Here is a 64123-nt window from a genome sequence, read left to right as displayed (position 1 = left end):
GCCTCCCAAGTGCTGGGATTAAAGGCGTGCGCCACCACCGCCCGGCTCTATTTTCACCTTTTAAATACATCTGACACTATTAACTATATCAATTTGGTAGCCGTGGTCTCTTTTTTAAAAGGTGAGCAAATGCTTTAACTGATGGGTGCTTTGTATGGTTGTTTTTTCTTCTGAATATTTCTACCTTATTTCTCCCGCAAATTTATTCTATTGTAATATAAAAGTTCTTATCACCCTGTTATGCCCCATCAAAAAGCATATAAAGTGCTGTTTTCTGTGGTTTTAATGTCCAGTAGTCGAGAAAGTTTCCCTAGGGCTCAGTTATCACCATAGTTAATTAATAGTGGGCAATTGTTAGAAACTAATTAACTTGTTTTAAGCAAAAGCAAAATTTTTATTGAAAGTGCATCTTTTAAAGAAACGGATTTAGGTATCTGGTGCCTTATGGTATCAAATTGTCTCATAGTTAGGACCTCACTAGTTTTTATTTATAATTTTTTTTAAAGATTTTTTTTTATTTATAGGAGTGCACTGAAGCTGCACTTATGGTGTAGACATATACCAGAAGAGGGCATTGGATCCCTTTGCAGATGGTTGTGAGCCACCATGTGGGTGCTGGGACTTGAAGTCAGGACCTCAGGAAGAGCAGATGGTGCTCTTAACTGCTGCTCATCTCTCCAGCCCTTATTTAAAAATTTATAATGGACATGTAGTAGTTTATCTTTTGACAATGCAAGGTTTAAGATGAGGAAGGGAAAATAGAATACCTTCCTTTTGTGAAAGTAGAAAGGAAGTGAAGCAGGTGGTAGGACCTACTCAGAGCAGCTTTGGAAATAATGTACGGATGCTGTTGAATTGTCAAGGTGTTGATCCTCTGAAAAATGCAAAGCCTTGTATATTTCTTGTGAATGTGGGCCTTTAGCTATGTATTGAGGAAAGAATGGACTTTTCCAGATGAGTGTTGGTGTCTGGAGAACTACAGGTTTATATTCATAGCACAATAAAGATCCAAAAGTGTATTATGGGGAGATGCAGAAATAATGGACTAAGTAGGGCTTGCTCAATGAGTCACTTTAAATACTGTTTGTCAGTCTGAATATTAGTTGAGGTAAAGAGGCAGAGTTAAGGTATTAGCTCCATTGTGAAAATATCCAAAGCAAACTGTATCTTCATTTTTACTTCTGTGATTCCTCTTTGAATGGACTTACAATCCCACATCAAACACGTGTGTTTTGTTTTCAGATTTACTTTTTTTAAGATGAGTACATGTTTGTAGTGGTCTCTCAGTTTATTTATAGGTTTACTTAGTATTCAAAGTATGGAGCCATGCCCACAGCAATTTTAAATCTAGATTAAGTTCCTTTTCTCTTTTCTACTAATTCCTTCTCTAGCTAGATTTAAGTGGTGTTTCTGTTAGGCTGAAATGTCTTCTCTGTCTGAGAGGGCTCCCATTCTCATCATCTTTATCCCTTCCTTTCTTCCATTTCACAAAAGGAAGGCATTCTCATGTCCCCATCACACACCTTGCATTGTCTTGCTGGATGTCCAGGTCAGATTCTTAAATAAACCAAAATCCGAGAATTGGCAGTGCCCTGAGATGTGAGTTTAACATTTGCAGCTCTTGAACTTGTCAGCTCATTACTTCATCTGATCCTTAATCAGCAGTTACTTCTTGAATGAATGTTTCTCTTACTGAGGCTGAACATGTTAATCTAAAAAATCTGAGGGTTTTTGAGTGCTAATATGATGTGCAAAAACCCAACCAGTAAAATGTAAGCAAGTTAGAAACATTCTTGGTCTTAAAAGTGTTTTGAATAAGTACATTCAACCTTTGTATATTTAAATGAGCCAACCTACATGTTCATACTAACCAGATTTTAAATGATGACTTATTATTTAGGTCCATGATATACATTAGAAAGTTGACTTTCTTTCTGAATGAAATGAAAATTTACTTTGAGCTGTTCTCTAAAGCCGCATCTCTTAGGGGCAGAGACAGACCACTTTTGAGGCATATCTTATATAAGATACTGTGACTGGGTTCCTGTTAGAATCTTAGGATCCTAGGATTTCAACACTTTTCGGAAAAAGGAATTTAAATTGCTAGTTGATACAATAACCCTTTGAATGCTGATTGTATTATGATTGCTGTTTGCTTGATTTTCTCATTTGACACTCCCAAAATAAACCTTTCATAGAAGGAAGTAACAGTTTAATTGGTAATACTTTAGTGGCTGTGTCTTCGCTAGAAGAGTCAGAACTCTTTGCACTGGTGCTGACCATAATACACTAATTTTCTACATTTAAGATGGTAAAACAGAGCTGGATGTGGTTGAACATACTTTTAATCCCAGCACTTGGGAGTCAGAGGTAGATGGATCTCTGAGTTCAAGGTTAGTCTGATCTGTGCCATGGTAAGTTCAAGGCCAGCCAGAGTACTACATAATGAGACTGTTTCAAAACACACACACACACACACACACACACATACACACACATACACACATAGTGTAACCCAAATGTCCTCGGAGTGTTTTGATTTCTGCCTATGGCGTAAGAAAATAGCAGAAATGTCTGGGCAGTGGTGGTACACTCCTTTAATCTCAGCACTTGATCTCTAAGTTCAAGGCCAGCCTGGTCAACAGAGTGAGTTCCAGGACAGCCAGGGCAACAGAGAAACCCTGTGTCCAAAAAAAAAAAAAAGAAAGAAATGGAATGGAATGGAATGGAATGAAAATACCAGAAGTGGTATTCTGGAGCACCATAGATAGTGAGTAGATCTAAATTACATATGTAAAGTTCTGTATGAACAAATATTTAGCCAGGTATAGTAGCTCATACTTTCCATCCTCCTCACTTGGGAGGCAGAAGCAGGATCATTGCTTCTTGCCTCAAAGAGACAAATAAGACTAAAGATACTTATCTTTAGATTTGTGGGAAATGCTAAAACATGATGTTACATTTTAATTCTTAAAAGAATTGTCTTGCTTTAGGGTGGTCTTCACGTTACCCTCTTCAATCCCTTCTAAGTGGTTATCAGTGTCACTGTAACGATGAACACATTTCTTATGGAGAAACAGGAGTTCCAGTTCCTCCTTTTGGATGCACCTTCTGTACTGGTGAGAAAATGACTAAATACACTAAGCTTGAACGGAAGATTGCTTCTTAGAGGGAAAATAGACTTTGAAAGAAAAGTATAGATGTTAAAATTATTCTCATAACTGATGATTTATAAGGTACCAAAATGTTTTTAAAATTAAGGGTTTTTTTTTCCTAGCAATCACTTAAAAAAATGTGAATAGAAGTTCTTATCTCCAGTCTAATAGTTTAATTGGGGAAAAGTCATAAAAAGGAAGTTATCCGCTTGTGGTCTGCATCCTAATTTTATTTGCCTTTGGCCAGTAACCCTCTTGGTTTAGTCAAGTCAGAGTATTTGAAGTATCTGAAGACTATTTTGTTGGTTAGAGTCAGTTTTTTAAAAATTATTTTTATGTGTATGGATGTTTTGCTTGTGTATTTCTTTATGGACCACAGAGGCCAGAAGAGGGCCTTAGATCCCTGGGAACTACAGTTGCAGACAGTTGGGAGCTGCCATGTGGGTGCTGAGACTCAAACCTCAGTTTTCTGTAAGAGCAATAAATACTCTTGACCTGAGCCGTCTCTCAGACCTGTTTTGAGTCTTTTGATACCTTTGTACTCATTTTGAAAGTCCTTATATATATATTCTTTGTTTCTTTTCAGCTCCCAGAATGGAACACATATTAGCAGTTGCTAATGAAGAAGGCTTTGTCAGATTATATAATACAGAATCACAGGCTAGCAAAAAGACATGCTTCAAGGGTGAGTCTGTAATTTTTAACATTTCTAATTCATAAAACCTTTGGAAACTCACTGTTTTAGTACAAGAATGGTGGTTAGCTTGGGTGGGATGAGGTAGATAACATACATACACATGATGGTAACAGTTAGAGAGAAGTGCTTCTACAGAGCTAACATGCAGAGTCAAAGCAAGCAGGACCTCAAACGCCAAACTAAAGTCAGGCTAACCTTATTTTTTTATTAGGACTTTGTGAAGGCTTTTGATGTAATATTTTGAGAAGATCCTATTTTAGAGAATACTTTTTGTTGTTTTTTTTTACATTGTATTTTATTTATTTCTTTAATTTTTCTTATCTTTTCCCAATCTACTTTTATAGCATCTTAAATACATGCAAGTATTAAGGTCAGTTGAGGAACTAACAATTTGATAGATGCAAATAGTCAAGGAACAAGCAAGGCAATAAACAAGTCCTGTGATCACTCCCATGATCACTGCTTCTAAGAGCTTATCAGGATGACCAAAATATCTGAGCCTACTTCCCTGTCCTAGCCCAAAGTCATTTTCATGCCTGAAGTCTACTTCTTTGTTCTATCCTAAGATTTAGATTCCTGCCTGAAATTACTTCTTTGTTCTAGAGGATACTTCTAATACTCAGAAAATAATTTTATTTCTTTGGGGAAGGGGACTTTGGGAAGGTGCATGTACACCAGTGTACATGAGTGTGGAGGCCAGAAGTTATTAGATGTCCTCCTGAATCATGTTCTGCCTTACTTTTTGATCCAAGATCTCTCACTGGATACGCATCTCATTAATTTTATTATACTTGCACCTGGTATTTATTGGCGTGTTGGGCATGTGAACTCAGGTCCCCTTGCAGGTGCAGCAAGTACTTTACCCACTGAGTCATCTCTCTATCCCTCATTTGACCTCAGATAGTAACTCCTGCATGTGCCCTGGAGGGGCTGTGTGACGACTGTGACTCCATTATGCTCTTTGGCCTGTTGACAGAGTACTAGCTACCATTTTATAATGAAAACTTCCTGGGTGCCTTACAGATTCATTGCTGTGAACAGACACCATGGCCACAACAACTCTTATAAAGAAGAACATTTCATTGGGGGCTGGCTTACTGTTTAGAGGTTCAGTTTATTATCATCGTGTCAGGAAGCATGGCAGCATGCAGGTAGACAGCAGGTACAGGTGCTGGAGGGGCTGAGAGTTCTACATCTTGATCCACAGTCATCAAGAGACTGCTACACTGTGCATAGAGTACAGTAGACCTCAAAGCCTGCCCCCACAGTGACATACTCCCAACAAGGCTACATCTACTCCAGTAAGACCACAACTCCTGATAGTGCCACTCCCTACGGGCCACGGACTCACACACATTCCTATTTAAGCTTTCATAAAGGTTGTTTAAACTTCTACTGGTAGGACTATCACTCTGGATCTGTCACACTTATGTTTTCTTTATTTAGAATGGATGGCTCACTGGAATGCTGTCTTTGACCTGGCCTGGGTCCCTGGTGAACTTAAACTTGTAAGTGACTTCCATTTTATTAGGTCTGAGTAGATGCTGATAAAGAGTTTCTTTCTTAAATTTTACTATATTATTTTTGGAAGGTTACAGCAGCTGGTGATCAGACAGCCAAATTTTGGGACGTAAAAGCTGGTGAGCTAATGGGAACATGCAAAGGCCACCAGTGCAGCCTCAAGTCTGTAGCTTTTTCCAAGTTTCAAAAAGGTAGGTTGATATTCGTCATTTTCCTTAATGGTGGGGAGATACAATGACATTTTTGTTTCTGTCACTGCTCTCTCAAAGTTGTCACTTTACCTAACTAGGTGATGGAGATTTTATTTTAACTGAAAATCTTAATGAAGTTAGTTGGCTCAGGCCCATTTAAATTTATTTTTATTATTCTTTTAATGTGGTATGTGTCTTTCACCTGCATATATGTCTGTGCACTGCATGTGTGCAGTGCCTGCCAAGGCCAGAAGAGGACACTAGATCCTTTGGGACTAGAGTTAAGGAGGTTGTGAGCCATGGTGAGGGGTTTGGGAATCAAAACAGATCCTCTGGAAAATCAGTACTCTTAACCTCTGAGCCATCTCTCCAGTCCCTTGTGTCCATTCTTTGGTATTATCTTCAGCTTTTCCTGGTAAGGTAATAGACTTAGGACAATTTTACTTTTTCTATGACCAACTTTGCAGGTAGGTAAGAGTACTATTGTTAGCTGTAAGATAATTGATTTATTCTTATCCCTGTCTAGCTTCAAATGGATGAGACTCAAACTAATTTTTTATTAGGCTCTGTGTAATTACTGGGGTATTACCCCTAATTCTCTAATGCTAGACTGGCTGCTTCCCCAAATACTTGCTGTTTGAATCTTCCTGGGTATTTCTGCTCCAGCAGTGTAGTGTCGTAGGGAGGGAGGCATTTCACTCTCACTCGTGCTGCTGTCCATCATGACTAATGGAGACCTGTTCTCTCCATCTTCTCTTCTATGCTCCTCTCTCCTTTCTCCTTATCCTTCATGGTCTCTACCTGCCACCCCCAGCCCATTAACTCAAACTCCACCTCTTTATTCTCCCCAGTAATTGGCTGTAGCCACCTTTACTTAACCAGTAAATTGCAGAGCAAGGTTTGCATAGCATCACTTGGTGTGTATGAGGATCTGCTGAGGGTAGCAACTAGATCTTGAGGGGCAGGTATTTAGCATTTGAATATGTAGCAGCACCAGACTAACCCCCAACAGTTAGTCTTTTGAGTTTTTTGAGTCAGGGTATCACTGTGCACACCTCACTATGTAAAGTAGATGGCCTCAAAATTCCTCTGCTTCTGCCTCTCTGGTGCTGGGATTAAAGGCACTTCACTTGGCAAAATACCTTGTTTTTATTTATTCATACAAATGCTCAGGAATACTGAACTAAGCTATTGAGTGATTTAGACTTTTCGCAAAGTGAAGTTGCTTTGTATTTTTGAGACAGCAGGCCCTCAGACTACCCAGAAACTTGTGATCTTCCCACCTCAGCCTCCCATGTTAGAATTACAGACATGTGCCACCACTTCCAGGTCACAAAGTTAAGTTTATTCTGTTGTAGTTGCTGGTAAGATGGAATTCTGAAAAGGCAATGTATATCATGAGTTTTGATCCCACATAACTGTTCATTTAACAACGTACTGTGTGAAGTTAAGAATGTGTTCTCATTTGTTGAACTCTTAGATTTAAACTTAAGTTAACATAAAATCTATAGGAATAATTTATGATCATGTAATTTTACCTAATTTTTAACAGTGTTGGAAAGGGAAACACTATGTCTATTAATGCCTTTGCCTAATTTTTAAAAGTGTGGATAAGTTTATACCAATCTCATGTAAAAGAAAATGCATTGTGTTGGATGTGGCACTAGTGGCTTCTAGTGGTACGTGAGTTAGCTGAGTTGGAAACTGCCTACAATGGGCCATAGGTTGTTCGGTGAAACAGATTAGCTTCGGCCTTGCTTCCACTTAGCCATGCATAGAATAGACAACTTTTTAGACTTTGCAAAGTCATTTTGATCTCCTTGGACATTCATTTGTTACTTTAATTAGATTAGTGCTCAACAACATTTAAGTCAGGAAAATAACTGTAAGCATAAAAATGAGGTGGGGGGCGAGGGCAGGAAAGATGGCTCAGTGGTTAAGAGCACTGACTTCTAGAGGTTCTGAGTGCAATTCCCAGCAACATGGTAGCTCATAACCATCTGTAATGTAATTTGGTGTGTCTGAAGAGAGCTACAGTATACTCATAAAATAAATAAACCTTTTTTAAAAGGGGGGGTATGAACTCATTTTTATTTTTTAAAACACAGAGACCATAAATGTTAGGGAAGGGGGGAGGGTTATGTGGATTTTTTTTTAGTTTTATGGTAGCATAGTAGAAAAATTGATTGGTCCAGTTTATTCAACCCTATATGAACAAGATACTAATGATCGTAATTGGACACGTTGATACTAGTGAAATTTGACTCCCCTGAATGGCTGTCTTCTAAAGACTGGTATGTTGGACATAGGTACTTTGGCCAGAAAGAGAAGGAATAGTATTAGATTTTCTAGTAGATAATTAAAATTAGCTATAAATTTATTTCCTTGTCTCCTAAAAACTTACATATATTTGAACCTTTTCATTCTTCACTTAGTCTGAAGCCAGTCCTTCATTCTAAGCTGGTGGTTCTCAACCCCAGTGATCTTTGGTTATCTGATGGTGTTTTTAACACAGTAATTAAATGGTAATCTGTAGTGGATGAGCCAGGTTATCTGTGTGCCTGTCTGTCTGTTTTACTTCATCAGGGGGTCCCAGCGTACAGCTACAGTTGAGGAATGTTTTTTAAATTTAAGCTTACTTTAAGGATTTCATAAGTGAATACTGTATTCATAGTATATCTGCCTCTCCCCTCCAGTTCCTCCTGTGTAACTCCACATTCTCAAACGTGTATGTATGTGTCAGATGTCTGTAACTGGGGATATTGCTGTTCTTGTCACTTCCTGCTTGATCATGGGCAGACCTCCTGAATTTTTTTTCTTAATTTCTTTATTATTAACCAGAAGTATAATAAAGCTCACACCTGTTTAGAGATAAAACCTGAAAGTTAATTTGAACTTTTGGTTGGCTTGGGGAAAGAGGGCCATACTAGCATGTCTGTCTGTACAAACAGACAACATGACTACTCCATGGGATTAGAGCGCTTTTTTATAGGGATGAGAGGGAGAACAGCCAGAGGCCTCGGGAAGAACAGAACTGAGGGAGAAAGTAGATTAAATAACTCGGCCAGTAGACTGGACCTGGCCATGAGTGAAGCAGGAGGGACAAAGTGAGAGGGGTGCAGACAGAGCATAACTGAAATAACAGGATAATAAGGAGAACAAGTAGCTAGGGTTGAGGGAAGTCCATGAACTAGGGAAGTTTAGAGTAGAGGAGGTGGTGAGAAGAGCTAGGACTTAGGAAATTGTAACAGGTACTTGTGATGCCGAGGGAGCCTGGAGGCCAAAGTGTGCTTTGGAATGCTAATAAGCACTGCAGATAGCCATTTGCCCCATCTGCCTTTTAGAATTTGGGGAAATGGAGTGTTCTTTGGACCTGACACTATGTATGTACAACCTACTGAGTCCATTTAGTGTTGCTTCTTTGTACATGTATTTAAGGCTGACCACTGGGGATTAGAAATTTATCAGGAGGCTGGTCCACAGAGGAAATTGATTTTCCTGTAGTTCTTCATCTAAGGGTGGAGCTTTATGAAATTCCCTCTATCCATGCTAGCATGTCAACTGGTATTGTCATTATGTGGGTTTTGATTAGGCAGCCATACTGTTGAGATTTCAGAGGCACAGTGGCCATGTTCTATCTAGAAGCCACTATCTCACAGCAGGCATTCTGCTCTTCTGGCTCTCAGAATCTTTAACACTCCGGCTCCTGTGGTGTTCACTGAGTCTTGGGTATTATGTTATAGATGTACCAATTGAGGGTGGGCATATGAGCAACTGTGGGTCTCTGTAAACAGTTTCCATCTGCTACAAAAAGAAGCTGCTTTGATGAGAGTAGAGCCCTACCTTTACCTTGCTGGTGCACAAGGTGGTAAACTGTTCAAACCATATTATATACCATAAAATTTGCTTTTTTAAAACTGTATATTTAAACAGTTTTTAGTTTACTCAGAGTTGTGCAATAATTCATATGGGAGAGCAATGGATCTATCAATTCGTTAACTCAGCATATCATCCAGAGATGAGGCTGAGTTTGAGGACAAAAGTAAAGGTTCTCTCTGTGTCAAGCTCACCTGCTTGCACAGCTCTTGTTGTGATCGAGCCCCTTTCCACCCCCAGTCTCTTTCCTGGTTCCTCTGTCTTAAGAGGAAGCTGGCAGGTTTTCCCATTGACATTTAGTTACCGTTTGCCTAGCTTTCTCCACAATCTAATCATCTGATATAGTTGTTAACTCCTACAAAATTAGGTATTTTTATTCAGTGTCCACAAAGCTCTCAAGTAATTATTTTGGTACTTTGTTCAATTTATAGCTATTATAGTTGAACCAGTTAATTGCTCACTCTTCCATACAGGAAGCAGAATTTTTTTAAATTTTTTGTAAATGCATGTTTTGCAATGGCCTTGTGCATACTAGACAAATGCTGTGCCACTGAATACCTAACTTCCACTTTTACCTGAAAAATAAAACATTACAAATAAATGGAAGTGCTGTGTTCTATTCAATGCTGATACCTCTTTCATACTCAGAGTTAGTACTTTTACCTGGTTTTTAAAAAAGAAGACTTTTAGACATCACTTATCTTAAAATAGGAAGAGTAGTGCCTACCTACTAGATTGACAGGTGGAATTGAGGTAATGTGTGAAAAGTGTGTAGAACTTAAGATATCTTAAGATAGTAAGTTCTCCTATGTGTTAGCAATTGCTACGCTATCATTTTCTTTAATCTCTGGTGCCAAATTCAGGACTTGGAGAATGCATTCTCTGGGAAATTTTAATGGAAATGTGTCTTTGACTAGTTTTACAACATCTCGATGAACTCTTCCCACAGCTGTATTCTGTACAGGTGGGAGAGATGGCAACATTATGATCTGGGACACCAGGTGCAACAAAAAAGGTAAACTAATTCTGTCTTAATTTTAATAAATGTGGCTCACCCTATGCTTAATAAAATAAGATACTCAAAATAAAATACAAATGCTAGTGATTTCATCTGATACCAGCAGGGGGCACTTGTGTCCCCAGTCCTGCTCATTGCTTAATTCTCAAGGTAATGATTATTGCAAAACTATTAATATGTTTTTAATTTCATATTGTCTCTGAATTTTAATTCCATCTATCTAAATTATTGATAGAATTAAAACTACTAATGTATAGGTTCACTGAGTAAAGGTTTGTTTGAGGTGATTTTGTTTGTTTTTTAATTTTCCTTTTTCATCCTGACAAGATGGTTCATCAGATAAAGGTGCTAGTCATCAAACCCAACTACCCGAGTTGGGTTCCTACACGTAGAGGGAGAGAACTGACTCCCCCAAGTTGTCCTGTGACCTCCATACGCTGGCACCATGGGGTACAGTCCTTTCCTTCTCCCCTCACATTAAAACAATTACGGCTGAAATTGAATACAAGCTTGTATTGTACTGTGGTGGTGTTAAAGGAGATGCTCACTGGTGTGTTTGTCATTCATTCATTCATGTATTCATTTTAAAATGCTAAGCTATTTTTGTGGAGCAGTTTTAATTTCATAGTAACATGAAAGTGAAGAGAATCCCATCTATACTGAACACCTACACATACACAGCTTCTCCTGTCATTCAGTTGGTACATTTTAAGTGTTGGTTGATACATAATTACCCCAAATCCATAATTTGCACGAGGGTTTATTTTTCATGTTACATATGCTATGGGTATTGACAAATAGACGGCATCTATCTACCATTGTAATACATAGAGTAGTTTCAGTGCCCTAAAACATGTCTGTGTCCTGGTGTTCATGCTTCCTCATTAAGCCTTGCTACTACTGATGGGTGTTTTTACTGTCTCCATGGTTTTCCAGATTTTCATGAATGGAGTCATGTCATGACTCCATTCTTCTTTTTAGCACAGAATTATTCTTTTGTCCAGGTATACCACATTGTATCCATTCATCCATTGAAGGATATCTTGATTGTTTACATGTTTTAGCTGTTATGAATAAAACTGTATAACTGTGTTTTTCTTTCTTTGTGTATGTTATAAACTCACCATGGGAGATAAACTGGTTCTTTGGGATTTTGCGGTTATTTTGTTTTTGTTTTTTAATTTATTGTGTGTGTATATATATGCCACAGCACATGTGGATCCATTCTCCCATTTGAACGTGTGAGTTGGGAATCAAACTCAGGTCATGTTACTTTCAGCCTGAAATCAGAAAACACTAAAATCAATTTTTTTGAAACCTTTCAGATGGATTTTATAGGCAAGTGAATCAAATCAGCGGAGCTCACAATACTGCAGACAAGCAAACCCCTTCAAAACCCAAGAAGAAACAACATTTAAAAGGACTTGCTCCTTCTGTGGTAAGGCTTTAGAGAAGTTTATGTGTAAATAAGGGGCTGTTGTTGTTGTTGTTTGTTATTGTGTTTGCTTGCCTTTGAGGCAATGTCTCTGTGTATGCTTAGGCTGACCTGGAATGCATGATCTTTCTCTCTATCTTGGCCTACCACGCGTTAGGACTATAAATGTGAGCCACCATGTATGACATTAGTGGCTCTTAACAGGAGGGAGAATCAAATCTCCCTGTAAGGAATTTGTTAGGCAAAAAGATGGATGTGACTCTTAATTTCTTTGGTGTTAACTGTTTAAAAGTTACTTAGTACCACTCCAATGGTTCTCAAGCTCCTGTGGCTTGTGTAGGGAGCATGGCAAAGCGTCAGCTTTCTGAACATACATGCATCTGTTATAAAAGGTGAAAGGCAGTTTGAAGAAGCATGTTAAAGTCCAAGTGACAAGCCTTTTATGGGAAATGAGTCCTTATCTTCATGCACTATGTATTCTTAATGAAAATAGGCAATATAAACATGATAAAGTTTTAGTTATTTTCTTCTCGATATTTTAGTCAACTTACTGTAAGAATGGTGCTGAAATTTACACAATTTTAGTATTAAATTTTTGGGAGTACTTGCTAGAGCTGGTAGATTGTTCTGTAATATTAATAATTTTTAAATATTAGTAATTAATTTTAAATATTATTTATTATTATTTGTATATACCAGTACACCATAGCTATCTTCAGACACACATCAGAAGAGGGCATCAGATCCCATTACAGATGGTTGTGAGCCACCATGTGGTTGTTGCAAATTGAACTCAGGACCTCTAGAAGAAGGCAGGGCATGGTGGTACATTCCTTTAAACTTAGCAGGTGGGAGGCAGAGGCAGGTAGATCTCTTTTGAGTTCAAGCCCAGTCTGGTTTACATAATAACTTCCAGGTCAGCTGAGCTATTTAGAGATCCTGTCTCAAAAACCCCAAAATAAAACCAACAAAACAAAACCACACTTACAAAAAAGTAAAAATTTCCCAGTTTGGTAAGATGTTTCAGTGGGTATGAAGAACTGAGTTCAATATTCATAATCCACATGGTAGGAGATAACTGGGCTCCTAAAAAGCACTGGTTAGAGGAACTCTGTCTCCCAAGTGCTAGTCCCTCACAAGTTGTCTTGGAATGAAAGTTGACACTTTAATGTCATCTGGTCTCCACAGATGTAGAGTATGGACTGAAGAATGTACTGTTCAATCACAATAGTTTAGCAGTTACACTTCCTCCTAAATTTTACTCAGACCTTACATACAAGAATATCAGAAAACTGCATTAATGAGATCAATGGCCACTTTTCTAGGAAAAAAAAAGTACTATGGGCATGTTTCGAGCATCTGTCTACTACATGACTACTGCAGCACAGTCCACACACTTTTAAAAATTAACATATTCTTTCCCCTCTCTCCCTTTACTCTTGCTTTCTATCCCTCTCTGATTTCTCAAAATCGTGGCTTCTATGTTTTTGTTATTGTTACATACACATATGCATATGTGCCTACATATATAAATATAACATGTTCTGTTTGTTTAGTATGTATGATTTCAGGGCTGGTCACATGGTATGGGATAACTGGGCAGGAAGCTTTCTCTCTAGAGTTAACTATCTCTCCTGCTCTCAGCAGTCCTTTATTGCTTATACTTGTTTGTCTATATGTGGGACCCTGTGAGATTCCCTCTTCCATTGTTAGTGTGTCTATTAGTGTACTTCTTTGGGTCTTGTTTAGGCAGCCATATTGTTAAGATATCATCAGTGAAGCTTCCTGACATTTTTAGGAGACACAGTCTTACAGCAGCTTCGGAAAAGCTAGCTTTAAGTACCTTGTTAAGTACCCTGGTGAAGCTGTGATGCCCAAAACAGAATTTCCTTCGTTTTTCTTTCTTGTGCTATTAGGATTCCCAGCAGAGTGTTACTGTGGTCCTCTTTCAGGATGAGAATACATTAGTCTCAGCAGGAGCCGTGGATGGGTAAAAGACTTTATTTCTTCTGCTTTTTACTCCATTGCCTTTTGTGAGCTGCAGTAGTACCTAGTCCCATTAAAGTAATTACGTGTGTGCCTTATTTTAGACACAGTGGGTGCTGGAGCTGGGAAGAAGTTTACAGGTCACACTGGAAAATAGAAATTGAGATAATCCATGTGCTGTGCTTGGCACATTGCCTATAGCAATGATTGGTCTAAGTACTGATGGCCAAATAAGACTGCGGGGTTTGTTCATTTGTTCTTTTCTCTACAGAGTACTGTGAAAATAGATTATTTATATGCAGGGCTTCTTTACTTGTACATCTTTGCCTATTATATCTCCAATTATAAATGCAATTCTGTATTCAAGTTTTTAATTTAAAAATGTCTAACTAAAGGTACTGCTATTTTATGATAAATGCGTAGTGCTAGATAACCACAAAGTAAAAGTAAGGAACAAGACAATTACCCCAATAGGTAAAATGAAAACACATCCCCTTTCACAGGAAAACGTTTAGTTAAGGAGTTATGTATAGAAATAAAGCATGGGGTGCGCGCCCTGTGCTGCAGGGGATATATGCAGTCTTACAGGTTAGGAAATGTTTTTTTCTAGAAGAACAATGGAGCAATGACTATCGACATCTGACCTCTGGCTTCCTTTTCCCGCTGCCCTGGGATAAGTGCCAGTGACTCATCCCTGGGTCACATCACATCTGTTTCCGTTTGTATGAACTGTGAGCTTGCCATTGGAAACAGTCGTATGAAATAGTTAAGTTCAATTCCAGTGAGCTGTCCTCAGTGTACCTGGGCAGTGTGCCAGAGGACATAGATTACAAGTGATTTCACACTCCTGGAAGGAACATTGTTAGGAGATCTGTAGACTGGCAGTTCTCAACCCTTTAGGAGTCAAACCACCCTTTTCCAGGGGTCATCTAAGACCTCTGTATATCAGATGTCTACATTATGATTCATAACAGTAGCAAAATTTAAATTCTGAAGTATCTATGAAAATACTTCTATGGTTGGGGGTCACCACAACATGCGGAATTGTATTAAAGGGCCATAGCGTTAGGAAGGTTGAGAATCACTGGTCTAGATGGTTTATGAAGTACTTGTCTTGGTTTTTAGAATAATCAAGGTATGGGATTTACGCAAGAATTACACTGCTTATCGACAAGAACCTATAGCATCCAAGTCTTTCCTGTACCCAGGTACCAGCACTCGAAAACTAGGTAAGCCCTTGTAGAATTTGGGGTAAAATATGAATTTTCATTAGAAATAAAAAAGAATTAAAGTATTAATACCAGGCTAATTTCAGCAAAAAATAGTTAAGTATATGGATATAAAGATAAAAATATAATTTTGATTTCTTTATATTTTTAAAACAGAATTATATGGCATGAACTGTTTTTGCCCCCACACTTTAACCTCACTGACGGTCTATTAACTTTTCCAGGATACTCAAGCTTGGTTTTAGATTCTACTGGCTCAACTTTATTTGCTAACTGCACAGATGACAACATATATATGTTCAATATGACTGGCTTAAAGACTTCTCCAAGTAAGTTGTTTATGGCCTGGAAAGATGGTTCAGTTGGTAAGGTGCTTGCCACACAGACATAAGGACCTGGGTTTAGATCACTAGTGCTCACGTGTAATCTCTGCTGGGGAAGCTCTCAGAGACTCCGAGGCTTATGGCCAGCTAGGCTTGTGGAATTGGTGAGCTTCAGGTTCGGTGAGAGACTTATTTAAGGTTGGAGATAGAATAATGGGAAAGACACCTGGTATCTTTGACCTCTGGCCTCCACATTGTATATATACAGCTCACAGGACATACACACAAGATGAACTCTAATCCTGGTTCATTGTCAAGTGTATGCTATTGTATGTATCATTTCCTATAATGTAGTACCAAAGGGTCTTGAGTTTAATTTGCCTTTCTTCAATTTTAAAATAGTTCTCGTGGATAGGTTTGTTTTTTAGAATGCTAGCTAGGTGTGCTGGCACATGCTTAGTCCTAGCACTCGGGTAACAAAGATAGGTGGATCTCTGAGTTTGAGGATAGCCAGGACTACATAATAAAGAGACCTTGTGTTGTGTCAAAAAAAAATGAGAGTTAAATGTATGTATAAACGGTGTCCAGTAACTACTTACCTTTCCAAGACTTTGGACAGGACAAGGACTTCATACTTGTGGTTTTGGTTTGTTTGTTTTTTTCTTTGTTTTTTTTTTTTTCGAGACAGGGTTTCTCTGTGTAGCCCTGGGTGTCCTGGAACTCAGTCTGTAGACCAGACTGGCCTCGAACTCAGAAATCCGCCTGTTTCTGCCTCCCAAGTGCTGGGATCAAAGGCGTGCGCCACCACTGCCCGGCTTTTTTTGCTTTTTTTTTTTTCAATTCATATTATTGTAGTGTACTGATAGTTACATCCCATGCTCAGTTTAGAGAAACTAAGTTGAAGCCAAGCATAATACCACATGCTTAAAATCCCAGTGGTTGGGAGACTGAGGCAGGAGGATCAGGAGTTCAAGGTCATCTTAAGCTACATAATAAGATTGTCTTCACCTCAGAATAACAGCAAATCAAAGTGAGTTAGTTATAATAAAAGCCACCCTTGGCTTTTAAGAGTTTTTGCCACATCTGAACATTTGCAATGTGCTTCATACCAGCTTTTCCTAGACCAGCAGAGAGCAATACAAACGGGGTTAGTCTCGGGCAGTGGTAGCGCACACCTTTAGTCCTGGCCCTTGTAGGCAGAGGCACGCAAATCTCTTGCGTTCAAGGCCAGTTTGATGTATAGAGTGCGGGACAGCCAAGACTACACAGAGAAGCTCGTCTTGAAAAACAAACAAACAAAATAGGGTTAGTAGGAAATTCAGTTTAAATTTTCTGTTCATAGTTCAGTGCAAAAGATAAATAACTTCAGTTTTGAAGCAGTGCTCAGAGTGAAGGAACTTCTGTTATGTAGGTCTTTGTCACATTGTTGTTGAGCATGTGAGTGTTGTATCTGCATGTACAGTTAAAAGCTACTATTGAGCCATAATGTAGGTGCTGGGAACTGAACCTGGGGCCTCTAGAAAAGCAGTGCTCTTAACCCTGAGACATCTCTTCAGAACCAAGCTTTGTTTTTGTTTTTGTTTAAAAGGTATTAATACAAAGTTTTTTTTTTTCCCCTAGTGTGTTTTTAAATGGTATGAATTTCTGTGATACTTAACAAAAGCCATTGAAATTCTTACTCTTGCCTTTTTCCCTCAGTGAAGCATTCAAATGTTTTGGGTTTTTTTTTCCTGTTTTATCTTTAAATTCTCTGGTAACTAAGCTTAAATTTTTTAGTAGTGTTCTGATGCCAGCAGTCTCAGGAGCACATTGTACAAGATGTGGTTATTAGCTCTTTTTCTTTATCTAGTGAGAAACCTAACCCTGACAAAGCATTTTACAGATGAACATACATCGTGCCCCTCTAGGTCCATCTAACATTTAGCCCGTTAAAGAGTTAGATTTATAAAAAAAAAAAAAATCCAGGTGGATCTCTGAGTTCTAGGACAGCCAGGGCTACACAGAAAAAATAAATTAATAATAAAGATAAAATTATAAACTTCAGCATGTCAGCAAGAATTTAAATGATTCTTTTCACTTATTTTTACCTTTCATGCAACAAATATTTGAGGTTTTATTTAAAGTACTACAGCCTAGAAAAAGTGAGACATACCCTCAAGAGGCCCACAGTCAGTGTATTATCAGTGGAGAAAATCCTACAGGATAATAAGATAGGCACAGTCTGTATTTACTATAGGATTAGACAGCCTGCATTCTTTTTCATGACATTGTCATGATACATTTGATCAGTTCCATAGCAAGTTGATGTTAAGTCGATTGGGTCGAATACAAACCTGGTTTTTAGTCTGTGTCTTATTTTGTTCTGTCCCAGCACTTGGTTCCCTAGTATTTGTTAACAGGAGTTGAGACAGTGATAACTCTTGTATGTTTTGTGTGTGTCATTTGCATTCATCAGGATACTGGAAATGATAGTAACCAAGTAATTTGGTTTTTCTCCTCTGGCAGTGGCTGTCTTCAATGGACACCAGAACTCTACCTTTTATGTAAAATCAAGTCTTAGTCCAGATGACCAGTTTTTAATCAGTGGTTCAAGTGATGAAGCTGCCTACATTTGGAAGGTGAGTTGTTGAATCCCCACACAAATAGAAGGCTGTGTTCCAGTCTGAGGTTCACAAAGCACAAGCACACACTGCTGACTTTCTCCATCAAATGTTTGCAAGGTCACTTGCTGTGCACTTCCTTTTATGAATAATACCATGTCGAAAAAAGGTGCAGGAGATGGGGCATTCTGTGTCCCAGGCAGGCTGTCAGGAGATGGAGAATTCTGAAAAGTGGTCAGAACCTTCCCTGCTGTTGCTTCTTGGAAATTATGATGTACACTGCCCCTTCTGTTCCACGTTGTCAGAGTCTTCCTAGGGATCCGTCGTAGTTTCATGCAAACAGTTAATCACAACCCTTGGTATAATAACTCTTCTTTATTCTTTTTTCTTACAGCAATATCTAGCCTTCAGGCTATTAACAGGTATTTTAATACAATTGATAGTATTGTTTAATATTTCCTTATTTTATAGATTCTCCATTATTGTTTATTAAGTGAATATAGTGAATATATGCTTCTTAAAAACCACATTTTATATATCCATATTCTAAAGCACCTGTCATAAGCCAAGAAACTTAAGTGATGTTGATGGAAAGAAGTCCTAGGGGAAGGACAGAAGGATGATTCTTACCCTGGAGTTGCAAGAATGACATGGTCTCCACAGCAGCTTCTAGTGACAGTCTCCCCAGTGGTCATAAGATGGGGATGCCAATCTGACCAAGGCAGTTGTGTTAGGCCTGTCTCTAATGTGCATTTTTATTATTGGAGTTTTAATGAAATTTTTTTTATGAGTATATATTTGAGACTCTTCTTACAAAAGTGCCTTTTACCTGCTTTTTTTTACTCTTCCAGAAGTTTTAAACTGTCTGTATGTTACAGTACAAATGCTTATATTTAAAATTTTAAGTTTCAAAGTTTGTTGTTTCTTCTTCCCTCACTGTCTTACTGCATTTATTTCTCTACTTTAATTCCCAACTTAGTTACAGAATTTCATTCATTCTACAAGTCTGTGTCATTTGAGTTTTCTTTCTTGAAAGAAAAACACCAACTGAAAATTTAGATGTATCAAATAACATAATAGAATGGCCAATTCCATGCATAAATACTAGATTAAAATATTCAAGCAAAAATACATATATACCAACCATTGTTTTAAGCCGTTTTAGATGTTAATTATATTTACACATAATTATATATGTAACTAAATATATACATATAAATTTTCTTACCAGTTCTTTAAATTTCTCTAGCACAGCATCCTTTTTAAATGTTGCGTTTGGTTAGTGAGAATTGAGGTAGTACACACTAAGTACTTGTTGGGGTTTCTAGCCCATTAGAAATCTTGCGACAAACACATATATGGGTGACCTTTATTAAATTCCCAGGTTTGGTTCCACATCACCAATGAATGACATGGTTCAGACAGGATGTTCTGCCTGTCCACACTTAACTTAGTGTGCAGGTCCTGATATTTGAGATCTTGGCAAGCTTGCTGCTCCTAAACTAGAATTTGCCCAGTGAGATGGTTTAGTTTTTCTTTTCCATTATTAAAGGAAGAAGGAGTTTAAATAGGATTTCCCATGTACTCTTGAGTGTCCCTCTACTGGGGTATCTTAACCCTGCTACTACTTCTCTAATGGGTTAGATTGGGCTCTGACATTGATTCTGATCTATGCTAAAGTCCTTGCATAAGGAAACAACAAAAGAAAAGAGTTTTATATCTTCAGGCAAAAGAGAACGACTAAATCTGTGGACTGATACTACCGCTCAACATCCTAAAAAGACAACCATTGAATGTTCTTCTTTTTAATTTCCCACCCAACAGTCCACCTTCTCTTCCCCTGTCTGTTTCTGACACAGCCACTAAATAGTACTGAAATGGATATAAATAAACTCATTTGGCATGGCCACCCTACCGCTGACTGGCGGAACACTGAGCCTGACACTTTAGGAAGTGTAAATGATCTCATGGCAAAAATAAAGATTAGATTTGGTTTCCAATTGGGCGTAGTAAGGAGATTTTTTTGAGGAAAAGTGCTGATGGATTTTTTTCCTTGTATGCTTAAGTACTCAAAGTACTTTCTGAGATCGAGATGTCAGAATCATTTACTTCAAGAGGTCCCTTAGAATTTTAGCTCTGTGATTCCTTGTGACTTTTTCTATAGAAAGTAGAGTATGTGTAAGAGGACCATTTTTGTATTGACCACGCCATGGTGTTTAGGTGTTTTGTGTTTTGTTTTTGTTTAGTTTCCTTCCTACTCAAAAGGGAAGACATGAAATCAAATCCTGTTTAAAGTAGTCTAAGACAGTACCCTAAGATAGTCCTCAGCTGTCAAAGCCCTTGTTACCAAAGTTCACAAAAAACCTTATCAGCAATTGGCTTCTGTTCCTTCCTCTTTTTACTAAAACAAAATCTAGTAGTTGGATGAAAATCTACTTAAGTGTACTAAAGTATTTTGTGTATAGTAAGTGTATAGTAAGTTGTTGGAGTACTTGCCTAGCATATGCAGAACCCTGCACTTGATTCCCTAGCATCGATAAATAATACTTTTGTGTTATTGTGTACAATTCAGTTTGATCACTGTTTTGTTTCTCTCCATGGATAGTTGCCTATTTGAGATACTTCATATAAATATTATCAGATAGTATGTGACATTTTGTGTCTGACTTTCATTTAGTATATTCTCCAGGTTTTGGCAAGTTGCACATTACTTCAGTACTTCTAAGGCTAAAGAATGTTCTATTTTATAGACAAAACTTATTTTTTTTTCTGCTTACCAGTCGATAGTCATTTTGAATGTTTGGAATTGTTACACTCTATTATTAAAATTCTGTCACCGTTTATATGGTTTTGCTGGAACATATTTTCATTTCTCCCAGCACATATAAGAATATATATCATATCAAAGAATGGGTCATGTGATACCTAATTACCCACGTTGAGGGTTTTTTGGTTTTTTTGTTTTGTTTTTTAGGTAACTTCTACCTATTTTTGATACTAAATAAAGTATCTGGTTTATGAATTCAGTGACAAAATGATGACTTTATTGCTATCAATACTGGTTCTTTGCTCTATGAGTTTTTATAAGGGTCTTTCTTAAAACTTTAGTATTTTGTGTATACAGTTAGGTTCCCTAGGTAGACCCTAAGAAACTAAACAGTGACAGGGTCATAGAATGACATGAAGAAATGTTTTGCCAGAGATGGCTTACATGAATGTGAGGATTTCCTCTGTCTTTTGAGTCTTGGGTAAAGAGAAACCTAATGGACTAGGGGCATTGAAAATAGAAAGGAATTCCTGGTTGATGGGTTAGTAAGAAACCACTTTTTTTTTTTGGTTTTTCAAGACAGGGTTTCTCTGTGTAGCCCTGGCTGTCCTGGAACTCACTCTGTAGACCAGGCTGGCCTCGAACTCAGAAATCCACTTGCTTCTGCCTCCCAAGTTCTGGGATTAAAGGTGTGCGGCCACCACTGCCCGTCGAAACCACCTTTTAATGTCCTTTATAAAGTGTATTTTTCTGTGAAAGAATGTCTTACAGTCTATGACATTGTAGAAATGATCTATGTATCTGTTAATACATTAAACTTAATACATTAACTTAACAAGGTAAATTAGAATATATTCTTCGTTTTTGCAATTTAAATCATTGTACATTTGCCTCATAGCAGATACAAGAGTGGTAATGATTGAGTTAGATGACCTTATGAACCAGTGTTGATTATCTTGGTTGTAATCTGAAGAATCTGTTAAGCTGACTTAGTCATTGTCAAGTATTCTTTCCAAAAGTTACCTCCTTCATGCAAATGATCCATGATTCAGAGCCTCAGGAAAATAGAGAATGTGTTCACCATGCACCTTTCTTTTCAAATACATGTATTGATAATAGCAGAGGGAGCTTGTACTCTTTATTATGCTGGGGTTCCTGTGTGCTTTAAAAGAATTGACTGTACAGTGCTATCAAGTGCCTATCACTGAAAGCATCCAAAGATAAGAAAATGTTTGCATGAAAAAGTATAAATTGTAGCTCATGTCCCTTTCTTCAAATTGAAGGTTATCCAGCTGAAAATGAAAAGATGATACTTTGGATTTTGGTCATAGTCAGTGTGTCTTGCTTTAAGCAGAAAAATTAAACCTTCTTATCCTAAAAGAGCTAGCTGCCCATTTCAGGTACCTGCAGGATTCACTTGATTCTAATAGTCCTGGAAGTGGCTGACTGTAGAAGATCTGGATGTGCCTGTGCTGTGTAAAAGCAGGACCGGGTTGAAAAGCAGTATCTGAAACTGAACTTCAGTGCTCAGTGACTGAGGGACAGCGCCAAAATTGCATTTTAATTTAAATAAGAGCCAGCTGCTGTTTGACCTCATAGTCTTGCCTTTGACTATTGAACTTAGATAGCTCTAACTTTATTAACAACCCTAAAGCCTAAAACATAGTCAAGGAGGCTGTGGCCTCTATGGGGGAGCAAACACTGTTCTTCTGACTTGCTCTTTTTGATTTGGCTAGGTTTCCATGCCCTGGCATCCTCCTACTGTTCTCCTGGGTCATTCTCAAGAGGTCACGTCTGTGTGCTGGTGTCCATCAGACTTCACCAAGGTTTGTGGATGAGTCTTCATACTGATTTTAAAAAGTGGATCCTAGACTTGCACATTTTCCCATGGTTTATTTAAAATGATACAGACTTTCATGTTCAGGCATTTAAAAGAATCCAGAATGTATATCACATGTGCATTATAACACACATACTTCTTCTCCTTGCTTTTTCTTGCCAATATGAGAAACCATTATGTACTGGATTTCTAATTCACTAAAATCTGAAATGAAGGTCTAGAGAGGTGGCCCGGTGGTTAAGAGTAAACACTGTTCTTTAAGAGGTCGACCTGAGTATGGTTCCTAGCATCCATATCAACATCAGGAGGCTCATAGCCAGCTGCCTGTATCTCCAGCTCCAGGGGGATCCAGCACATCTGCCCTCCATGTGTACCTGCTGTCACAAAACCAAATCTAAGATGAAAAAATGGTATGTGGCTGGAGGATGGCTCCGTGGGTAAAAGCACTTGCTATGTAATCATAAGGACCTGAGTTCAAATCTCAAGGATCAATTTTAAAAGCTTGGGTAGCCTCAAATGCCTGTAACCTTGTCATTGGGAATTAGAGATAGGAACATCCCAGGAGCTTGGTGACCAGCCAGCCTGCCTAGCTGGAGTGCTCATGAACTTCTAATTAGTGGGAGGCCCTGTCTGAGAGGAGCTATAGTGGGAACGTGCCCAGCCTTCCTCTGGCTTCAGTGTGCCCATGCACTACCCTACTCACACATACATAAAACTCTCTAAAGCTCAGAGCAGTTAATGAAGATGTGAAGAGAGTCAAGAAAATAACAAAATGGAAATTGGGTAAAGAGAAAAATTAAAAATCAGTTAAAAGTTAGTATTTACTCTTTTATGTATTACTAGTGTACGTTAACAGCTGGCTGTTTGCTACAAAGTGATGTGAATTTTCACATCACTGACAAAGTGGTTACTGTGAAGTCATAACAGGACAAGTTACCTGGGTAAACTACAAGAAGCAGATCAGAAAACTAGTAACTACTTAAAAATGTAAAAAGGCCAGAAGTAGAAGCTATGTTTACATATAGGGAGCCTTGTTGCTTGTCTTGGTTTTGACTTTAGTTTTTCTAATCTTTCAGACCCATGGCACTGGCAGCCCGTTAGAAGTTTCAGAGCTGCTGTGGATTTTTCCTAGGTTTTGTTTGTTTGTCTTGCTAGCCCGTTGCTTTGGTGTTATAAGTGTACACAAGGACAGGCTTCACTATGAGACTTTCATGTACTTAGAGCAGTTCCTTGTTCGTGCTGACCTTTCCTGAACTCGTTACTGTAGTTGTCATCCTAGTGACGTTTCCTCTCTAAGACTCTGTAATATCCAATAAAATGAAATGCCTTGCTTTGTACATGGGTTATCAGGTAGACCATTGTGAACTTACTAAGATCAACCGCTTTTAATTATGACAACTTCTTCCAACTATTATATTTCTTATGAGAAAAAACTCAAATGGCAAGCAAAACTAACTACACTCATCTAGTGATCACACCTTTTAAAACTTCTTTAAAATAATTTTTTCAAAAGCTTAGAGTTGGGAGATCGAGTTTGTCTTTTTAAGCCTTAAATTCTAGAATGGAAGTCTTAGTTTGAATTCCAGCGTTTGCATTTCATCATGATACTTTGGACAAAAAAATTGTTTTGTAGAGTTTTGGTTTTCAGAGAGAATGTTTTGCTGCTGTCCAGCTCAGAGCTCCAAACTCACTGTCTTCCTGCCCTAGCCTATTTCTCTATTTGCTTGGCTTACAGGTGTATGCCACTATACCCAGCTTTAAAAGGTTTTTTAAATAAGATAATGTAAAGAAGCAGATGTATAATGGGTGTCTATAAATATAATTATTGTCACTATAGAGTAATTGTGGAGTTCCAAACATTTTTCGTTGAGTAAAATATGTATCTTTTGGCCTCCCAGTAAGGGAAGGAAAATGTTGCCAGTCTCTTGGGGGCCACAAGTTAAAAGAACGTGTGTTCTTTTTTCCTTTCTGTTTAGTGACTGAAATAGAGAAATTGTATAAACAAATGCTGGGGAACAGCTCTGGCATTAGTGGCCATTTGCCTCTAGCTCTTCAAGCTAGGCTTTCTCTGCCATAAAAGGCTTGGGACCAAGATCAGGAATAGTCAGATATTTTTAAAGGGGCAAAGGTTATTTTTAAACTTCTTTCGGACTAGTGAACTTCTGTTTTTCCAGATTACTCCTTTACCTATCTGAAAGAGCATCTCTGAGGAAGAGTGGCTCTTTTGCACTTGTCGTGGACTGCTGGAGGCACAGGCTATATCTGATGTGGGAAATGTTCTCATTGCTTTAGCAATGAGATTAAGCATTCAGAATTCAGGAAAAAAAGCTTGAAAAATTAATATGTATTGATTGATCATTTCATAGAAGAAAACCATAATTTCATGATATTATGTAAAAACTTGAAGATTTGAGTTACCGTCTTCTTTAGAGACCAAAAAGAAATGAGCCTGCAATTGTAAAGCCTTAGATGAAGAGAGAATGGTGCTGGAGAGAGCCCTCTGCTGTTCTTGCAGAGGACATAGGCTCAGTTCCCAGCACACACATGACAACTCACAGCCATCTGTAACTTCAGACACTGATGCTCTTTTCTGTTCTCCATTTGATACACATGTACATGCAAGAAACTAACATTTGTATCACTGGAAATCTAGAATGATTCTGTAACACAAGAGATAGAAGTAGGTGATCTTTCAGATGTCATCTGTAGTGTTATGTTACAGCAGAGAAAATTAGTCACCACTCATGAGCCCTCCATGAACTTCTTTTTTATTGTGAAACTTTATTTGAAATTTCACATTCTCTTCCTGGTTCTTAGATTGCAACCTGCTCTGATGATAATACACTAAAAATCTGGCGCTTGAATAGAGGCCTAGGGGAGAAACCGGAAGGCGATAAACACTCCATAGTGGGTTGGACCTCTCAGAAGAAAAGAGAAGTGAAAGCTGGCCCAGGTAAGGAGAGCATGCATTCTCCAAAGGTTGGTTGGTTTGTTTGTTTCATTAGTTGAGTCCTACTGTGTACTGTGGAGGCTTGGTTTGCTCTTGTTTAAAGAGAAACACCATCTTGGCTTTTTATGTATGTGAGTACACTGTTGCTGTCTTCAGACACACCAGAAGAGGGCATCAGATCCCATTACAAATGGTTTTGAGTCAACATATAGTTGCTGGGAATTGAACTCAGAACCTCTGGGAAAGCAGTCATTGTTCTTCAACGCTGAGCCATCTCTCCAGCCCTTGGCATTTCTTATAAGAGAAATATCCTGATCACAAAGCACAGTAATGGATTTAGCCAACAAATATTTATGGACTGTCATGTACTATGTACTTAGTTTTGTTTAGCAATGACCAGAAGACTCAAATCTCAGTTGTGAACACATGAAGTAACAAGGTGCTAAGCATAGTGAGAGAGAAAAGAATGGAAATAGCTGTCAAGTGTTTCTATGAAAGGGGGCCTCACTGGCTTAGGTAAGTGGGGTAGTTGGTAAGCCATGTGGATATTTGAAGACTGTTCCAGGCACAGCATGGCGAGGATAAGGTGTTGCAGGAGAGAGACCACTGGCATGTCTGCCTCAGTGCCCTTAGCGCGGAAGCAGCGAGGGGCAGCAGGAAAGCAGTAGTAGCAGATGTCATCACAGCCTGTGTGGTAGCACATCCCTTTAATCCCAGTCCTCGGGAGTAGCAAGTTTGAGGCTAGCCTGACCTCTCTAGCACAGCCATTGCACTCTATAAGCCAACTTCCATAACAGATTGTCTGCTACACTGCCAGTTTTTTGAGAATTGTGTTTATCTGCTTTCCCAAGTTCTATTTATTTATTTATTTCTGTCCTGATTTCAGATAGACTCTCTGGCTTTTTTAACACTAACTGCAAGATATAACCTTCTTCCCTTTGACCTACTTGTCCAGCCAGCACCTGCTCCATTACTTACTGTTTTTTCACAGTGCTTCAGTTGGAGATCACATAGCACTATTGAGGCCGGGGTTCTCAGTCTTGGCTAGGCATTCGAACCACTTGTGGAGATTTTGAAAAATTTATACTTTGCCACTTCTGGATGTTTTTAAGTCTTGGGTGGAGGTCAACTGTTTGTAGGTTCATAAAGTTCTAGGTAAGTCTGTTATGCAGCCAAGATTGAGATGCTCTGGTCTCAGTCTTGCACGTGGAGACTGTTGGGAGTGGTTTGCTGGTGTTTTAAGTTTTATCTTTCCTAGGCTTTGCAAGTATATGTTTTACATCAGAGGGCTTAGGAAGCTGTTAGACAGAGGGAAAAAAAGTGTTAGGGGGGTATGGTAGAAATGAAATGATTTTAGCTATCTATTTACTGGCAAACCAATTCTTAGATGATGACGTTAGATATGTCCCTTGATGAAAAATCAAGGACTACATCATTTTCTTTCTGATTTTCATGTTCTTCTTCATTTTCAGTAACGGTACCAAGTAGCCAGAGTACTCCTGCCAAAGCTCCCAGAGCCAAGAGCAGTCCATCCATTTCCTCTCCTTCGTCAGCAGCTTGTACTCCAAGCTGTGCAGGAGATCTCCCTCTTCCTTCAAATACCCCCACATTCTCAGGCAAAACCACTCCTGCCAAGACCCGTTCTCCAGTCAGCAGAAGAGGCTCCATCTCTTCTGTGTCTCCCAAGCCACTCTCTTCTTTCAAGATGTCACTTAGAAACTGGGTGACCCGAACACCTTCTTCATCACCACCTGTCACTCCACCTGCTTCTGAGACAAAGATCTCATCTCCAAGAAAAGCCCTTATTCCTGTGAGCCAGAAGTCATCAAAAGCAGATGCTTGCTCTGAATCTAGAAATAGAGTGAAGAGGCGTCTTGACTCAAGCTGTCTGGAGAGTGTGAAACAAAAGTGTGTGAAGAGTTGCAACTGTGTCACTGAGCTTGACGGCCAAGTGGAGAGTCTTCATTTGGATCTGTGCTGCCTTTCCGGCACCCAGGAAGTCCTTAGCCAAGACTCTGCGGGTCCTACCAAATCAAGCAAGATTGAAGGTGCTGGCACAAGTATCTCAGAGCCTCCTTCTCCTGTCAGTCCTTATGTTTCTGAAGGCTGTGGACAACTGCCTCTTCCTTTGAGACCTTGTGGAGATGGATCTGAAATGGTGGGCAAGGAGAATAGCTCCCCAGAGAATAAGAACTGGTTGTTGGCCATGGCAGCCAAACACAAGGCAGAGAATTCATCTCCAAGAAGTCCATCATCCCAGACACCCAGTTCCAGGAGACAAAGTGGCAAGACATCACCAGGCCCGGTAAGCCTACAGTGTGGGAGGATACGTGTCCTATTTGAAGGGGACCAAATGCAGTTCTCAGATTGTCTGGGGCTCTGATTAATAACTTTTTGTGTCCTGTTACTTCATTAATCCTTTTATCTGCTCGTATTCCTCAGGCTTACTGCTTGACTCACTAAAGCCTTCCTCTCACCATCCAGAGTGTCGATTCAAAAATATCTCTCCTGGTAGACAGTATGGCTTTTTTTTTTTTTTTTTTTTTTTTTTAGTAAACTTTATCCTTGGGAAACTTGCCAATATCCATAAGTAGATTTTCATGCTTGTAATTGCATTTTATGATTAAAATGAAACTTAAATATTTCAAAGCAATTAAATTACAGGATCCTTGATTTTTTTTTAACTTATTTTTACTGGCTTTTTCTCAAGTTTATGATTGTCTGGCATATAGCAATATTCTGAACACTTATTTCTAAGGTTCACTTTTCATTGACTGACATGACATTTAATTACTGTGGCAGAAATGAGCTTTGTAAAGTGGTGAAGTCAGAAGTAACTGGGCATTGGGTACGCCATGCACACCCGCAGTGCAGTGGAGAGCTGCTATTACACAGTGTGAAGTTACGGAGAGGGGCAGTCAGCTCCTGGGGCTCACAAGGCTCTTGCTCTGAGTTGAAGAGGAGGATGGAAAGGAGCCCAATCCAATTAGGGGCAGAGCTATCTTTAGACTAGTACTAACGTGGGTCCTTCCCCACTTAACATCCTTAACCTAGCTAGCCTGTGCTTACGGGAGAGGAAACAACAAAGGATATATAAAGGCTGTGTACTCTGTAAGCTGAAGCAAAACTTTGCTACAGAAAATGACAGTTTCTTTTTCTCAATAGTAGGAGTGTTCTGTGTTCCTAAGCCAGAACAGTAGCTTAGGAACTGTGTCTCTCTGTCTCCCACGTGTCTTTCCTGACCCCCATGATGAGGGGTGAGGTGAAAATTACTTTTGCAATAATAATGTAAATAATGTAATAATAATGTAAATCTTAAAAGCTTTAAGACTAGTGTGCTGATGCATGTTTTTTTAAGTTTTAGGTTTTAAGTTTGGGGCTATGTTGTTGTATTTTGGTTTTTGGTTTTGGTATTGATGTTTTTACATTTTATTGACTTACATATTCTCACTATGTATCCCAGACTGGCTTTGAACTCAGGACCTGTCTCCCTTAGCCTACCAAGTGCTGAGATTGTGGGGGTGTGCCACTATATACAACTACTATTTCTTTATCAGAGAAAAATGTTCCTTTATTGAAAGAAAATGAAGAGAGTGCTATTCGCTTTATCAGTTGAGGGGCTGATTTTGATTTGCTCAGGAGAGTGGCAGTTATAACCTAGACACTTGCTGTGGGGACTTGGAACTTGGGTTGTCTCTAAGTCTTCGTTTTCTCCTAGGTCACCATTACTCCCAACTCCATGAGGAAGATATGTACGTACTTTCGTAGAAAGACTCAAGATGACTTCTGTAGTCCTGAACACTCAACTGAATTATAGACACTGATCTGAGAGTCCACTGAACTTGGGTCTATAAAGATTAAATTAAAAAAAAAAAAAGACTTTAAAATTCTAGTCTTTAAGAAAATGGTCATCTTTTCATTTTGGAAAAAGTCCTTCTACTCTTTAGCAGTCTTGCCTGGGGTGAGTACTGTCTCCAGTTCACAGGACGGCTTGTCCTCTGTAGTCTTCTAGCAGTCTGTGATAATCACATCCAGCTCCTGGATGCAGAAAGCAAGGAGTGCTTCTGTGGATAGTGGAGAGTGTCTGCTAGTCCAACACAGGGCCCATCTGTGAAGGCCAGTCTGAAGACATCCTCTGCAGAAGATGCATTAAGCACGAGTGAGCTCATTTGAAATACATAATTTGTTCACTATACTATTGTGTATGTGTGTTTCTCAAACTGTATAAAAATGTGATATTTACTTAGTACATTCATACTGTTTTCATGTACGGTATCTTGAGTTGAGGTTATGATTTTTTAAATGCAGTGATCGATGTCAACTCTTTGGAGAACGTAGGAGAAAACACAAAGGCTGGGTTTGTTTCCATGAAAGCTGTGGAGGTCCCATGTTGGAGTTTTTTGGGTTTTTTTTTTTTTCTTTTTACCAGATTTCTATTACAAACCAGTGTCACTCATGGTGGGAGGAGAGGGGCAAGGCACTTTCTTGAGAGAGATGCTTTATAAAATCAGTATACACTGAAACCAGGGCTTTACATTTAGGTGCAGTTTTCTAGGGTCTGTGACTTTTTTTAAAAAGTGAAGATTTTTAAGATTAGCTGAATTCTTACTAGTGTTTTATAAAGGACGATACTGCTAAACTGAAAATCTAGAACCTGCCGGGCGGTGGTGGCGCACGCCTTTAATCCCAGCACTCGGGAGGCAGAGGCAGGCGGATTTCTGAGTTCGAGGCCAGCCTGGTCTACAGAGTGAGTTCCAGGACAGCCAGGGCTATACAGAGAAACCCTGTCTCGAAAAACCAAAAAAAAAAAAAAGAAAAAAAAAAGAAAATCTAGAACCTGAAAAATAAGCCTTTTTTTTTTTCCTTCCCAAAAGGCACTAGCTTTCTAGTATATTGGTAAGCAAAACAGTACCCAGCACTTTATCTAGACAGTGCAGAATGTGTGTTGGCTGACTCTAAATAGTATTTGAAATACTGTAACCTTTCTTTCCCTTAAATGCTACATGTTGGTCCTCATGAAATGAGTGTCATCACATCACATGTTTGAGAAAGTCATTCCCTTACAGTTAGGAGTTTGTTTCATTCAGATCTCTGGGGACTGGTTAACTTTATTTCTATTCTTGTGGTTTTTAAATCTTTTATTAAAAACTGTAAGTCCTTTGAGATTGTAAGTTAAACTTATAAAACAAATCAAACTGAGAAGGTTAAGTAATAAGCATTGGTTTTCTGTAGTTTTATTCAAAAAAAAATTAAAGGAAGTTAGATTACAGTCAAGCCACACACACACACAGAGCTTTCGCTGACTGTTGGGGAAGGAGTCTGCAGTGATGATAGCTTTTTGAGTAGTAGGCGGTTGGAAGGAATTTTTAATGATGCAGAACTACCAATGATGTTGAATGTCTGTTACTTTGAAAAGCCAGTGGTGGGGTCAGTAAAGCAGGTGATTTGTCCATGTCTGGCTGCACTGCCAAGTGAACCTGGGTGAGGGGCTGTCAGAAACTTCAGACTCTGCTTGGAAAACTAGGACCACAAATGGGTGTCAACGGTCATATGTAACAAAGTAGCAATTATCCCTGCTGTGTGACTTTGAGCCTTTTACCTTGTCTGATGTCCTTTCCTAAGCTTTTTACAGTGACCTAAAAGCAATCTACATAAAAGGAAGTAATCCTAGAGTCCCTTTTGCTTGCTTGTAGAGTAAAATGTGTTTGTTTCCAAAGGTATAATCTAGTTCAAACTGAAAGAGGTTCTAATAAACATCTTACTTGATCAAACCTCAAATGTTTAAGATGGCTTAGGTTACTTGGTGTGCTACTTTGAATAAGAATGACCCCCATAGTCTCATATATTTGAATGATTGGTCACCAGGAAGTGGAAATGTTCGAAAGAATTATAAAAATAGGAGGTGTGGCCTTTATGGAAGAAGTGTGTCTTCTAATCCCCTAATGCTCTCAGCAGGAATTAATTACCAGACACCATCAGATCTGCCTCCCGAAGAGCACCAAAGCCCAAATTACCAGAAGCTTTGGGTCCAGCTATTTTCTCGTTTCACCTCAGTTTACCTTTACCGGGATGTCAAAGCCAGTCTTTGACAATACATGGAGCTGGAACAGTAGCTGAGAGCTACATCCTGATCCACGGGCCAAGGGTAGGGGCAGGGGGTAGAAGAGGGAAGCTGGGCCTGGTATGGGCTTTTGAATTCTCAGAGCTCACACCCAGTAACACACTTGGGCCAGCCAGAATGCCAGCTGAGAAACTCAACTCTTAAGAAGCCAGCAAGAGCCGGGCGGTGGTGGCGCACGCCTTTAATCCCAGCACTTGGGAGGCAGAGGCAGGCGGATTTCTGAGTTTGAGGCCAGCCTGGTCTACAGAGTGAGTTCCAGGACAGCCAGGGCTACACAGAGAAACCCTGTCTCGAAAAACCAAAAAAAAAAAAAAAAAAAAAAGAAGAAGAAGCCAGCAAGAAACAAGAAAAGAGGGGAAATCCTGCATACACACACTGAGCAGGCTTGACCACCAGTTTCAGTTTCTTTCACAAGTGTACACACATATATGTATATATATGCCTATATACATGTGTATGTACATACACATACACATTCATTTGGTGGATGGAGCACAGCCCCAACAGTCACACTTTATATAGCTTCTCAGATGAAAGTTCTCTATGTAAGAAAAAAAAATTACCTCATAGATAAAATGTTATATGGGGAGTTATAGCAGGATATTGTTCAAAGCTGTGTTTCATTCTATAAGCTCTTAAGTCCAAAGCAATAGTTTGCATGACCTTGCTTTATCAGGGTGTCACCCATGGCCTCATCTTTGGACCTGACCTAGAATAAATGAATGTTTTTCCTTGATCATTAATTTGTTCCAAAACTATTTTTCTTCATAGTGCATTTTATGTGCTTTTAGTGTATGAAAGTTCATTGTGTATTCCTATGTATCTTTCTAAAAACAACTAAAACTATCTCCTTAAACTTTCTATCAATTATTTTAACTTCCTAAAATTATTTGTACCAAATCAGGAATTCTCTAAAGTCATTAACTCATCTAACAACTACATTAATTCATGAAAGTACATCTTCATATTGATTCTGCAGGGAATCTGCCCTATAGTGTGGGCTAATGCCCAGGAATCAATCATAACAGACTATAGGTAGAAAGGGTCTTTGTTTGCCCAGCCGCAGCATGTCAGAAAGATGAGGAATACAGCAATGACAAAACAGGAGAAGGCACACCAGCATCAAGAAGCAGTCCTGGAACAAAGCTCCTGGGGCTTTGCCTTTCCAGGGTTCACCCATCACAGCCATACAAAACTGTAGGCCCTCTCCAGGAAACTTGCTTGTCACAGCCTTCCCTGTGTGGCTTCTGCCAATGTGTGCTGCCATGCTTCCTACCATGATAATAATTAGCTAAACCTCTGGAACTAAGCAAGCCCCCTCCCACTTCCCAGTTCAATGTTTTCTTTTATAAAAGAAAAGAGACCTGACTTGGTCATTGTGTCTCTTCACATTAATAGAACAGTCTCTGTGACACTTGGAGAATGGGTAAAAAGTAGTTCTTTGTCAAAACAAGTACTCTGATCCCAAACTTTTCTATTTGGATACATTTCAACTAGTGTGACTATGCAAATATTAGTGTCTTTTGGCTATTTCAAAGCCCTTGTTGTAGTTAAATAATTAAGTTTCTTAAAATGTCTCTCAATGTGGGCTACACATATAAAACTTCATAGCTGCCTTTGTGTAAAGAAGGGGTCAGCCAACAACCTCTTCCCTACCCCTTATTAAAACTGCACTCAACTGGGTGGTGGTGGCACACATCTTTATTCCTAGCACACAGGAGGCAGAGGTGGGCAGATCTTTGAATTGGAGGCTGGTCTGATCTACAAAGTAAGTTCTAGGTCAGCCAGGGCTGCACAGAGAAACCCTGTCTCAAAGAAAAAAAAAAAAAAGCAAACTTAACAAAAACCTTCCACTAACACTTGAGTACATTGTGGATAGGAATCGGTGTGTGTGTGTGTGTGTGTGTGTGTGTGTGTGTGTGTGTGTTGTGTGTTACAGGACCCATGAGAGGGCTCCCACAAACTGTCCTCCCACTAGCATATGCTCTCCTTGTATGCGTGTTTGTTTCCCACACAATTTTTTTTGACAAAAAATTTAGCCTATGACCATGTTCTTAGGTCACATGTCTAGTCAACGTGCCTGGTGAAAGCCTATGCTATACTGATGCTCTTAGGGCTGTTTTTGTGCTTTTCCCAATCCCAAGAGAGACTTCCTTTAGTACTGTTCTCAAAGAAAAGGCCAAGTAGTGTCACAGATCCACTCACAACCAAGCAGTGAAAACATCTCACGGAATATGAGAAGGGAGCCTGGGCTAGTGTCCTAGGAAGCTAAACTGGCAGTCCTCAGAAGGGCTCAGTGCAGGTACTTGCTACTGCTTGTTCAGCCATCTCAGGGGCTCACAGGGATCCATGGGAACCCATGCTACATTACAGACTATCCAGTTACCTCGTTAAGTCTTGAAATAATGGAAAATTCTTCGTGTGCTGGCCCTTTAGATATTAGTTAAAAGTTACAGGCAAGCTGAACACATTTTGTTGAAGTGAATTTAATACTTCACTGGGACTTTAGAATAGCCATTTTGTTGTCTAAAAATTGGTTTTTTTTTTATATAGGCCTATATTTGAGTGCAAACTAGAGTATGTATGGGTTTATTACTAAAGAATGCTGTGGATAAATTCAGCCTTAAAAAAAAAATGGCCAGGCGGTGGTGGCAGGCAGATTTCTGAGTTCGAGAGTTCGAGGCTAGCCTGGTCTACAGAGTGAGTTCCAGGACAGCCAGAGCTACACAGAACCCCTGTCTCAAAAAAACAAACAAACAAACAAAAGACCAGAGCTGGAGAGAGAGTTCAGTGGTTAAGAGCACACTGACTGTTCTTTTAGCGGTCCTGGGTTCAAGTCCCAGCAATCACATGGTGGCTCACAACCATCTGTAATGGGATCCAATGCCCTCTTCTGGTGTGTCTGAAGACAGCTACAGTGTACTTCTATACATAATTCTTAAATAAAGCCCTACATCACACGACAAGCTTTTTTTTTTTTTTTTAAATTACCTGGCTGGGAAGAGGACTCTGCATTAAGTGGATTAAGTGCTTCAAGCATGAGGACCAGAGTTCAGATCCCCAAAACCCACAAAGTTGCTGGACATGGCACATGCCGACTGAGTGTGGCAGACTCTTTGTAATTCCAGCTCTAGGAAGGGAAAGTCCTAGTTTCAATCTGTGAAATCTTTCTGTGAAAGTTGATTTGTGAAAGTTGTTGTGATTTGTCACAACAACAGAAAGCTAACAAATACATTCTACATGTTTTTATTATGGTTTTTATAAAAATGACCACTTCCTGGTTTGGAATCCAAACTTTGAGCCCTGTTGGCGCTGGGCAATTTTCTGTCTATAAAGTTGGCTTATATGATTCTTAAACATGTTTTTCAAGATGTTGCCTGGTGCACAACAGAAAATATAGCTACTGTTAGCCAGTATTCTTATAGGGCAAGAAGGACAGGAGTTGTTGCCCTCATTTGATAGACATGATGCTTTAGCAGTAATCTTATGTTTCTATGAGGTTGCCATCTACAACAGGTGGTCACTAAAAATTATCTCTGCCCATAGTTGGAAAAGGCTGTAAACTATAGATTTATATCAAGATAGACAAGCCCCAGGCTGCTCACACCGCACACACTGCCCCTGTCCTGACTCGGCCTCCAGCTCTGCTCCCCTATTGCAAATGTACTCACCTTTTTGAGGAAACAAGAGCAGCCCTGCAGAGCTGCTTCTGTTCTGTTCTGTTCTCTAGTTTTGTGAGCTTAGCAGTGAACAGGCTAAAGAAGTGTAGAGCTTGCTGTGTGAGCACCTTCGATTGACATGCTGGCTGCAAAGCATTGGTTAGACGGTCTTGCTCCCACAATGACATCTTTCCCCAGGCTATTTCTGGTGTCAGTTGGATTTATTACCATTGTCACATGGGTGCCAATATACTATCCATGACAAATGTAACACTGTGGTTCCAGCAAGCCCATGCCTCCAGTGTACTTCAGGTGCTGGTTTCCAATTTACAGGATCATACAGAATGTGGCATCTTCTTGTCTGTTGTCCAGGAGTCTTGCAGCCTGACCCCTTCCCAGGTTTGAACCAAGACATGGATTTGAATTTAAATGTCACAGTGTTGCTTACTTTTAGAGCAGCCCTTTCCTCTAGCAGTGCATACCAGGTAATCCTTGATGAAACAGACTCTCAAGCCTCTGGCCTTGCTGTTGACATGGATTTGGCAAATGTACCATGTCACTGAGGGTCATTCAGCACCTCCCCACCTCCTCCAAAACGACATACACAATTTTCCAAGGATTATTTGAAGTTCTCATGCTTTCCTTGCTCTCTGCGTTGCTTGAGATTGAAGGATCCAGGGCCACTGCGCTACACTTCCATCCCTAAGAATTAAATAAATCTATAAAATAACTTACTAGCAGTTCAGGCACTGAGCAACCCCTGTGGGCCTTGGTGTGTCTGATATGTGTGTTTGGAAATGGTGTGTCCCTCAAAACCTGTTTACAGAGTTCCACTCTCCCTTGGGCACTGAGAGCTCCCTTCCTGCACCAACATGGGACCAGCTGCCAGTTTAGGAATGTCACTCATGGATGGATGTAATTTGGTGGCCCTGGTAGTCCTCTTTGGATAAAAAGCTAGGAGCTGAGAGAAATGGATATCCATATCATGCTCTTGAGTTTCACACAAGCCAAGGGCCAGACTTGCTTCCAGGACAGTGTTGGTCCTGGATTATCAAGTGAGATGGAAACATCAAAGAAGGAGGCTTTGTCCTCACTTGACCTTAACAGTGACCTTGCTCTGTGTCCCAGCCCCTGCCACTCCTAGGTACTCCTAAGCAATAGGCAGAGTAATGAGCAAGAAGCATCCCTCTGTAAAAAAAAAAAAAAAAAACAACCTCCTATGGGCTAGAAAGGGCCACTTCTGACAAGCCTGCAGGGGTGAATGGCATGTGTGAACTGGGACACATGGAGAGTCTACTTAATGGCAAAGCTCAGTGGCTTTCCCTGGGTCCCAGGGTAGGGGACTGATTGGAAAGTGAGCTGAAGGAAAGCTGGGTTAGTGGAGACAAACTCCCTTTTCTCACTGTCTCCTGTCTGCACCTCCCCCAGAAGAACCCAGCTTGTTTACTCTCATTTACCCAGACCTTTGATTAGAGAAGAGAAACTTCAGTCACTCCTGGTGACTTACCACTTCCCCTCCTCAGACGAAGCAAATTACCTGCTTCCTGCCTGCACCCAGACAACCAGACTCCTGGAGAAAGCCTCACCTCTGGCCAAATGGGATCCTCGGTGACAGAAATCTTCCTATCTCTGCTCCATGTACCTGCTGTCTATAGCAGTCTCCTCTCTCCACTCTGTAAGATCTCTGATCATCCCACCCCCTCTCCACAGAGAGTCAGCCTTTGTGAGTTCTCCCGTGTTCCCAAGTTTAAACCCACCCACTTCTTCACCCTGCTTCCTGCTGCAGTGTAAACTGTCAGGTTGAGACCAATTTCATTTTCAAACCTTCCTCTCCTATCTTGTACAAGCCCACCACTGGAGATCCTCTCGTTTCCCACCCTACCCCCACCTTTTGGATTCAGCTCATGGTTCTTTAAAGATACTACCATCACACACAGACACACACACACACACACACAAATAGATATGTAAGCAAGAGTTTTTGGTTTTGGTTTTTGTGACAGGTTTTCTTGTAACAGCCCTGGCTATCCTGAAACTTGCTTTGTAGACCAGGCTGGCCTGGAACTCAGAGATCTGCCTGCCCTTGCCTCCAAGTGCTGAGATTAAAGACATGTGCCACCATGCCTGGCTCATAGGTGTAAGTTTTAAATATGCTAATATTAGTAGTTACGGTCAAATCACTAATTTCCATAGGGGAACCAGGGATGTCTGGAATGTACACTTGATCTTTTGAGAAATAACATATGGGCAGCCACAGAGTAACATTGCCAAGGATAGTATCAGAATCAAAAAAAAACATGACTCATGGCCCAGGGAGATAGGTCTGGTCTTTCCTCTTCTGAGTCCCCAGCAGGCGCAACACCATGGACTGCCAAGGAGTTCTGGCCAAGGTACAGCTCACTCGAGAAGTTACAGGCCATTTGCTTCGTTCCTGTCCTGTGTGTTGGCAAAAGAGCCCATCTGCTGGAGCCAGGTGAAACTTAAGTGATTCCAGAAGATTCCGTAGCTGTTAGCTAGTTAAGGAAATTTCTGAGTTGGCCTAGATCCAGATGGCCATGGAAAGTGACAGGCCAGCAGAGGTCAGTGCCAGAGCAGACTGATCGCGCAGATAGAATGGTCAGATGGGAGACGACACAATTTGAGATTTCTTCAGCATCTCTTCTCTGCTTAGCCTTACTTCCCTAGTGATCTTATCTAGGCTTTGGGCTCCATGTACCATCTATGCCCAGACAACTTTTGAATTTTGGGTTTGTAACCTGACTTCTAACCTGAACTCCTGGCTTATGTAACAGCAATGTTAGCAGGCCCACCTGGGCATTCAGCAGGCCTCTCAAATTTAACATGCTTAAAATTAAACCCTTATGAGGCTGATCTACAAAAAATAAAAATAAATAAAAAGCAAGGTGTGGTGGCACATGCCTTTAACCCCAGCACTGGGAGGCAGAGGCAGGCGGATCTCTGTGAGTTCGAGGGTATTACACAGAAAAACCCTGTCTCAAAACACCTTAATTAATTAATTTAATTTAATTCAAAGCTGATCTAGTTCTGCTTAATGGTAATGCCACCTTCCAAATTTCAAGCCAAACACTTGGTCATTCTCCAACGTATGTTTCTTTCTCACAGACCAAATCCAGTTCATCAAATTCTTCTGGGCTACCTCCACAATCTGTGTCTATCAACAAAAGTGTAATGATGACAGGACTCGTTCTCTTATAAACAGCTGGGAGAGTGAGTCAAGGAGACAAAGCGGAGATTTTCAAATATTGGACAAGAGGCAGCACAAATCGGTGAGCCAAGGGAAGGAGGCAGATGGGGTGAGCATACAGCTGTGGTGGTGATTCTCACATAACAGCACCAGAACGGAGAGCACAAGCAGACCAGGGGCCTTGCAGAGTTTCAGAAACAAGAAACTGAAGTTTAGGGAAACCAGGTCATCTGGAAAATTCTAGATAAAATGCCAAAAAGGAGAAAGAGCCCCATGTAACACGTTGCATATGGCTGAGTGCCAGTCTGTGTATGCACAGGGTGAGACTCCACACACAGCTGGAGAGCAACCGCCAAAGAAACAGCACGGAAAACAATCTGAAAAACCCAAGAACCCAGCTCTGGCTGGAAACATTAAAGTTCTGGCTTACCAGAGAAGAGAGACCTTGTGATTGATGGTATCTTTCTTCCAGATGGCTCAGCACTGCCAACTTCACATACTCTTCCACAGCCTGCTCTGCCACATTAAAGGCAAAGTTGAATTCCGTTCTCTTTTAACCATGGATATCATGGCTTCTACCAACTGAGTGCGTAGTGATACAGTGTTGGCTTTGAGGCTAGACTGGAAAAAGCAGTGAAGCTTCCAGACACCTGAAGCTACACCACCTCTCCCTCACCTGCCACTGGGCCTAACATGGATGGTCTCTGAGGATCCTGAAAGAGCTCCTTGGGACAGCCGCACATGGGATTAAGTCTCAAGTGGATTGATGCTGATTATAACCCATTTCAAGATGACCCTGGAAGGCAGGGTGAGGGGACATCTGAGCCATCATGTGCCTAACATTCATTGACAAGGAAAAAGAAATCACAGGGAGTTAAACCAAAGCCAGGGAGATGGCTCAGAGGTTAAGAGCACTGACTGGCTTCCCTTTCAGAGGATCCAGGTTCTGTTCCCAGTGCTTACACGCTGATTCACACTTGCCTGTAACTCCAGGTCCTGGAAATCCAGTGTCCTTTTCTGATCTCTGTGGGCTCCTGCATTCATGTGGTACACATAAACTCATACAGACAAACACACATACACATAAATCATTTTTAAAAGAGAAATTCACAGATAGGATCAAGAAATTGGAAGAGAGATTAGAAAGTCAGAAGCCAGGGTGTCTGCAGGTGGAATATAAATGCACAGTTATGAAGTAAAGACGTCTCTGTGATATCTGCTAGAAAGTACCTGCCATGGCACCAAGCAGGCAGGACAAGTCAGCAGCTGGTGTCTGCTCTGATTCACTGGCCACGGTGGTCCCACTCAGAAACACTCACCCAGCAGTCAGCTCAGCTGTCCAACCTGCCAGATGTAGACACTCTTTGATGTGTGTGTGTGTGTGTGGGGGGTGTTGTTTTTGTTTGTTTTCATTTTTTCCAGATAGGGTTTCTTGTATAGCCCTGACTGTCCTAGAGCTAGCTCTGTAGACCAGGCTGACCTCAAACTCAGAGATCCACCTGCCTCTGCCTCATAAGTGCTAAGATTAAATGTGTGTGTCACCACTGCCCATCCAGAAACAGACACCCAGCAGTACCTAGGATAGCACCAGTCCTTTTAAAAGCAAGCCAACCACTAGGCTTTGGGGGGATGAGGGGGAAGTAAGAAGGGGTTTCCCTGTGTATCCCAGGCTGTCATGGAACTAGCTCTGTGCTCTGTAGACCAGACTGACCTTGAACTCAGAGACCCACCAGCCTCTGCCTCCCAAGTGCTGGGATTAAACATGAGTGCCACGATGCCCTGCTAACAATAGGCTTTTCAATTCTGGAAAAATAACTTTACCTGATCTGAAATTAAAGCATAATCTGCATGCTTTGATATCATAATTTGATGTGGATCAGATATTTATAGGTTAAATGTAAAATTATGAAAATTTCAGAAAAAAATAGAAGAGAAAACCTCTGGGTTCTGGGGATAGAGAAAGAATAGACATCAAATATGAGGCATGAATGGAAAATCCAGTGAGTGTAAGCTGTTAAAATGACATGGCTGGTCTGTATAAAGGATCAAAAGACAACCGACAGGGCTAAGGAGACGGCTGTGCAAGCTTAAGGGTCTGAGTTCAGATCTCAGCACCCTCATCAAAAGCAAGGTGTAGTGGCATCCGCCTCTAATCCCAGCACTGGGGAAGGTGGAGACTGCAGGCTCTCAGAGCTTGTTACCCAGCCTCTAGCCCATCAGTGAGTTCCAGGTTCAGTGAGAAACCCTGTCTCCAAATGAGAAAAGAGACAGAGATGTTTACCTGACATCAATTTCTGGCTTCCACATTCTGTGTGTGAATATTAAAACACACACACAGAGGGACAGGGAAACAAAGACACACAGAGAGAGGCTACAACTTGGCAAAGCACATATCCAACAAAGAATTAGTGTCTAAAGTATACAAAGAACCCTTAAGAGCTAACACTTTAAAAACTGTCCAGCTGGGAACCAGGAGAAGGTGTTCCGAAGAGGACAGACGCAACTAAGTATCATCAGTAGGGATGTAACCTGAAGCCATAAAGGGATAACGCAACATCGGCCCGCAGGGAAGAACCCTGAGCGACGAGCAGCCATTCTGAAGAACTATTCAGCATGTTTTTGTTAGTGCAGTTTTAAAAGTGATATTTTTTTTCTTTATCCCAACTAGCTCCCAAATAAACGAGACAGAGACTATAAGATTTATTGAATCAAACTTTAGGGCACAATACACCTGAGCAGTTATTAACCTATTTTAATCATCTAAACTAATCTGGCTACCTCCCAGCCAAAACTCCCGATACTTGTATTTTCATATTGGTTTGTCTCTCTGATCCAGGTGTGTTCCCATGGCGTTTCCTTGACCTTCTCCTCATGGTAAACCCTCTCTTCTCTCCTCTTCCCCCACCCTCAACCCCCTGGCTGGGATCAGAAGTCCAGCCCTATTCTCTCCTCTGCTCAGCTATTGGCTAATCAACTTTTATTGACAAATTAGAAACAAAACAAAACAAAAAAAAGCCGAGCGGTGGTGGAGCACGCCTTTAATCCCAGCACTTGGGAGGCAGAGTCAGGCGGATTTCTGAGTTCGAGTCCAGCCTGGTCTACAGAGTGAGTTCCAGGACAGCCAAGGCTACACAGAGAAACCCTGTCTCGAAAAACTAAAAAAAACAAAACAAAACAAAAACAAACAAACAAAACAAAACAAAAAAACCTATGTACAAACGTTCACAAGAGCCTTGCTCAGAATAGCCCCAAAACTGGAAACAGCTCAGGTGTCAGTCACTAGGTGAATGTGAGACCAACTAGTGTGCCCGTGCCAACCAATGAGCTGTTGGTGAATACTACTGTTTGGATGAATCTTCAGAAAAATTATACAGCCTGAACCATATGATACTGTTCTAAGAAATAACACTCTCTGCTTGCTTGTCTTTCTGTTGTGCGGAGACTTGAACTTAGAGCTCTTTCAAGCTGTGCATGGGCTGAGCTATGCCACCAGAGTCATTACCAAATGTTTGAGAAATGACATTTTAAATATGAGGGATTGATCAGTGAGTGTCAGGGACTACAGAGTAAAGGAGAGCAAGCCAGCAATGGGGCTTCGTGATGATGGAGCTATCGTGTACCTTGACTGTGGACACACACACACACACACACACTCATGATAAAGGTGATCTGAGTAGCTAGGATACTGTACTAAGTACACCTCCTCATCTTCATCGCAATACACCCTAGTTTCAAAAGGCGTTGCTACAGGAGGAAGGTGGGTAAAGTGCACACGGAATCTCTGCACAGTGTCACGCAAGGCATAACTAATTGTCAACGGGCTGCACAGTCAGAGACCCTGTGAGATGATACTGGAGCTGCAATCCTCCTATTGCCTAGTGTTCTTGTATGTTTCCAGTGTTCAGATATGCAACTATGGTAGTTATCATTTCTTACAGTCCCTAGTGTAGCACAAGTTTGTAGCCAGGAACAAACAGTCCTCCCCCCTGAGTTGACCACACCGTCAAGGGTTGTAATAGTGAACGCACAGTGTGGTATTTACACAACAGCTCTACTCAACAGGCACCTTTCAGAACATCCCATTCATTAAGTGATGCCTGTAGAAGAGTTGCTACCTCGCCTATATGAGGCCCGACATTTGGTAACCCCACTGTTAAATGATGCTGCAGAGTCCTCGCCCTGCTTCCAGGGACTTATAAAACCTGACTGGGGCACCAAAGCAATGAAGGATAGCCAGTCAGGAAAAGCCAGGACAGAGTGGACAGCAGGGCTCTCAGATGGAGAAGCCGGAGTGTGCAGGAAGCTTCAGTGTTTATTATATACAGGTAAAGGGAGGCGTGGCTTTGCCTATAGCTGAACACGGAGCTGAGACTGATATGCACAGATAAACAGGGGGAGGGGCTTATGGTACATAGCTGGATCCAGTCTTCGTAGGAGACATTTCTATAGGGGAGCAGTCTTCAGGCTATAAACCTTCTGTGGGGAGAAAGCTCTGGTGAATATCTGCACACGCTGTCAACACACATATTTACTTAGGACTTGACTCGTTCAGTGCTTCCTCCAGTCCCCACATGACACATGTGGTAGGGTCCTAGCCTTGCACATCCGAGGTCCGACATTTCATAGTCAGAATTGCTAATACATAAGTAAATGTTTAACTTAAAAGTAATAGATTCTAGCTGGGCAGTGGTGGTGCAGGCCTTTAATCCCAGTACTAGGGAGGCAGAGGCAGGCGGATTTCTGAGTTCGAGGCCAGCCTGGTCTACAGAGTGAGTTCCAGGATAGCCAGGGCTACACAGAGAAACCCTGTCTCAACAGAGCAAAAATAAACAAAAACAAACGGAAACATTCTTAGTTGATAATCCAGATTGTGATTTGTTTTTTCTTTCTTTTTCCTTTTTTCGGCAGCACCTTGATCACCATCTGTCCTGAAAGGTTTATAGGTCCTTTCCCCACTACCATGAGACCAAATACAACTTTCCTTAAACTGAGAGCCTCCCTTTTCAAAGAAGCTCTGGCTCTCTGAGCACAGCCTGTATGCAACCCAAAGCTGTTGGCCTCAGAGTGATAAAGTGGGTATCTTCAGCTGCAGCTGAGGAGCCTTCTTGGAGTTAATACCCTGCAAAATTGAGATATTACTCAGCAGCCATCATTAAATACTGTCTCTCAATAGGTTCAGTCTATGGCCGAGGAAGGTTCATGAACCACCCTTCCCAGTGACCAGCTTGAGGAATCTGTGCTCTCTTTCCGAAACCTTAGTCTCTGGGGCTTTGAAAGTCTTCTTCTGACAGGAAAGTGCTGCCATCAGGGGGAGTATATTAATGCCGGGAAACTTCACACTGCAGCTGCTGTCTGCTCGATGGGCTAGTCTTCTCAACGTACCAAGAGCCCAGGATTTAAGAAATCACCACTCAGTTGGAGGTAAGTAGCTGTGGTCATCAGGTGGAGAAATGCTGGTGACACTATGGGGACAACAGAGAATTCATTTGACACTGGAGGTGCCCAACGAGGCATCTCAGACACTCTCCTTCTTAATTGGAAAGGACAGCAGCCGGATCTGAGGAGGGCATGGTATCTTACAGCTTAGGGACAAAAGTCTGTGTCATGCCATCACATGAGATACTTGAAGCAGTAGTGGGGTCTGAACAGGTCTTAAGGAGGGAGACAGCTACGGTCTTGATCTCAAAACTACACATAGGAATGGAGACAGAAGGAAAATTGGCTGGTCCAGCCTTCTTGAAGTTTTCAAAGGGCAAACGAAGCTCACTGCCAGAAGCAGTTGGGTGTGAATGACACCTGAACAGTCAGGGATTGTAGTGCAGAACTGTGGAAATCACCCAGACTCACACCCAGGGACTAAGACACTTGGGAGGCCGGCCGATGGGCCTCTCCTTGTACTGCTCACTCAGCTGCAGGGAGCTTCCAGGTGTTGGGGAGAGGCCCACATCCACAGACTGCTTCATGGGAAGATAGAGTCCTAGCCACAGCCTCAATCTGAGACTCCCAGGAGCACCTGTTATGACTTGAATATGAAATGTCTCCCACACGCTCACTGTTGAAGGATCGGTCCCCAGACAGTGGTGCTATTTTGGGAAGTTCTGGGAACTGTCAGAGGTGGAGCCTAGCTGGAGGAAGGAGGCCCCAAGGACAAGCCTGGGGAGAACAGAGGCTTATCTTTCCTCCAGACCTATCTGTCTTCTCTGCTTCCTGGCTGCCATGTTGAGATCTGCTCTGCTCCGTCCGGCCTGCCCCTCCATGAGCAAAAGAAATTTCTCTTCTCCTCCAATTGTTTTTAAGTTAGGTACTCCGTCAGAATGACAAAACAAAACACAGAGTAGCACATTATCTTCAATGGCCTTATTTATCACCAAACTCCAGTGGAGCTCTTCAGACTCAAACCTAGAACAGTACATACCAGGTCCACTCTTCTTATTATCCTGTTCCCAAGGCCTCTTTCTTCATGCCTTCCTTTCCCTGGTTCCCTCACACTGAATACAGCAGAAGAGAAGCCGCCAGAGTAGAATGTGTTGGAGGGGTGATGTGATTGGATCAGAACATGGGACGGGATGCGTCCAGAAGCAGACAGGACAATGAAGGTCCAGGTGAGAGAGAGTTCGTGGGGATTCTGGCAAGGCTGAGAAGTGCTGGGAAGTCCGTTCAGTCAGGGTCTGCCTCCCTCCTCCAGAAGGCAAGCTGTCTGATGATAGGAGCTTCCGCTTTTTAGTTATTGCCTGTAACCTCCAGTTCCAGTAACCGCTTGACCTGTAGTAGATACTTTAAGAAGTAACTAACAAAATTTTGGGACTTTATCATTTAAGTGTTCACACCACCCCTCCCCTGCTGAAGACAGCTACATCCTGCAATACATCAAAGCAACCACAGAAATACTGTACGTACTGTGACAGTTGATCTTAACTGTCACTTCAGCAGGATCTAGAGCCTCATAGAAGACATGCCGCTCGGCTTCTCTGTGAGGAGTTTCTAGACCTGGTTTAACTGAGGTTGAAGCATCAGATATAGTGGAAGGACATCAATCAGTCTTTGTGCTGGGGGCCTGGGCTGAATAAGAGAAGAAAGCTGGCTAAGCATTGGCTCTGTCTCTACTTCCTGATCATGGATACAGTGTGACCAGCATGCTCACACTCCTGGGGCGGTGCCTTCCAAATGCCATGATAGACTGTCTCCTCAACCTGTGAGCCAGACCAGACCCTTTCTTGAGTTGCTTTTGTGGCGTTCATCACCATCCTCCAAGTGAATTACCCACCATCTTTTGTAAGTCTTCAAGTGATCATCCTAGCTGGGCTTGCTGACTGCTAACATTCCCTCATAGAAAAAGGGTGGGCCCTTAAACCCTCTCTAGTGTATCCAGCAACTCTCCCCAGCCAATTGTATTCAGTCCTGCCCTAACTGTACAAAGCCCTGGAGTCTCAGGGAGCAGCTGAAGCGTATAGGCTGGCAAAGCCTAGGGAAAGGCAGTCCATCTACGTAGCCACGGGGGTGAGCCATCGTCCTTCCAGAGAGGCTGGTTTTGGGTCACTCATGCTCTGTAAGTGAGTCTAATAAATGCGTGGATTCCCCAGGGTGAAGTGTGGACTGTGTGTGAAGGGAGAGAGAGTGACCAACCTTTGTCAGATGTTTTTGTCAAAGAAATAAGAAAACTAGCTGCCTGTGCCTGCCACAAGCAGTCCTACCCAGAGCCACCCAGCTCCACCCTGTCCTCTGCAAAGTCTCATTCCCAGTATCAAGCTCCTGTCTCACCCCTGGCTCCTCCCTTAATCACAAAACCTTGGGGAAGCAGGGTTGAATGATAACACTCAACCCTAGCAGCAGGCAAGGCACCCTCTCCTGCCTGTTAGTCCTCCCGGAGAACAGTGAGCAAAGAGCAGCCTAGAAAGGGCTTCTCGTTATTCCCACCACAAACCCAGGGCCAAGTCTGCCTCCTTGTGACAACAAAAAGGTCTGCTAAGACCCCAGGGGCCTCCTCTGCCCTCATCCCAACCCTCTGTCCAAACCCAGAATCAAATTCTTTTCTGAAGCCTAAACAGAACCTCTCTAACTAAGTCTCTAAGGTGTCTATTTAACTCTTCTTCCATGCTCTGCTCCTATTTGGTGGCCGGGCAGTAGGCAGTGTCCAGGAGTGGAGCTCCAAGAGCCTAGTGTGACTCGGGATGGGAAGGGCTTAGCTAGATTCCAGGTTTGTAGTTATCTCAACATCTGGCTGGCAGTGTAGCTCAGTGGATGAAGTGCTTGCCAAGCCCGTGTGAGGCCTTGGGTTTAGGGGCCAGCAGTGGTACTTCTGATTGCTGCCTTGTGTGTCACCTCTCATCTGCTTTGTTTTGTGGTCATTGTACTCTGGGTTTGTCATAGGTTCTGCCACTCATTGCGCACATGTTGAGCATGGCGTACTGGTCACAGGTAAGCATTAGAGACACCAAGCTGCCCACGAGGGAGCTGTGCTCAGGGGCAACTAACAGAGAAGCGAGCAGTCTTCTCTAACACACTGTAGCATTTGTCCAGCTCCATAGCAGTTACCACTGGGAAGCTAGCCAGCTGGTCAGCAGTTATGAGTGGTTTAACAGTGTAAAACCGAAGCTGGTTACAAAGTATCCTGGAGGGCCTGACAAGATGTTTCAGCTAGTAAAGGTGACTGCTGCACAGGCTTGGGGACCTGAAAGTGGTCCCTGGAGTATAAATGTGGGAGGAGAAAACTCATCCCACAGAGTTGTCCTATGACCTCCACAGCCATGCTGTGGTGTGCAAACATCCATGCATACACATGTATATGCCACACACAATGGTTCTCTTAGTGAGCCTGGGTAAGTGAAAACAAGACCCCAAGACCTCACATTGTGCCGAAGGGATTGTAGCCATTGGTGTTCTTCCTAAGAAAGAAGACACAGTAAGGATCTCACAGAGTCAGCCTTGGAGTTTTCTAAAATGCTAACAGACTCTGTTTTATTTGTGTGTGGAGAGACAGGATCTCAGTCTGTAGACCAGGTTTGTAGTTATCTCAACATCTGGCTGGCAGTGTAGCTTCTCACCTCCTGGTGAGGCCTGGAACTCACCATGATCCTTGTGCCTCAACCTCTTAAGTGTGGATTCCTGGGGATGAGAGACAATTTCAACAGGCAGAAAGGTGCCATCCACACATGTTCCTGAGAGAAACAAGGGACATCTCACCCTCATACAAAAAGGCCTTCTCCACACCAGTGTGAAATGCCAGTGGCTCAGTCCTTAGGGGCTCTTCTAACCCCGAGCCTCAATTTAAAGGCACCGAGTCAGCCAGCACCTGACTCAGTGGTATTTTTACCACTTGCCGCCAATGCTAACAACCTGAGTTTAATTCCACACCGAGGAAGAGAGTCACCAACCTCTACTACCACCCCACCCCATAAATCAAGAAAATGCAATAAGTTATTTTAAAGAAACGAAGGGAGAACAGACATGTTAAGGGGACTAATAATGTCTAACACAAGGCATGGTGTGCAACAGACACACAGAGTGTTCTGAGAGAAGCAAACAGAACACGATCAGAAAGTGAGAGATGTGTTGCTAGGTGGCTCTGGGTTTGGCAAGCTGCTACCACAGGTCAAATCAGTTCTCTTTGTCTGCCTCGTTTTGTTATTGTTTTGAGGCATGCTCTTACCTCATAGTCCAGACTGGCCTGAGACTCCTTCTCTTTCTGCCTCAGCCTCCCAGGGATTGGATTACAGGTATACATCTGCTGCTTTTTAAAGCAAGTGTTAGTAGACTGTGATCATGCCCATTTACTTAGAGATTGTCAATAGCTACTTTTCCTCTGTAACAGCGTAGGGCAATAATAGCAGCCAAGATGTGTTAGTCAGCTTTTCATTGCTATAATTCAATACCCGAGGCAGGCTACATAATAAAGAAAGAGGTTTTTTGTTTGTTTGTGTGCAAAGTCTGAGATGTATGAGACCTAAGCAGTGTGCTGAAGGCCCTGGTGATGCCTTTTGTGCTTCACCACACCAACGCAAGGGTGTAGAGAGGTCTTGCTAGTCTGATTCTTGCTTATAAAGCCAACAAGGTTCAATTATGGGGCCCTACCCCAGCAACCTAATCACATCCCTACAGCCTCTGAAGACCATAATCAGATGAGGTTTCCACCCTCTTAATAACATTAACGAAAAGCCTTAGACGCTAGACTGCTGCTTGAGTCTGGAGGACAGCTTTATTCATACTATAGCCAAGGACTATAAGAGTTGCAAAGTCTAAAAGAAGCATGGTCGTCCACCAGTATCCTTGAGAAACTGGCTTGCAGGATCCCTCGGAATCTCCCTCAGGGGTTCACTATGTATATAACATGGCAGTGCCTGCAAAGAGCATCCTCCCATAGAGTGTGTGTGACTCAGTGTCTGCACACCCTGACCACGTTCTAAATCACCTCTAGACTATTTACCGACAATGCAGTGTAGAGGCTCTGTCAAGAGCTGTTGTATTTTATTCAAGGATACTGACAAGAACATGTTTGCACATGCCCAGCACAGACACTTTTTTTCTAATATTTTTTAATCAAAGGTTAATTGAGTCTATTGATCTGGAAGCCTGGATATTATGACCAGGTCTTCTACAAGAGTCGTCTAAAATAACTGAGGATGCACCCTAGACCCAGTAGAACTGGTAAAACTTTTCTATTTAGGCTGGAGATGGTGCTGGGGTTAAAAGCATGTACTGCAAAAGACCCAGGTTCAGTTCCCAGCACCCACATTGGGCAGTTCACAACCTCCTGGAACTCAAGTGCCAAGGAATTTGACACCACCTTTGGCCTCTGTTGGAACCTGTAATCGTGTGCATATGGCACACATAAACACACACACACACACACACACACACACACACACACTTTCTCTCTTAAAAACAAGGCAGTTTTCTAGCTTAAAAGAAGGCAGCGTGAAGGCAAGGATAGATGGAAGACTCAATGTTTGTTCTCTGAATTGTCAATAATTATGGTCCCCACAGAACAAAAATTGCCACCAGACCTTCAGGATGGAAGGATTAGTATTGGGGTGCACAAGGTCCAGAGTCCCTGTTTAGTTGGTGGCCTAAGAACTCTTCCCAACTTTCCCCCAAGTCAATCTGCTTACATCTACTTTTTTTTTTAATCCCATATATGACAAGGTGTCCTGGTGTTTACATCGAAGGACAGGAGCCTTGACAAACAGGTGTACTTTTGTTTGGACAGACAGTTGGGCCTGTGGAACGAGGGCTTCTAACTATGAAGAGGAAAAACATGGCATTTTAAACCTTATTCCTGTGTCTATGAGTCTCAAAAGGTTTTTAGTCACTCCCATGAGGGTAGACTGGATTGACCCTAAAGTCATCTCTTTGAGATCTAAACCCACTCACCACCACCCTCAATACCTCACAGGCACAGGATTAAAACAGTGTGGCTCCTCTCCAGGGACAATATTTCCACACATCGTATGGTCCATGATAGAGTAGACCTCGCCCCCTCAACCCCTCCTCCATGATAATATAGAAGCTCTGCCCCCCAAAAAAGGGAAATGTTAGTTTTAACTTCTATTAAGCCACAGCATGGGGGGGGAGCAAGAAATGCATTAATAATTGAATATACAGTAGTGATGTCATCATGAATCGTACTCACCTTTGTACCAAATACGTAAGTCATATTATCATTGCTTATGTGTGTGTGGTATTGTGGATCAAGTCCTTGCCTTTCGCTCAGGCTAATCAGGTCTTCTACTGATACCCTACCCTAATTCTTTTACTAGTTTTGTTGAATTTAGTTTTGTTTTTGAGACAGAATCCCCATCTCTTTTGCCTAGACTTTCCTCACACTTCTGGGCTCAGGTCTCCCAGGCAGCTAGGACTGTGGGAACACTCTACAAGGCCTAGCTTGTAACATTGTAAAGTTTGTGTGTGTGCATGCCCCCACAGATGATGGCTGCGCACACAGACGATGGAGGAGGCTGTTGGGAGCCTTCGTCTACCATTCCCCACCTTCTTTGAAGCAGTCTCTTCCTGAACCTGGAGTTGAGGAGTTGAACAGGAGTTTGTTCAGCTAGGCCAACAGCCAGTTACAGTCAGTCTCCTGTTTCTGCCCCTGAGAGCACTGGGTTGTAAGTGTGTATGAGAGCACTCCTGGCTTGTTACGTGGGTGTGGGATTGCAGCAAGTGTTCTTAACCACAGTCTCGTGTGTGTGTGTGTGTGTGTGTGTGTGTGTGTGTGTGTGTGTGTGTGTACTCACTATGTAGACAAGGGTGGCCTCAAACTCAACAGAGATCCTCCTGCCTCTGCCTCTGGAGTGTTGAGATTAAAGGCCTGTGCCACCACACCTGGTTTAATTTTTTTTTTTTTAAGCAAAGAAAGATGCACAAATGCAGACGTGCCAAGGGCTGACAGAAGCCATGATACACCTTCCTCAAAGAATAGACTTCTGGGGACACAGGCCCTGTACGGTGTGGATTTTCCCAAGCTCTGAGAAGAATGCATCCTGTGTGTCCTTCTGCTCAGTTCTCTGGAGAACTGATTGCAGCTGTGATTAACTTTGAGTCAGGATGCAAACCGAAGATTCCACTGTGAGGAAAGCGGAGGCCTGTGTGGGACAATCACGCTGGCGTCCTTTCACTGGGGCCCTTCCAGCATGTGCAGGCAGAGGGCAGAGTGGAGCCCAGCTCCTGTCAGGTCAATGCACTTCAGATCCACACAGGGAGGACTGTGGCTCCCTGGGAAGCAGCACACTCCAGAGCCAGCTCCCCAGGAGCAAGTGTTGCTTGCAGCTTCCTCTCACACTGGCCTGGTAATGGAGTTCAATCCCCAGCAAGAGCCAAGGATTTCTTGTATTATTAACCTTTCCCCTCCAGCTCACTGCCCCCACTGCCTACCCTGCTGCCTCAGTGTTTCTTCTTGGAAAGCAAGAAAACTCTGCATTTCCTAAAGAGCAGGTGAGTATTTTCTCAAATATTCTGTGTTCTGAGCATGCTCCACCAAAGCTACCCTGTGCCCTTAAAACCCATCCCCTCAGGACATGGCTTTCTCTGGAAACATGGCCGTAGCATATGGCATGGAGTTATAGCCATGTGGGATAAGAGTGACCCCAACCCTGGGGACTGTTGTCTTAATAAAGGAACAGGCAGGTTCAAAGGAAGGTGGACAGAGATGAGGGTGACGAGGCCACAGCCTATGGAGTCCTAGCAGCACCTGCAGGAGTCAAGGAGCCTTCCCTAGAGACATCTGGGGGAGTATGGTCCCAACAGTTACCTGATTCCAGTCTCCTTTTGTGCTGTCCCATGCCACCCGACTTGTGGTACTGAGCCCAGAGAGTCCCAGGAAATGGATCCTGTCTTCAAAGAAAATACTCTGCACATGCTGGAAGTCTTCCCGGTCAACCGGCTCCTAGAACCACACCAACCCATGGAGGGTTTGGGTCTTCCCCCAGCCCTACCCCCGGTCTCATGTTAGCTTTGTGGTTCCTTGGTCACACAGGGCAGATTTTATTATCCTTCCTTTTACAGGTGTAAAGGATGAAGATAAGATCAGAGACCTGTTAGCTTCAGTGTCTCTGTGGCTTAGAAAAAAAGAACTAGGAATGGATGGATATTTTAATAAATCTTCAGCATGAGGGTAACATGAAGAGAGGTACTCAGAATGAAGCCTAAGACACAACCAAGGGCACAGGAGCCAGCTACTCAGAGAAGAGAAGGGGCACACCCGAGTGAGACACCCTTGAAGGAGACCTGCCACAGCCTGCCCTCCTCTTCCTCCTCTTCCTCCTCTTCCTTCTATACTCATAAATATCAGGCTTGGTAATCAGCATCCAGTTCTAGAATTTCTCTGAGCCTTGCCTTATCTCACCATCTCTTGACTTTTTTTAAAAGAGAAATTATTTGTGTATGTATATGTGTATTCATCGGTATACATACACACACACACACACACACACACACACACACACACACACACAGAGCCTTCTGTTTAATATTCTCTAAGCAGCTCAAAGGCTGGGCCACTTCTGCTTCCCCTGGGGCTGCTTCCCTATTACCTGGTTGGATGCTTTCTCTCCTGATCCCTCAGGTCTGATCTCTCTGCTTCCCTGTCATGGCAATTCTAAAAACTCTCTCCTGCTCCCTTGCCTGGGATGTCTGAAGTCCCGCCTCTGTCTCCCTGCCCAACCACTGGCCACAGGCAACATTATTTCACCAATCAAAGCCAACTGGCCAATTCCCATGTAATTTTGGGAGCCGAATTAGCACAAATAGCAATAGAACTGATCCACAACAGAGTAGGCGTGGTCTTGTTGAAGGAAGTGGGTCACTGTGGGCGTGGCCTTTAAGACCCTCCTTCTAGCTGCCTGGAAGCCAGTCTTTTCCTAGCAGCCTTCAGATGAAGATGTAGAACTCTCAGCTCCTCCAGCACCATGCCTGCCTGGATGCTGCCATGTTCCTGCCTGGATGATAATGGACTGAATCTCTGAACCCGTAAGCCAGCCCCAGTTAAATATTGTCCTTATAAGAGTTGCCTTGGTCATGGTGTCTGTTCATAGCAGTAAAACTCTAAGACATATATGTTATATGTATGTGTGTATGCATGCTTGTGTATTCCAGGTGTGTACAATATAGAAGCAAAAAAAAATATGTTTCCCTATGACTCTCCGCCTACAGCTTTAAGGGAGCTCTCCACCTGGATTGAGGGCTCTGCCAGGCTGGAAACCAGCAAGCCCCAGCAAACTTCCATCTCCATCCCTTAAGGAACCAGGTCATCCCTGGCTTGTTATGTAGGCACTGACATCCAAACTCTGGTTCTCACGGTTGTACAAGCATTCATTCTTAGCCTCTGCACTGTCCCACTAACCCTCTTAATATCCGAGGAGCATATGACAGCCCGGATGATTCCATACAAGCCCAGCTTAGAGTGGGCTACAGGAGCCCACTGGGTTAAGGCTGGGCTCTGCCCTGCGACCACACACTGTGTACCCTGAGAAAGCCAGTCAGGGAGTTAAGGGACTGAGAAGGCTAACCTCCCCATGGGAAGTGACTCTTTTGTATTTGTACCAAAAGAGCTTGGGATTTGATACGAAAACCAAATTGTGTATTTAACCCGATTCTACTGCCGTGGGGCTGGTTCCAACTGGTGGCAGGTGTCCCAGCCTCCAGCCTCTCTTGTAGGTCACAGCTTGTAAGGGTAGCTCTGAGAATCCAGTGCTTCCATGTGGGCATGTCACTGGCTATCCCAGAAGCCTGGATCTGAGCATTCATCATACCAGTGATGATAGTAATAACTTCGTGTACATTATAGTTTTAAAAGTCATTTTTAAGATCCACTCTCTTTTTTTAGAATAATATCAATGCTCAGTGTAACTTTAATTTTTTTCAACACCTATTTTTAATGATGGTTCTTAAACACTTTAACCTCCCTTTTAGCTCACCACCCACCAGAGGTAGTGGAAAAGAAAGGGTGGTGGTGGTGGTGGTGGTGGTGGTGGTGGGAGTTGATCTGTTTAGAAAGGTTCTTTGGAGCAACTCCCATCTGTGGTGTCAGGAAATCAGCAGTTCAGTTCACAGGTCAGCAGCGGCTGACCCCATCCACTCACAAATACTTTGCAGATTCACCAGCGGTCCAGTTTGATAGAATCAAAATACCAAACACTAGTCAACAGCAGTGGCATGACTTAGCAGAGACACCCAGTCTTTATCGTTGGCTGGAGTCAGCAGGAGAGACCAAGACCATCAGGAAATATTCTCAGTGGTGCCTCCCTTAGCCAAGTGAAGATCGGCGAAGACGCATGAGACCAAGGAGTATTCAGCTGTGCGAGCAAGCCAATCTCAGCCCCCTCCATTGTCCGTTCAGTCCTCTTTATCCTCCATCACATGGCCTCCACAGGGCTCGCCTCAGCATGGACGTCTGTCTCAGCTGACATCACTCTGCCAATCAGCCTAAGTCTTCGGAAGTGGCAAGAAGCCGCAGCACACCACCAGAAGTTTTTTGGTGCGTTTCTCTCTATGGAGTCCAGACAAATCAAGCTCAACTACGCAATGTAAGGCAGACCAATACATGCCTGTCATTTAGTGACAAATCCTTCATTGTGTGTCCTTTCACCTGTGTCCACTTCAGCGAACAGTCCTTCACATGTTTACCCCAGGAAAACATCATCCGACACAACCAACTTTCCAAAGAACCCGTGAGTTTCCAGCTCAGTTCAGGGATGTTTTCATGACAGAGTCGGGACTGGAATCGTCCCATGAACCTCTGACAGGAGAAGGCTGGTGGAATGAGGGTGGGGTGTAGAGTGAGGGAGTCATAGGGAGGAGAGTAGGAGCAGGGTGCTCAGGGAGCATTGGGGAGCACTGAGGGGGCACTGGGGGATGGGATGGGATGCGTTAGTTCATGACATCCCACAAGCTATGGAGGCAGACATGGTCAAACTATAGCCAGAAGGCCAGCTGTCACCACATAGGCCAATGAGCAAAGGCTAGGGTACTTCATCCAGATAGCAGGTGGTCTGAGAAGGTGTAGGTTAACCCATAAAGAACTACCTCTGGGCAGCTGTGGTGACACACAATGCCTCCGAACCAGGCATGCTGGTGCACACCCTTAATCCTAGCACTGGAAGACAGATCTCTATGAATTCCAGGCTTGTGGTCTCCATAGAAGGTTCTCTCTCTCTCTCTCTCTCTCTCTCTCTCTCTCTCTCTCTCTCACACCCACACCCGGGGGGGGGGGACTGCCTCTGTGTCTGTATGTCATCTCTAGCCAGAAGAAGACTATTTGCTCTGTCAGTCAGTCATTGCACTCTCTCAGGTGGTCAGTCACTGTTCAGAGACCTGTGTAATCTGTACCTATCTTGTTATCACCCCTCGTGCTCTCCCTTCATTCTCTAGATGTCTGACCCAGGCTATCTTGAAGTGTAGTTTCATTAATTTCTGATGGGGTCAGCCTTGTTCTCTTCCAGGGGCATCTGGTGTAGGAGGGGTTAACCCAGAACAGACAAACCGCTGGCAGTGTGTAATTACAAACATCTGCCAGTTAATTCTTTATTATTATTATTATGGAGTATAAATGTGTCTTTTTGGTATGGGACATGAAAGTATCTGTATCTGTCCCTGTTGTCCCGCATCAAAACCTCAGCTGAAGCCAGGCAGGATGGCACACACCTGTAATCCCAGCATTTACAAAGCAGAGTCAGGCAGCGTGCAGTGAGTTTCAGGCCAGCCTAGTCTACACAGCAGTTCCAGGGCTACACAGTGAAACTTTGTCTCAAAAACTAAACAAACAAACAAAATCCCAACCCAGCCAAATTGCGCTTGTTGAGTCTTTCCTAGGCAGGGAAACCAGGACAGGATGAGTCTGGAGACCTTGGAAACGGTCCAGCTGCCTCCCCTCTCTCACTCCATGACCCTGGATCTCTAACCCCTCCTTTTCCTTGGGAGAGAATTTCAGAATTAAAAAAAAAATCCAAGGAAACCAGCAGGTCTTTAGACAGACCTGACCCCTCTGAGGAGTTTGACAACAGTGCCAAGCCCCAGCTAAGGCCCTCCCCTTGTCTCAGGCAGGTCCACCATGCCGACGAAGGAAGTGGCTTTTCTCAGGAAGTGAGTGGACAAATGACCTGAAATCCAACCTTTCCCGTCTTACCAGAAAGAAGAAAGCTTTAAAATGTGGCTTTTTTTTTAAAGTAAAGGAAAGGGAGCATGACTTACCATCCAAGTCATGTCTATTACACCGAGGAAAACAAGTCTCTGAAATCTGACACCAGTTTCTTCCAATCTGAGTGGAAAGTTTGAAGCTTAAAAAAGATTTATTTTATATTTATGGATATGTGTTTGTTTGTGTATCTATGTGTCTGTGTGTGTCTATGGAAGCCAGAAGAAGAAGCAGTTCTCCCAGAGCTAGAGTTACTGGTGGTTGTGAGCCCCTTGAACTGGTGCCAAGGAAATGAACTTGGGTCCTGTCTTAGTTACTTTTCTACTGACGTAACAAAACACATGTGCCCAAGGCAACTCATAGAAGAAAGCATTTAACTGGGGGCTTGCCCACAGTTCCAGAGGGTTAGAGGCCATGATGGCGGAGCAAAGGAACAGCTGCAAGCTCACATTCTGATCTACAAGCAGGAGATAGAAGAGTCACTAGGGAAACCTCAAAGCCCACCCCCAGTGACACACCTCCTCCAACAAGATGATGTCATTTAATCCTTCCCAGACAGTTTTACCAACTGGGGATCACATATTCAAACATGATCCTACGGAGGGGGCATTCTTATTCAAACACCTACATGTCCTGTGGAACTGTAAGGCTCTTAACCGCCGAGCCACCTCTCCAGCCCCATAACTATCTTAAAAGTGACTTGGGGCTGAAGAGAATCCAGCAGGAGAGATGGCTCAGGGGTTAAGAGCACTGACTGCTCTTCCAGAGGTCCTGAGTTCAGTTCCCAGCAACCACATGGTGGCTCACAGCCATCTGTAATGGGATCTGATGCCCTCTTCTGGTGTGTCTGAAGATAGCTACAGTGTACTCATATAAATAAATAAATAAATAAATAAATAAATAAATCTTTGGCCGGGTGGTGGTGGCACACGCCTTTAATCCCAGCACTTGGGAGGCAGAGGCAGGTGGATTTCTGAGTTCGAGGCCAGCCTGGTCTACAGAGTGAGTTCCAGGACAGCCAGGGCTACACAGAGAAACCCTGTCTCAAAAAAACAAAAAACAAAAACAAAGAGAGAGAGAGAGAGAAAGAGACAGAGAGAGAGAGAGAGAGAATCAGCAGATGAAACACAGAGAGCTCGCTCAGAGGTATACTCAGCTTCTCAAGCCTTTGTGAAAGTTTTCACCTTCTTGTTTGTTTAGTTTTCAGGTTATTTTTTGTTTGTTTGTTTGTTTGGTTTTGGTTTTTTCCTTCTTATGACAGAGACTGAACTCAGGCTCCTGGACAAGCCAGGCTCTTATACTAAGCTACTCCTCCAGCCCAAATTCTCATTTTTATCATCAAAGGGATGCGCTGACCCAGATTTGTGTTTACCAATGTTTCATTTTACGTGTAGACCTGACAGGGCTGTGAGGCGCCCGGCGTTTTCTCAGAGTTTCTTCTGGATGTGTTGGTGAAGCCCTGTCTGAATGAGATGAGTTTGTAGACCTCAGTTGAGCAGGTGTGTGTGTGTGTCTGTCTGTGTGTGTGTGTGTGTGTCTGTCTGTGTGTGTGTGTGTCTGTCTGTGTGTGTGTACGCTCATCCTCATCTGAAGACCTGACTACAACAGAGGCTGGAGGTGGGGACAGAGCTTCGCGCTCTTGAGAGCTGGGACATCAGTATTTTCTGATTTTTAAATCTGAAATATCATTTTGAAACTCAGGTCTGTCAGTTTTCAGCTGAAATTATCCCAGAAGTTCTCCCGAGAAATGTATCGGCCGAATCCTGGCAGCCACTCACATGCCGGCATCTAACCCACTGTGTGACTGTGTTTGAAGATAGGACGTTTCCTAAGTCTTCAAGGTTAAGTCAGGTTCTAAGAGTGCACTGAAATCCGATTGAATATAGGACTATAGGTAGAGGAGAGGCGGGAAAGGGAGAGAAAGAGAGAGAATAAATATTAGAGAGTTCTTTTTCTTTCTCTAAAGGAATCATAACCATCTATCTATAAAACAGCACCAACGATCTTGTTATCCTGATCTGGAATATTCAGCTTCTAGAACTGGGAGAAAATAGATTTTTTTGTTGTTCAAGCCCCTAGTCTATGATGTGTTGCGATGGCTTGTGTATGACGGTGAATACATGTCTTTATTACAAAAGTAACTTAAGGAGTTGAGTGTTGCTCAGTGGTTAGAGCACTTGCTTTGTTTGCACAAGACCTTGGATTTGGTCCCAGAGCCACCAGTCCCCAGTGAAGAGTCTAAAACAAATATAATATGGTGTTTTCTTCCCAGATACCTTTACAGTGTTTCAATCAGCAGCTTTTATTCTTATTTAAAAATCACTTATGCAGATATAATTATGAGACTATATTCTTTTTCTAATAGAAAAAAAGCATACTGGGGAAATAATTTTCTACCTAATAATTTTTTTTTTTTTTTTGGTTTTTCGAGACAGGGTTTCTCTGTATAGCCCTGGCTGTCCTGGAACTCACTCTGTAGACCAGGCTGGCCTCGAACTCAGAAATCCGCCTGCCTCTGCCTCCCCTAATAATTTTTTACCTAAAAAAATATGGCAAGATGGCTCAGTGGGTGTGCTGGTTTGAATGACAGTGGCCCTCACGGCTCATAGGCCTGGTCCATAGGTTTGAAGGCTTGGTCCTCAATTAGTGGAGATATCTGGAAAGGATTAGCAAGTATGGCCTTGTTGGAGGCAGAGTGCCACTGCGGGGAATTTTGCAGTTTCAAAAGCCCGTGCCAGGCCCAGTCTTTCCTTCAGCTTGCTGCCTGCAGATCAGGATGTAAAGCTCTCACTGACTGCGTTAGCACCATGCCAGCCACGGTGGTTATGAACTAACCCTCCGAAGCTATAAGCAAGCCCTCAGTCAATGCTTTCTCTTTGAAGAGCTGCCCTGGTGATGGTGTCTCTTCACAGCAATAGGACAGTGACTAAGGCAGCGGATGAAGGTGCTTGTCACATAAGCCTGACAACACAAGCTGGGTTCCTGGAACCCGTATTAGCTGGATACAGAGAGCAGACTTCACAAAAGTCATCCTATGACCTCACGCACGGTGCCACGTGCCTCCTAACTCAAAACAAAGCAAAGCTCCCAAACCTCTTTTTATTGAGATAGTCTTTTTAAAATCACATTTGTTTGTTTGTGTGTATTTGTGTATGTGTGTTTATATTCCTGCACATGCACATATGCACATGCCATAGAGAGGTCAGAAGACAGCTTGTGGGGGACTGGTTCTCTCCTTCCACAATGTGGAACTCTGGGATTGAGCTCCAGTCACCAGCTTTGGTGGCAGGTTTGGTTTTTTGTTTTTTTGTTTTTGTTTTTGTTTTTGCTTTTTTTTTTTTGGTTTTTTGAGACAGGGTTTCTCTGTGTTTCTCTGGCTGTCCTGGAACTCACTCTGTAGACCAGGCTGGCCTCAAACTCAGAAATATGCCTGTCTCTGCCTCCCAAGTGCTGGGATTAAAGGCGTGCGCCACCACTACCCGGCTGGTGGCAGGTTTTATGATATCCTCTTAGCTTCTTCTAATTTTTAACTAGTAGAAATACTTCTTCAGGGCCCCTCCTTGTATATATTCATCTTTGAACTCCTGGGAAAGTGTGGATCATAAATTCCTCATGAAAAATCACTGGGTCAAAGGTCCTGTGGAAGGATTTTATTTTTCTTTTAATTTAATTTTATTTAATTTTATTTAATTTTATTTTGTTTTATTTTATTTTATTTTTGGGTTTTTCAAGACAGGGCTTCTCTGGCTATCCTGGAACTCACTCTGTAGACCAGGCTGGCCTCAAACTCAGAAATCCGCCTGCCTCTGCCTCCCAAGTGCTGGGATTAAAGGCGTGCGCCACCACTGCCCGGCTGACTGTGCTGCTTTATTTTCCTTTTAATTAATAACGTTCCATGGATGAATATGCCCTAACTTATCTATTCATAGCTGACATTTTAAACTCTGAGTCAAATCTGTTTTCCAAGCAGAGAACTTGAGAGAAGGAGCTAGCCTGGGGAATTTTGCATATGTCCTTCTGAGCCCAGGCCAGGTCTTCTCACCCCCTTCACTGAACTGACAAATTTAGTCTCTGCTCAGTCCACATGCACCAGGCTTCCTCAGACTCACGGATCAGCCCACTTCTGCCTCCAGACGGCTGGGACTGAACCCATGTGTGGCGGCACCATTCCCGACAACAGCAATTTTTTTGTGCAGACCAAGATGGTGACAATGTCTCAGAGAAGGGTCCTGCACATTCCCTGCATACTCTCAGAACTCAGACTTCATATTGAGAGGGTCCGGTGGAACAGAATGCAGTCATGTTGGGGCAGAGGGCAGCTGCTGTGTCAAGGTGAGGGACAGCGAGGTTAGTGGTGACTTCTAAGACAGGTAATGCTGTATCCATCAAGCCACAAGTCAGACAGGAAGTCAGCAGCAAGCAGACAAGCAGACAAGCCAGTGCCAACCTGGACAGCAAGGATGGAGCCAGGGGCCAAGCGAGTTCAAGAACCTGGGCATTGTTGGTAGCAGTGGAAACTGAAGGAACCCACTAGGAGCCTGCAGGAGCAGAGAGGCGAGCTTGATCAGTGGCAGCTTCCTGCCCCACCCAAGCAGTGAGAACTGACTCAGTCCAGCGGAGGCCCCTGGACAACGAATGTACTTGGGATACAACTCTGAAGGCACCCAGTTTACAGACTCCAAAACCCAGTGTGAGCTGGGACAGTCAATCCAACAAGCGATTGTTGTAGCAGACAAGAACTGAGTGCAACAGGCACACCTTTGGGAGGTTCACAGTCCGGTGCAGCAGTTGCACACTGGGCAGCTCACACTTGCACGTGATGGTGCACAGAACGCAGCTGGGCTGGGAGATGGCTCCACAGGTAAAGAAAAAAAAAAAACTTGTCTTGCAAGCTTAGTGACCTCAGTTTAGTCCCTGCAACCCACGCAACGGAGTCCAGAACTGACTCTGCAAAGTTGCCCCCGACCACCAAGTGTACACCACCATCGTCTGTGCTTCCCCACAATGACAATAAATATAACATTAAAAAATACAACTGACGGCCAGGTGGTGGTGGTGCACACCTTTAATCCCAGCACTCAGGAGGCAGAGGCAGGCGGATCTCTGTCAGTTTGAGGCCAGCCTGGTCTACAGAGGGAGCTCCAAAACAGCTAAGGCTACACAGAAAAGCCCTGTCTTGAAAAACCAAACAAAACAAAAACAAAAAGAACCCTGCCATTCCCAGTGATCCTGTGTGTTAGACAATTTCTCTGTTTGAAATTTTAAAAATTGATACTGTGTGTGTGGATGGTGTGTATGTGCATAAGTGTGTGTTTGCAGAGGTCAGAGAACAAACCCATGGAACTTTCCCCTATTTTCTGACCACTTTGCTGGCCCTCCGTTTGGGACTAAGGACTAGGAAGCTCAGAGAGGGTCAGCAGCTCACTCAGGCAGAGCCAGCCGCAGTAGGTCCAGGTTGCAATCTCCTTCTCACTGTCTGAAGCCCACTCTTCTGAATGCTGCTCCGTAAAAATGGAAACTGTTTAAAACCAGCACTCAGGAGGCAGAGGCAGGCAGATCTCCGAGTTCAAGGCCAGCTTGATGTACAGAGTGAGTTCCAGGACAGCCAGGGCTATACAGAGAAACCCTGTCTCTAAAAACAAACAAACAAACAAACAAAACAAAACAAAAAAACAAACAAAACCCCAGAAACTGTTTCTGCGTCCCAATCCAGCCACAGGCCTTAAGAAAGCAGGCAGCAAAAGTTCGCTGAGTGGGCGACTCACTTGAAGCCACTTTAATTCTTATACTCCTGTCTGTGCACGTTTGTGACATTTTGACTTCACTGCATAAGCCCATGGGAGAAGTCTATTTCCTTCCTTCCAAACTGAACTTGAAATAGGACAGTTTTATGTTTCTGATCTCACTTCATTCCCAAACTATGAACTCCTGAGACAGAGATTTTACCCAGCAACACCTTAGCCTAATAAAGCTAATTATTGAATACTAATAATACAAAGCATTCAAAAACTGGAAGCCTGAACAAGTGAGGGGCAACTTGCCTGCATCAGTCACTCTTCTCCTTGGTGTGACCGAATTCCTGACAATAGCAACTGAAGGGGAAAGGAGAGGTCACACTGGCTCCCAGTTCCAAGGTGCATAGCCTATCCTGGCATGACAGGCATGGCCCTGAGAGATCAAGGCGGCTGGTCCCACTGCATGCACGGAAGCAAGCACAGAAGATGGGTGTGGGGGCTTAGCTCACCTTCTCTCTGTTCCTTAGCTTAAGACCCCATCTCGTGGAGTGGTACTGCCCACATTTGGAGTGTGTCCTCTCTCTCCTGCTGAAGCTTCCTAGACACACCCTCATGGGAGCACATGGAGGCGTGTTTCTATGGTGGTTATATAATTTGTTTATTTTTATTTTATGTACATTTGTATTGCAGGCATGTCTGTATGAGGGTATCAGATCCCTGGAATGAGAGTTACACAGTTGTGAGCTGTCATGGGGGTGCTGGGAACTGAACTCAGGTCCTGTGGAAGAGCAGTCAGTGCTCTTGAGCACTGAGCTAGCTCTCCAGCCCTCCATGGTGATTCTGAATTCCATCAAGTTGCCAATGACCACGAACCCACTCTGGCTGTGCTGTATTAGACGGTGTGAGGAGGGGATGAGGTCATTCAGGCTGGGCTGGACGCGGCTGGTTAATTCTTTTCTGCGTTAGTACAGCGCTTGCCTCGTTTGATGTTCTCACAGGGACTGGGGATGAGGCTCTGTTGGTAGAGTGCTTGTCTAGCATGCATGATACTCTAGGCTCAGTCCCTAGCACCACATAAACTAGGCATGGTGGCACACATTCGTAGTCCCAGGACTTATATATAATTACATCAAGGCAGAATCAGAAGTTCAAGGAAAGCCTAAGACCCTGTCTCAAAAAAAAAAAAAAAGGTATTTTTTTCTAAAAAATTAAAGGAATGGTAAATTTTTTTTATCACTCTTGTCCTCGTTTTCACTTGTTTTTACATTGAGTTATTTTATGTGGAAGTGGGTACGTGGGCTGCAGCACTCATGTGGCCAAAGAACAACTTTCAGGAGTCCACCATGTAGAACAACTCTGTTTCCACCAAGTAGGTTCTGGGAATTGATCTCAGAACATTAGGCTGGCAGCAAGCCCCCTTCTCTGCTGAGCCATGTTACGGCCCTTGCTCTAGTTTTAATAATAAACCCCTATCCATTCTGCGTAGTTCCAGCGCCTGGAGAGAGATTACTACATTCTGGGGATCCTCCAAATCCAAGGAATGTCAGTATGTCTACCCAGTGCTCATGTCTCCAGAGAATAGACATTTCAGTTCCAAGAAACTGCACCGTATAAACACAGTCATAAACACGGCCACAAAGGAACGGAAGCAAACCAAACCACTCTAAGGGAGGCCTGAGTCCTCATAAACGGTCAAGAGCATTTCTAAACAAACACAAAGAGAATCGCACCTGCTCCAGAGCCTGCCAAGAGAATAGAAAGCAAATCCAAGAAAGTCAGACTGGCGCCCATAGTACCTGCTAGGGCCAAGCAGGAAGCTTGCTGAGTGAGGGGAGAAGCAAGATTAGCGGGTGGGGGGCAACCTGCCTGCATGCCCCATGGGAAACACTCAGGTAGGTTATGTAAATCACCATCAGAGATGGAAAACACTTGGCTTTTATTGAGTGATCACCAGCACAGGACACATTAGCCAATCACTCCCTTCAGCAGCCCAGTGGGTTGGGGGGTTGCTAAGGTAAAGCTGTCAATACAATCCCTGAAGTGAGGGCAGGGTGTTCAGAGGTTAGTGGCCAAGTGTCTGCCTGTCCCTTCTGTTAAAGCGGAAGTGCTCAGCAGTCAACTAGAAAAAAGGTTCAAGTTTTCTGAGCCATCTCAGACTTACTGAAAAAAAAATCTGTATTTTATGTTGATTT

General features: G+C 42.5%; 1 protein-coding gene and 1 long non-coding RNA gene across 3 annotated transcripts in view; both read left to right on the top strand.

The window, feature by feature from the left end:
• Nucleotides 1-5508: 5508 nt before the first annotated feature.
• Dtl (denticleless E3 ubiquitin protein ligase homolog) lies at nt 5509-29405 on the top strand. Its single transcript, XM_028760648.1, has 12 exons — nt 5509-5564; nt 8261-8292; nt 10390-10455; nt 11784-11896; nt 13810-13883; nt 15005-15108; nt 15333-15437; nt 17937-18049; nt 22535-22624; nt 25456-25591; nt 27061-27893; nt 29307-29405. Exons 1-12 carry the CDS (start codon nt 5509-5511, stop codon nt 29403-29405), a joined length of 1821 nt encoding a protein of 606 aa, XP_028616481.1.
• Nucleotides 29406-51311: 21906 nt separating this feature from the next.
• The window catches only part of LOC114612683, a 16413-nt gene continuing 3601 nt past the window's right edge, over nt 51312-64123 (top strand). Inside the window, exon 1 of one of the 2 annotated variants that reach the window (XR_003710071.1) lies at nt 51312-51500. This is a non-coding gene — a long non-coding RNA (uncharacterized LOC114612683). Of the gene's footprint in view, nt 51501-52993; nt 53034-64123 lie in introns of those variants that run through there. The other variant, XR_003710072.1, reaches the window with a different exon arrangement.

Source organism: Grammomys surdaster, unplaced genomic scaffold (genome assembly GCF_004785775.1).
Source record: "Grammomys surdaster isolate TR1022 unplaced genomic scaffold, NIH_TR_1.0 130, whole genome shotgun sequence".
Classification (NCBI taxonomy): domain Eukaryota; kingdom Metazoa; phylum Chordata; class Mammalia; order Rodentia; family Muridae; genus Grammomys; species Grammomys surdaster.
Note: the sequence above shows the minus strand (reverse complement) of the source record. Positions and strands in the feature narration are given on the sequence as shown.

Bases quoted from the DNA above. Each gene is read 5' to 3' on its own strand.
- Dtl (XM_028760648.1), top strand. From the start codon at position 5,509: ATGCAAAGGCCACCAGTGCAGCCTCAAGTCTGTAGCTTTTTCCAAGTT. The intron at 8,293-10,389 runs GTATGTATGTGT...CTCTTCCCACAG, and splicing joins AACTCCACATTCTCAAACGT to CTGTATTCTGTACAGGTGGG. The intron at 15,109-15,332 runs GTAAGCCCTTGT...TAACTTTTCCAG, and splicing joins TACCAGCACTCGAAAACTAG to GATACTCAAGCTTGGTTTTA.